Here is a 72,089-nt window from a genome sequence, read left to right as displayed (position 1 = left end):
TCGTTGATACCTTTTGGCCATGCTTTTGGCTATCATAACAATCTACAAGATATTGGAAATATGGAAATAGGCAGACAAATTTACTTCATTAAAACCTCTTCAATAAAATACGCACCAAATGCAGAGCACACACAACTAGAATATAAACAGAAATATTTATGTGTAAATGTGGTGGCCAGTATGTGTAATGTGTAGTTATGCCATTGAAATTTCCAATTGTTGTCGAATAACTGTTAAATTTAAAAAAATGAAAACTTACAAATTGATTCCAAAATTACGTAATTTTGTTTGTGTTCAACCATACAGTCACGCCAAACAGCAGTAAAAAAATTGCAAAATCCACTGTAAAAATACCATCAATTACAACTCCACTTGCTGGAACATCCAGAATATAAAGTAAAAAAACTGGTTTTATAACTATTGAGTCGTGTCCACACTCTGTTTATAATTGGTGTCCAGTAACATGAGTACCACATTTTATTTTCATTAGATAAAAAAAAAGATGTAATGCTGTCAACAATGTTAGAAGCCGTTCAACCCAAGCGATGTCTCTCCAGAAAAGTAATTCGATCCAAGAACAGATGAATGATGATGATAATTACTCTGACAAAATTGAAGAAGGTGGGATTGACCAACAAGAACAGGCCAGTTTAACTCAAACCAAAAAGTCAACGCTAAAGAAGAAAAGTACATGTGTTAAAAGAAAATCTTCATCTAAAGCTACAAAGCTTCCTGTGCAACCTCCTACGCGACGAAGCAAAAGTAAGAATGGTAAGATTGATAGCGTGGATGAATAAAATGTATTCATTAAGTAATTATGTATTTGTTCAACCATACAGTCAAACCAAACAGCAGTGAAGAGATAGAACAATTCACTGTAAAAATACCATCAGTTAAAACTGCACTTGCTGGATCATCCGGACTATCAGGTAAAAAGACTGGTTTCACAATTATTAAGTCATTTCCAAACTCTGGTTATAATTTTTTTTTTCGGTAACATGAGTACCCCTTTTATTGTAATTATAAAAGAAAAAGACAGATGTAATGCATTTAACAATGTTGGGAGCTGTTCAACCTAAGCGATGCCTTTTTCAAAAAAGTAATGCGATCCAAGAAAAGCAGTATGATGATATACACAGTGACAGTGACAGTAGCGAAGAAGGTAGGATTGACGAACTCTATTTCCCTATTGAACATAATTATTATTTTATTGCTTACAACTTCTATTACGTAAGATTTTCCAGGGAACACTCATGGCGATACAAACGATATGCAAAGTATCCCACCTTACTGGAATGATTTGCAGATGATGACCACTCTTTTCACTCCCCAGCCAACGCCATCACCAAGTCTTTGTGAGCCGCCGTTTAACAGTCAACATTGTCATATTCGGGTAATCTGCATGAATCACCGCATGAATCGGAAAAAATCAAAAAGCATTCATGCAGATTAGCCCCCCCCCAACCCCCATTTAGACACATAAATTTTAGACAGTACGCAGGATCTTGTGTCAAATTGTATTGTATCCATTTTAGAAAATTAAAACAAAATTACATAAGTATAAACTTGAAATCAATAAAAGAACGGGAAAACTGAATTGACATTTTTGTTGGAGTTTGACAGTTGGTTGATTGACAGTTGGTTGGAACCAGAAACAGCTAGAACCCAATGGATTTTCCCAGTAAGAATTATTTGCATCCACAATTTTTCTGTTGGCGCAGGGTATGTCCCCGTAGATGTTGCGTGATGAACGTTGAATAAACCGCCAATTTGTGGATATTTCTTACGTATCAGTGCCAACAGAGAGTTGTAAGTTTTGTAGAGCGCTTTATTTCATTAATTTCATCCGCCGTCAACTGCCAAGTCTGCCGGTAATCTCGCTCTGATGAAATGGCCGGAGTGGCGTCCAAAAACTGGATTTTTTGATTAATATTCTATAATATAAACAATATAAACAATATAACAAGAACAATATAACACAATATAATAGTCAATCGATATAGTCAATTATAGTCTAAATACCGGAATAGATGAAAGCGAAGCAGCGATGCTACTTTCTTCTTCCAAATTATCCTCCCTATGTACAATTGCAACCGTTGTACCAGTACTCAATTCCGGAAACGATTCAGCGACGTAAATTTTATTTGAGGGGCATTTTATCAACGGTTAAAGTCACTGTGTCTTCTATGCTTAAAATCTCCTCGAGCATTGAATTTGTTACCACCTGCGCGCCAATAATTTTTTTTGGGCAATTCAGTAGATATGAGACTCATGTTATCATTTGTATCATGATGCTGATCAAATGGAGGCGAAGAATTTTGAAGATCGTGAAGATCGTCATCGGAATCTGACGGCAAAGATAAATCAGATAAATAAGATGAATCTGATTCTGATGAATGAGACTGGTGCGCACCGTTGCGCGAGATATTGCGAGATATCTAGATTATAAAAAAAATTATTAACCTTAATATTAAATTACAACTTGTCATTATTAAACCTTTCTTTTTTAGACGACTTGCCAATGTCACGGATTGGAGATTTTACCAGCTTCTTTCTCTTTGAAGAGACCGGCGAATTTGGTGTTTTTGCGTATTTGGTGTCATGCGGAAGTAGCCATGCAGTTTATCTTGCACTTAGGCGCGCATGACAGCCCTGTTCATGCAGTGAATTCATGCAGTGAATTCATGCAGATTTCCAACACCCTTATTCGATGCAATCTTAGAATTGACCTGTGCCCGTAAGAAACTAAATTTAGTTTGTAATTTTAAGTAATCTCGTGTATTTAAGCTCGCCACAATTGCCTGGTTTTCAAGTAAATTTCTCTGCTCAACTGATGTGAACCATTTTTTTCAACTGCTTCACTTGTTCTATTCCTTTCTTTACCACTCCAATCGTAGCTCCCACCCGTGGAATTTTTATCTGGATCTTGATAAAAAGAAGTTCGACCCCGGCAAAAAGTTATTGTGAAGAGTAAATCTCATAATATCATAATCTTCATAATAAAAAATCATGTTATTTAAAACCAAATTTAAAAGTTTTACATTTCGCTTGCAGTTACACTGACTAACGATGACTGTAGAAGCTTACGTGACTTGTACCACTTAATCGGTAGGAAATTCCAGTGTTGAACAATTTGGAGGAATAAATGAACCTAATCCATGGCGTCATATAATTTAATATAGTCGAATTGCGCACCAGCATCTACTGACGCACTAGTTTTCTCATGCCTGCATGTAGAACAGATAAAGTTAACTCTCTTGTCTTCCTTCATTATAGGTCAATTGCGATATTCCTGAAAAAAAATCATAACATACATGAAGAAAATTCCAAAAATGTAAATAACTTTTTAAGCCAAGACCAGCACAAAGAAAAAAAAAATTTAAAATTTAAACATTCAAGACACAATGTAGAAAAAAATGAAATACGAAAAAATTTTTACCAGAACCACATTGTCGATGACGCCACACACAACAAAAATACACTTGACATTTTCCTTCTGACCAAAGATTCCTTTCCAAACCAAACATAAATCAAAGTTTGGGGGTCGCTACATTTTAAACCAGTGTTCTGATGCAAGTCTGAAAAGACACTGATGAGAAATGTGCGCACTATTACGTATTTATAGATCTAAATATTCCAAACGAACGAATAACCTTGAAAAAATTGTGCCGCTTACAAACGTTACAATTCGTTACAAAATTTTACTAAACGCGTTTGTCAACAGATTTCAAACGCAATTCTCACCCAAAAGATTCATTGGAATGGGAAGAAAATGCATTCGTGAACTGAAAAATTTATTAAGTGCAATAGCAATGTGTACTCCAGATGCGGGAAAATAGATAATTTTGAGTTTAGTCAACATACTTGGCTTCAAATTTTCTGTAAAAACATTTTTTTTCAAGAATACATCCATCTCGGTTTCTTCTCACACTGTTCGGAGGCAACCCATCACTGAATCTACGAGTCCAATTAAAAGAACAAGATTAGATAAAAATTGTGAAACAACCGAAACACCACTTAGGAAGTGTACCAGTGCAATTAATGAAGATCATGAATTCGATTAAGCTGTGGACGTTGCGAGTTTCATCAACTCAACAGAAAAAGCTTCACTACATAACAAAGATGACTTTTCGTAGAACAGAAATAGCTGTATTGACGACATCAACAGACTTACAGAAAATCGTTTAAGGCAGAAATACGAAGAACACATAGACAGTCTAAAGAGAGAAATTCGTGAACTAGATGTGAAGTAGCCTACAATTGTGAAATAGACTACCTCAAGCAAGTGAACGTTCTTGGTTTAGTTGCGTTGCGAAAACTAGTTTGACTTTTTTTACCCTTGAAAATTATTTGTTCCTCTAGTTTGTCGGAAGTGAGACCACAAAGGAGTATTGCCGTAAGTTCAACAAGTTATTCGACATGCTGAACTCGTTAAATCCGAAACAAACGAACGATAAAGCTCCACTGACAATTTCAAACCTACCAGAAAAAGAATTATTATGATTCCAAAGATTTCTTACGTCATTGAAACTCACTATGGGTACACTTTTAGTGCTAGTAGGAGAAAAGCATTTGCAGTTGGCTTTACAGCCACAATCACATCTACTATAGCACTTGCATGGTAAGTGTTAACCTTATCCAACTCCTTAGATTGTCTATGCACAAGACTATTTCAAAAAGATCCACTCGAGCATTTATTTAGTATTATTCGATTGATGGGTGGGTTAAAAAATAATCCCACTGCAATCCAAGTGAAGTATATTATGAGAAAGCTTCTCGTCATAAAAAGTGGAGGGTAGTGACAACTTCTTTATCATCCAACTGTTCACTTGTTCCTTCAACCACATTGGAGAACCAAAATTGTCAAATGGAGCAAAATCCTATTGAGGAAGAGATTGAGATTGAAATGGAGATGTTCTGTAACGAGAAAGAGTTCAATGCTTCAAATATTGATAATGCGTTTTCAAACCAAAGTCTTGCATACATTGCTAAGTATTGTGTTGTGAAAATGGAATGTCACTTTGACTGCAACATGTGCAGAAAAGCATTATATGACTCCACTGAATACTCTTTAGATAAAGATGCAGCAAATATTTAAAAAATAATATAGAACAGATTGATGTGTATTCCTTCGAAGTCTGTGTACAAAATTGTACTTGCATGTGAGTCTGTCTTCTAAATGATGTTGTCACAAGGATTAAAATCTTCTCCATGTGAGGTAATTACCATGTCAACCCAGAAAGTACTAACAACTATTATTTAATGTTATTACCATTTTTCCTAGTCTTCATTTGCCAGCACATTCAGAAAAATGTCAATTCAATAACCTGGTCAAATCTGTCGCTTTGAGGTTTCTTAAAGTAAGATGTTTATCGTATATCAAAGTATTCAACCAAAAGGTATCGCAAGAAACTAAGCTGATATTATACAACAACCTGTAAACCAAAGTGTGTTAAAAACTCTTATTTCAATATCGAACTTACACCGTGTTTACATTCTAGTTTTAAGTTGGGGAAACGAGATGACAGAAATTTGTCTGCTAATGATGAAGGGAGGGCATTGGCTTCTAGATACCCATGTACCTTACAACACATACAAGTTTTATGTGAAATAAAAATAAACTTTTTGTAACGTTAGCTCTAATTAAGTATGAAAATACCAGTTTGACTGAAAATCCACCAGTCAGAACAGTGATCCCATCGTTTTATAATAAGAGCCCCTTTCATATATGAAGGCGCCGGTAGACTTTGCGCTCAAAGGCTATTCTCTAAAGTCTAGCTGGTAGACTGTTAATCAATTCCTAAACGTAAAATGAGAATTTTGTGTGGCTTCTTGGGTGCTTTCTGACCGAGAAGCCAGAATAGGATGACAAAGAAGCCACCACTCATGATTACACTAGTCAAGAAGCCAGTGCCAGGAAGCCAGTGGCTACTTGGATGTCTAACAGTGGCTTCTTCGTACTGGCTTCTTGGGAAAGTGTTTTTTTTTACCATCTACCCATGTGATTGCACTTGACATTTCAAAGCTTTTGAGTGCCAATGAAATTACGTCACGTGCTAGAGAAACAATAGATACGAATGAAATTACGTCAGTTAAAAAAAAACATTATCTAGTACTAGCCCGATTTCTGACTCGATCAATATCACACTATCATCATCACAAAATTTGATTAACACAATTGTAAAAGAAAGTTTTATCATACCACTAATCAGAAACACCATTTGTCACTACTAATATTTATTTCTTAACATATTCAAAAATACAAAATATTTTCTCTTTGTAAAGGCAGAAACGAAACACATTGGAGTCGAAAAAGCAGACGTCATGGAACGTGTACACGGTAAACTAACAGAAAGGGATGTTGAGTAAGTATAGTCAAATTAAAAATGAATTGCAAGATAAAAATATATCCATTTTTATCCACAGAAGTATTTTGGAATTCTTGTGTACTGAATTAATTGATTTTCATGACAGTGGATGTGGACCGTTTCAAAGTCACCAATCCTAGGTGGCTAAATATTTCCAAGATTAGAAAATTTAATTTAATTTATTTGAAACACTTTGTTTAATACAACAGACATTACAACAACTGATTGAATAAATATTTTTTTTATTTGATCCAATGTCAACTAAAAAACTTGAATACAGAAAGAAAAGCTACTGTATGTTATCTTTGACTTGTTGGCGAGCTTCAACAACATTTTTGTTTGTAAAGGTCTTCCATGCACCGCCACGTGTGCGTCCGGGAAATAGTCCACCAACGAAAACTCTTGAGAAACAATTGAAATAAAGATCTCTCAACCATTTTGCTTTGAAATTTCCAACATCTCCAACATGAATACATTTCAGCTCTTTCATGTCTGTCAATATCTCGGTTACTGATTTACAAATGGGAGAAACTGTTACGGACTTCTGGGCAGTTTTGGTCTCATACATGACGAAAAAAATGTCTTTCTGTGGTATTCCAAACTGGCTTTCATAAAAAAGAGAATGTTCCTAGGGAAGAATCAATCAAATTATCTTTATCTATCTCTTAATTATCTTCTAATTTCTTTTTAACGTACGCAATTGTTTTAGAATTACCAAATTGCTGGTCTAAACAGTGAAGGTTGCCATGGTAGGTCCAGCAATCGTTACACAGTCAAAGTTTATCCTCACTGTTGCACGTATTTGAGGACGCAAATGGCTAATGGGTTCAAAATATTTCTTTATTAGATTTGCTGGTAAATTTTGAAAAACTACAATCCATATCTGAACTTCGACGCCAACCCACTAGCGTGTGACGCAAAAATGTCAACTATCCACTGCACATGTGTAGAACGATTTGTAATACCACTAGTTTGAAATTGAAGATGAAGCGTTATCAACCATAAGTTTGTTTAATTATTAAAATTTTATGATCACCACCAATTTCTAACGAAAGAGTACTGAACGCAAAGATTATATATATCAATTTTTCCACCACCTGACTTTTAGGCATCAACAGGAAAATCAAATTGACGGGCAAAGAGGTTAGTGGTGGTAAAATAAACTTCATCGCGAATGCATCACCATTACCTAAACTCAATGTGTTAACTTTGCAGGGATTACATTTTTTTCCCGTTTACAAAACCCTCAAATAGTCTACCTATATGTTAAAGAGTTCAATCTACCATGCATTCAAATCATTTACCTTCTCCTTCGTGACATGTTTGAAAACACTGGCCCACTGGTAAGTTTTGCATCGGAGTTTGTAGAAATAAGGATTTCGTATTTTTAGTAGCAGCACCAGAATTCATAGCGCCTGGCAATTCTTTTAGACGTGTCAATTTCAAATAAACCTCAGTTACAAAAAAACAACATTAATACATGAATTCAACATTAACCTTTTTGACATACCGTATGCAGCCGACATCAATTTATGTTTGAAGTTGGGAGAATTAAACATTCCTGCGTAAATTTTCTGCGTTCATTTGCATTGTTTTATCAAACTTTGCCATTGTGGAACGAAAACTGTTAAGGAGGAGCAATATGGAGATTGTAAAAGTGACCAAACTGTTGCTATGAGAGAAACACAAATGAAATACGATATCTAATCAACAAAATGAATTGCTGCCGTGAGAGCAGTTTAGTTTAGTAGAAGAACTTCTACAATGCGAGCAATTTAAAATGGCAGAATTTAATAGGAAAATGATAATTAACGGATTTTGGCAGCAAGTGTAGAGAGGTGTTAGACTCGGGTCGAACGAATGGAAAGAAAAAAAGATGGTATGACGGGAAAAGGAAAATTAGTGTAAAACATATTGACATGTTGTTATTTCGAAAAGATTAGAAATTTGAATTTACTAATTTTGACTGTAATTCTTAAATGTAAAAATGCAAGAAGTTTGGCTATCATTAGATACCAGGTTTGTAATGAAAAACAAAAACAATTTTGCCAAACTTTCCTTTAATTATTTATTATTCGTTTAGATTGTTATCTGAAACCCACGATAAATTTGGAGTAGCTCACGGCTATGCAACAATTTCAAAGATGCGATTCGTAGCTTTGAGGCTGCAGGAACTGTTGTGCAACTGAGAATCTCAAATCTCAAGTGAGTTTTTTAAATTTTATTTTATCTTGGAAATGCGTAATTATAATTTGTTTTGACTTCTCAGGAATCCTGAAACTTCGATGGAGACGAGGCCTGAGAATAGGCAAATGTTCTACACGGTTGAATGTGAAGTTGAGGAGATGGAAACACTCCTACAAATTTATCGTAACAAAATCGTCGAAACCGTTGAACTTGAAAACGACGTATTGAACAACGGGCGCATGAATCACGTGAAAGCGCCAAAATAAGCTGGATGTCCCTGGTCCGTGAAGATAGACCATTCACGTAGCTCTAGACGGAGCTGTTGATATGGAAATGAAAATATCGATTCTCTACTTCATCTGAAAGCGTTTCGCCATTTTGGCAAAATTCCCTTTTCCCATGCAACCCCGCGCTTTTCCAAGGCAGCACTTTGTACTTTTCAGTTGGTACAACAAGGACGTAATTTCATTTTCAAATGTCTCATTTGCATACATGTAAATCAGTCGGAAAGCTAGAAAAGTAAATAAATGTGTGTATACCTTTTTTTTCTTTTTTTAAAGGGAGATTCATGAAATAATGCCAAGCGGATGTAGCTGCCACCTATCAGTCGTTCGGTACACCTCATCAAAGAAATTTGGGGCTCAAATTCAAAATCCAATCTTGACTCGATGCAATTACTTCTGTTTACAACACTGTGGGAAAAAATTAGACCAATTAATAAACCATATACAAATGTCTGTCAATTAAAATGTGTTATAGACAAACGAACAGAATATATTCTACATTTCTGCTATAAGTTTGAGAAAGTTGTGTTACGAAGAATAATATCTCAACCATTGCAGTTGTAGAAACACACTGCCAAACTCCTAGCAATCCAAAGTATCATTTTCCACTATCAGTTGTCTTAACAAGAAATTGGTAATTAGTCGACAAAGTTCAGCTGTTCCTACTCTTGGCCCTAGGCAAATTGTGTGTAAAACATGATTTGAAAACATACTCAAGAGTCTGAAAGGTTTACAACCAAGTTTACAACACAATGTTCACATTCTCTTATAAATTACCTCCTTTGGATCAGCAGGAGTTTCTCCAATGTTCTAGCATTCACCATGCTGGCAGCAAGTTATTCCCAGACCTGGCCTCTGGCCATGTGCTTGACACACGTAAAACCGTTTTGAGAAGACACTGATACTAAAAATTAAAGAAATACGAAAGTTTCAGTTATAAAAAAAACGTGGACCAATTCACATTAGAGTTCAGAGAGAAGGCAGTAGTAAAGAGAAAGCATTTTAGAATAAAAAATGAATTGGATAAATTTCACACACAAGTTCAACTTTAGTTCAACACTTCAACGGTAGTGTCTATTGCACCGACAGACTTTCGTTGCTCGAATGGTATATCAGCTATTGCACCGACAGTCTATCGTTGCTCTAAAGCTGTTATTGTTATTGTACTGACAGATCCTAATAGCGCGGTGCCCAATGTATTCCTGTGTGAAATAAATAATAACGAATGAATAGTTTGGAATAGATTACACTTTACACACACTGAATAAACTGAAATCAATTGATAAAACCGAATTTACTTTTTAAAATTTACTTTTTAAAATAAGCTTCTACTTCTATAAAAATTCTAGTTCTGGAATCACTCACCGCCGTGGAAGCGGCGGTTTGTTTGAAACTGATTATAGATGACACATGACGGTATATAACAAATGACGATATAAAGTACATTAATTAAGCGGTTCCCTGGGGTTATTCGTGGTCGGATTGGGTTATTTCACGTCTGTCAGCCGACAGTTTTATATTACCGTTCTTACTAGTTGACATTTTTGACCTCTTCGTTTTTAACATTTTTACGCCATTTTGACAATGGCTTTACAAGAAAGCCTTAAAAAAGGAAAAGAGTTTTGAAGTTTTGAAGAAATGGAGTTATTTTTTGAAAGGTTGTGTGATGATAACTTCTTCCCTTTGAAAGTGAAAGATTCCAAAACTATTCTAAGTTACAACAAGACACTCAAGGAGCCCTTGGACTTAAAATGGAGGTACAAACATGTTGACATCACTTGCTCTCACTTCGGTGAACACAAGTCCCGTTCGGAGGGACATCGTCCTAATCAAAAGGTGTACGCGAACGAATGCCCCTTCCGAGTTCGTGTCGTTTTTAAACCAGCAGCCGAAAAGTTTATAGTTATGAAATGTGAAACACGACATGGCCCCCTTCCACCCAAAGTGCCACATCCGATTTCGGCAGAAATTATTATTATTCTATATTAATATTCACTATCGCCGCAATGCGTATGTTATGGTTAATTATATTATCAATCGAATTAATCGGTTAACTATATGTATGTCTAACAGTAAGCTGAAAGGTGCAGCCAGGCTTTTTTTCCTTATCTACCCTTTCTGTAGGTGCAAACCCAACCGCCGTACACATGGATCTGCAAACGAACTACGGGATTGTCATGAAAGCGAAGGATCTGCAAAATATAAAACAATCTATGACAGGTAGAAAAAATTTCTGGGTTCGAACTAGGGGGCTACTCTCTATGAGTCGGGCGTCTTAGCTAGTTGGCTACCAGAGTACACTAGCGGGTTTCTCGACTATATTTACATACATTTATGTCTCTATTTAGGCCTAGCCGCCAACGATTGGGCAGCTACGTGTGACGTTGAGTGAATTTGTTAGTGAATTTGACCAACAATCCCGAAAATCTGGTCAACGTAATCTTCGATGAACAAGGCGACGTCACATGCATCTTCGTGCAGTTAGCTGCGCAAAGAATATTGTATCAACAATATGGCGAATCTGTTCAAATTGACGCCACTCACGGTGCTACTGACGTCCCGATGCCCTTGTATACTCTGATCGTGACAAACAATTTCATTGTTGGTCAACCAGTAGCTTTCTTTTTCGTTAGAGAAGAAACTACCGAAAACATCTCTATCGGCCTAAAGCAGTTTGCCGAAGTATGCGCGTTATCTTTTAATTTTTAACTTCTCATTAACTTATTATTTAATCTAATATATGAACTTTGTTGTTTAGAACAATGACGTTTCGGTAACACATGTTGTTTTGACGGACAAAGACTGCGGAGAAATTGCTTCCATCAAAGAAGCTTTTCCGAACGCAACCCATCTACTTTGTCACTGTCGGTGCAATAGCTGAAATACCATTCGAGCACCGACAGTCTGTCGGTGCAATAGATTTTTCGCACTTCAACACAAGTACACAACTGGACTGTAACAAGCAGACGATTAGAAAAATTGAGGCTGTACATTGCGCGGTTAAATCACCTGCAGCATTGTCAACTATAAATTAATAATCGATGGCGAAAAACCGTAAAATTGTCAAAACAACATAACAACTTTAAATATTAAATTAGCCCTTAAATCACACATTACGAAAATCAAATGTAATTGACGTTGTGTGTTTCGTAACGATGCACAGTGGGGGGATTTTAATGTAGTAGGTCAGTTATCACTCCTAGCGCTTTCCCATTTATTCGAAAATCGAACTTTTTACAGCTTCACCACCGTATTTACGCGTAAATAAGCATTTTCCAGCCAAAATTCAAAATTTCACATTAATGAGCATTATTACTAATCATATTTAGGACATTGTCTCCTATTTTTAAGAATCTAATTACTGCACGTTAGCGCCTAAGATGCGGCAAATTTAAACGAAGCACTGCTATAAACGGACTAGTGATAAGTAGTATCATTGTATTCCGTTTGTTTCTTCTTATCAATCGCATCAGTATTGGTCAGTTCATGACCCGAACAACTTGTAGAGGAATTATGTACAAGGTAATTCTGCATTCTAGTTGGGAAAGAAATATTTCCTAACGAATGATGATGTTCGGATCACGATTTCATAACTATCTGAAATGATGCCAGAATCTTAACAAGTGTTTTCAATGAAAAATTAACGTAGTATTATGAATCGACATTCAGACAACATTAGCAGCAAGAAAGGCTAGAAGATAAATACGACATGATTTCACATTGCGCAAAAGATTCTTATTAACAAAGTTCATTCAACGAAATTCGATTTGTTTTGATTACTTTCACTGTAAAAGGATAAATGCGCCGGCAATAAGAATGTGATCAATATTCCGAAATATTTTAGGTTAGTAATATTCTGAAATATTTTAGGTGTAATACAGCTCGATTAATCGATTAATGTTCGGTGGCAACCAATAACAATTAACGCTTAGGCCTACAACCTAAATTATTTTAATAATATTCAAATTGTTTCAACATTTGTTTCCGCTGTCACGGATATAACCTGAATCAATCCACCGGCGAAACCAGTGAATTTTAAATTATACGACAGACAGTATGTAAATTACTCTACACAAGATTGCAAGTTTACAAGGGCTCGTATTTTGATAATGAACATTACCGTTCAAGTTATTTATTGTCATTTCCAAAATATTTAATTAACGAATTACATAGAGGCAACACTAGAATATCGTTGGTTAGCCATAGGAATTTTTTCATCGTGCAGTGCAGATGAGACAATAATAAGTTGCTGTTTAGAAAGGATATCAATAACTCGTCATACGTTTAAGACATCAATTGCAGGACAAAATGTTTAAATCTGCTCTTGAATGAAAAATCCAGGTGTCTGTGGATACCAGACCTTAAGATTTAATCATCGCAAGAATCAACTAATTGATTGATGCTCTTGAAAACGAGACAAGACAATTATTTAAACTGGTTCAGTTGACCAGAACATCAATATAATCTCTTTTAAACTACGACTGATGAATATACAATAAATTGTCGGATGTTGACTCAAAAGTTTCCAAAGTGTTCGTAAACATCAATTGATGGGAGAATTCTCTGGATATCATTGAGCTGATATACGTGATTCATGCGCGCAAGTCTAGTTCCCGCAAATATCAGCCAGTAAAACAACCATTAAAACACGAGCCAAACAGATTCTCGATGGCAAACGAGAATGAGGCAAGCGACTTCTGACAAGAGAGGGTGAGAGAGCAAAAACCTGCGACCTACTCTCGACGGAGCCAAGGGAAATTTTTTCGCACAACGCCATCTAGCGGTCAAATATAGAACAACATTCAAAAATTATCTTTTCTTGCTCCAAAACGCGGAAATTTTCTTCGCTAATTCGTCGGTAGGTGGTTTAATCGTAATTTTTAAACCCTGGTAGCACACTGACATCCATCGTCTATCACATAGATGTCTTAATGTCTAAATCAAATCTGATCTACCTACAACCTAAATTGGATATCACATAGATACTCAATTTTCTACGGCCTTATGCTATCTTCGTATAGATGTCCTATAGATCTACGTTTCTCATACGATCACGGACATCCATTTGTGTCTAGAAATTAGACGTTCAGCAGACAGACGTAACATGACGTCTGTGAGATGTCCAAATTATCTGTCCACAGGATAGATGAGGAAGACAAGGACTTTAAATTTTCATCATTTTAACTGCTAAGATTAATTTAGAGCCGTTGAACCAAAATAGGTGAAAGTAATAGAAAGTGGTGTAGTGGGTAGAGCACTGGAGTACCACTCCAAAGAACGTGGTTTCGCGCCCACCGAGGAACGTTTCTTTTTTATCTTTTTGCTTAAATTTAAGTCTTTTGAAGACGGCTGTAAGCCGTACCCATTTGGATGTCTTACAGCGCGACATTAGTATAGACATAGGCAATCCTATGGACGTCGGGTTAAGATATCTCACTCGCCTGAAAAGATGGGCGACGTACATCCTATAGATAGAGGCGTGCTACCAGGGAAGGAGATGAAATTGGAAATAAATAGAAATAAATATCGAATGATAAGCTATAGAATTTGGTTTGTCAAAGCAGGGAAAAGAACACTATGGCGCGCCGAAAGTGCCACAAAAAACAAATTTTAAAAAACGCCACCGCCATCTAGCGGTCAAATTAGGAAACTACCCCTAAATTTTTTTTTTCCTCACAAGAACACTACTCACAATTCACTCTGCTGGTTATTTCACATTTCCTTGACGTTTCTCGTACAAAATCCTTATATAAATGAAGTGAAATGGTTAAGCAGATTATCCGGGCTGAGTTACAACATCTTGTAGGTTGGTAAATAATGTTGCAAAATCTTTTCATTACGAAAAAGAATCCATAGGGGAGAACGGGGTCATCTTGGACAAAATTTTTATTTTTCAATTATTTCTTTTTGTATTTACTTTTTATGAAATATTTTTATATGCATTGTAAAGTATCCTCTTGTCTACCTACCCTATTTTTTATTGTTTTTTCCGTTTGAAAATAAAGGAGTTGTAACGGTTTTTACAAAGTCAAATTTTGTACCTTCGCGAAAAAACGTGGGGTCAAACTGGACAGGCTATGTATGGGATTGGACAGTGCTAGTTAAAGGTACAATATTCAATGACAAAAATTTAAAAAAAATATTTTCGAATTTTCCGTCCATTCTTTAGTCATCCACGCTAAAATGGATAAAGTCGTGTAAAAAACTTAAAAGTTATGAGTGTTTCTGTAAAGAGGGGGATAGATTGGACATTTTACGGAAATTTGGGCACTAAGGCTACTAAACTCCTCCCACTGCTATAGTTAGCATTGTCCAAATACACCCCTAAAACTGCTGTCCAATCTGACCCAACCCTACACTTTTTTGTATTTTGCTTATATTTTTAATTTACTTCACATTAAAATGTAATTTTTACGGTAAACATAAAAGAATGAATGCCATGGTATTATCTATAATTTGTTTATTAAGGTATCACGTTTTTATGTTATTTTTTTGCTATTGAAATGGAAAACAATTACATCAAACGCCCCTATTATATCTAATTTGGGATAACATCCAAAATAATCACGCGATCTCAATAAAAAGTTTATCCGTGATGTAAAACACTAAATTCTACATAAAAAATTAAAAAATTAAATTTTATCTTCTGAACTGAGGGAATAATTACATTTGTCCAATATGACCCGTGTCCATCATGACCCCGTTCTCCCCTATATTTGATGTTTTTTAAATGTCAGAAATAGGATATGGCAATGCACAAACTTGTATAATTTGATATCACACTACATACTTTATTCTTTGTTTATTCTTTGTAAAAATTATCGGTCGTCAGGTTGCACCAGATAACGAGCAGTAAAAAACATTATCCATTGTTTTGATAGACTTAATCCGAGCAGTAAAGAGAAATTATTCATCGGTTTTATCCGCTAAAAGATCTTCAAAATCTTTTCCTCCATCAGGATCTTTAATTCCTTCCAATTGCGAATCTTTTTCTTTTTCACCTCTAATCCTAGTGTAATTTTTCTTAGCACCTTCTGGGTGAAAAGCATCGTCTTCCCTACTTAACACTTCGTTAACATGTAATTTTTACGATTTTATTTTGAATATATTATACCTTAGATGAGAGGCCGCATGCTCTCTGTCACACGCAAGAATGGTTTCTCCGCAATCGTAGCATTTCACTGTTTTAATTTCTATGGGCTCCACCGGAAGAAGTAGATCGTGATGGGGTATAATAAAAATGTCTCCCGTAGCTACGATGGCGCTCTTTAAATTAAATTTGGAATCAATGACACGTAAAGAAATGTGGCTTAATTGTAAAACGGAAAGGTAAGATATAGAAGAAGTAGATTTCCCCCCCCCCCTCCTCCTTCTTTTCGACTACCCTGCTCCTTTCGGCGAGCTCCGGAAGCGTTTCCCAGTAGTTCTCCCTCTTCAGGACCGCCCCTACCGCCAAGTAAGGTAAAGCTTCCGGAGCTCGCCGAAAGGAGCAGGACAGTCGAAAATGAGGGGGGAAAAAGTCGACTGCTGGACTTTACACAGAGTGGCCCATCTCCTTATCTGTGAATTTACGGAAATAGTTGATTATTCAAATTTTCTTTGTAGAGGGATGGAACTAATCGTCGATGGTGTTCTATAACTTAAAAGTGCATATTGAAGTTGTTCCTCATCTTCAGTTGCAAATTTCGTCAAATCTCTAGAGGTGACGAATGATTGCACTGAGCTTGGAGTCAAAAAAATTAATGTCATGATTTCAAAGATGTAACTGAAGCATTGCTTTACTTGGCGGTATTGGCAGTATGGTTCAAAACGTGAATGGGGGAAAACTACTGGGAAATGCTTCCGGAGCTCGCCGAAAGGTGCAGCGCAGTCGAATTCGTCTTCTAGGGAGGGGGAGGGGAAAAAATATCGACTGCTTGACTTAACAAAGGGTAAGCCATCTCCTTATCTCTCCCATACTTAATTTTATTCTAATACAGTAAATATTAATTTATTTGTTACATAAATTTATTTCGTTTTTAGATTTGAAATCAAGTTTATCCTCAGAAAAGTATATTTTAATGATCATCAGTCATTAGACAGATTTTCTTGTTCTTCACTAGAAGAATATAAAGTTCAGTGGTAGGATTTTCAGTTTCTTCCTCAGAAGTTTCAAATTCCAATTCTGTGTCATAGTTTGAATCAATAACACGTGTGAAATTAGAAAAATCGTCGTTACAATTAAAATTAAATATTTCGAGACACAGTTGAATTTGTGAATTAATCCGTTCAATTTCTGAATGTGCCATGGCTTTTTTTCCTTTTCTAAATGCTTTTTCCTCTTCTTTGGAATGTGCTGGTTGTTTCAATGATAAACGTTTCTCAGTTAGAAATCGAACGTAGTTGATCATTTCGTTCTTGGTCAGTATAACTTCCTCGTTCGCTCTTTGCAAGAGCATCCAACAATCAACAACGTGATATTTATCGGCATAGGAAACTGTAAAAATAATTAATTTAATTATTGTACGAATAAATTATGCTTATGATACGTTTACGTGTTGGAAACTGAGTATCGTTTTCATTTATAGCTGCTTCCAAAGGAAAAACCCCTTTATTGAAATTCTTGTAATAGATTTCCAGGTCTTCATTCTTTGAATTTAGAAGTTCTATCGTTTCTAGAGCTTTTTTCTTAGTTTCAGTTAAAATCCGCCTCATCTTAGTCCGAGTCTTCGAGTTTTCTGAATATGTAAAAGTTTTGTTTAAAGACAAGAAATTCCGGCATACTTGAGAATAAATTACCTGCTTCTTTAGGTATTTTTATGGCAACTGTTTTCAGTTGAACATAATAACCTTCCAGCATCTTAATTTGTCAACAGGAGTATTCCTAGTTCTTCGTTGGTTAATAGTTTCTTTAGCTTTTCTCTCACGCTCATTATAAATCAATGGGAGATAAGAATATTTTATGTTTTTTGATTGCAACAGTTCATCAAGTTTTACATTGCTTTCTCTTATTTCCTTTCTAGCCTATATACATAAATGTATCTGTAAATATTGATAATTACATTAAATACATTAATTACATTAAATATTTACTCACCCTCTCCAATTTTTTGCGTAAGAGGAATGGCATTGTCTGAATTTTATTCCAGTTCCAATAGAGAATGGCTAATGTTAGGAAATCGGATCTGTCTAAATACTGTACAGTTACACAAATAAGAAGTATCATTATATAATTTCGTTTAAGCTATCTTACTAATTTTTGACAGAAGCTTGAGAACATAGGCATAACGATACAACTTTGAGAATTTTTGTTCATGCTCCTCTCCCCCAGTTAATCCAAGTCCTTTTGTCCATCGGGGATTCCAAAGAACCTGTTATAATGTAAACTTCAGACAAAGTTCGTCACATATATATAAAAAAAATAGTACCTGGCAAGGTAATTGGTGTGCCATTTGATCGGTAAAATTCCCTTCATTTCATGTGTTAGCATCATATATTCTGGGAATTGTGGACCAACTTTTTGAATCATCCATTGTGATTATATTGAATTGTGATTTTCCAGTTGTCAACATTGTTATTATCAACTTAACAAATTAAAACTCTTTGCTTCCTTCAACACAGCTCTGTACATGTCTTTTTAAAGAATTGCAATTTTTAGTTCTAGCTACAGAATATCTCTTAGTGTTGCCGGGGACATATTCATGCAATGCTCTTTTCATAATTTGTTAACTGGGAATTCGTATAATTAATCGAGTGAAAAACCACAGGACATTTATAGTAGTCCTAGTATTATATTTTTTTGCTTTACGTGGGTTTATTTCCTAAACTAATGTTATCTTTTATGCAGGAGGGACAAGGCTGGTTTACATTTCACATTTCTCACGACAGCAAATATAGTGATCAAGCACGTCTCCGTTCTACAATAAATATTCATATTACATCATTTTCTATATTGTTATATAGATATTTCCATAGATTAGATTCCTCTGCGTCAACCAAAGAATTTTGAAAATATGTAGCCTACATCTAAATGTACACTCGAGTGATTTGATAATTCCTGTCCTTTTTCGTTACACACCACATCGTTCATCTTTTGATTGCTCCAAGAGTTTTAATAGCTTTGGCCAATTCGCTTTTAATATTCATATTCGAGCGGTAATCAAGTTCATTATGAATAAATTTGAAACATTAATTCACTTCACTACCAGTGAAAACACCTTACACTAAGGAGTAATCCCTACAGTAAATTAACATGTATTGCTTTCAGAAAACAAAGGGAACGAAGGGACGGAACGAAATGAATTAACCAAAAAATACCACTAGAATGAGCTTCCTAACATGAAAACACAAGCAGCACGAGCATCCGCTAACGTGGTTGCAAGTGTGTTTTTCGTCTTCAGTTTCGCGTTTCGTACTTTTGTTCACTATGGCGGCCTCTTTGAGGGCCCCTGAGCCGTTTTTGTTCTCTTCGGCTAATCTTGCCGTCGAGTGGAAGTTGCGGAGACGCCAGTTTGAGTATTATATTCTGGTCACTCGCAAGGATGAGAAGGACGAGGAAATTCTGGTGGGTGTTTTAATAACGCTTCTTGGGGCTGAGGCCCTGAAAATTTTTGACACGTTTGTGTTTGCCACGGCAGGCGATGACAAGAAGATAAAGCCAGTGCTGGACAACTTTGGTGACCATTTCGAGCCCCCTTAAAAGCGAGGTCTTCGAGAGATTCAAGTTCTTACGTCGTCATCAGCTGCCAGGCGAATCGTTTGACTCCTGGATAGTGTGCCTAAGAGGCATGGCAAAAGGCTGTAACTATGGCACATCAGTTGAGTCAGTGCTACGTGATCAAGTGGTGTTGGGAGTAGCAGACTCGCAAATTGCGGGAAAAGCTTCTCTTTGAAAAAACGCTAGACCTTGCCAAAGCGTATGGTATCGTCTGGTCAGGTGAAGCTTTACCTGCCCAGCTCACACAGATGAATTCTGATCTTACGGTTTTCTGACAGGAGGATTCGATAAATCGGCTATTCGACAAGCATGACCGAAAAAGGGGTGGTGGAGCTCCGCAGGGGGTCGGCAGTAGTGGTGCGGCCAGCAGATGATTGATTGTTCGGGGTGTGGCCGCCGTCACGCTAAAGGCCGGTGTTTAGCCAATCACATCACTTGTTTTTCGTGTGTAGTAACTGGTCACTATTCTCGGCGCTTCCCCAATACTCAGCCGGGTCGGCAGCAGAATTTTCCTCGAGGGTCAACAACGTCGGAGTCATCTCGTGTTGGTCTGAGGCCTGCTCAAAAAGGTACAAAAATGCAGCTTCATTCGGCGGAAGGGGAGTCGGGCGGTGAAGGAGGAGAGCGGTCAGTCGAAGAATATGTTTTTCACGAGCTCCGACATGAAAAACAGTCGTCGTTAGAGAAGAATGAGTGGAGTGAGACATTGAAGGTGGACGACGTCAGCGTCAAGTTTAAGCTGGGCTCGGTGGCTTCTCGCAACGTTCTGCCCAGCGAAGTGTTTCATCAGTTGCCAACACGGCGACAACGTTTCCGTCCTGGACCACGTATGCACCGGCATTGGGCAAAACATGGATATTTAACAGTTCTCGGCCTCCACACAGCGAAAGTGGTGATTCGTGGTGTGGTGCACTGGATTTTTTGCGGTGGTTGATTAGCCAGGTCAGTCTTCCATCCTGGGACTTCCGTCTTGCCAGAGACTCAACCTGATCCATGGAAGTTGATCCGCTTCCGTCGATGCCAGCCGTTGTTACGGAGTTTTTGGACGTGTTGACGGGACTGGGTTAACTGCCGGTTGAACATCACATACGGTTGGCCACGGGTGATAATGCTGTGGATCCCGTAGATTCGGCAGCTGGAAGACTTCCATTCAGCCTTAAGGAGCTAGTGTACACCAAACTGGTTCAAATGGTGACTGACGGTATTATTGTTCCAGTCACAGAGCCTACGGGCTGGGTGAGCCTTATGTTGGTGGTGAGCAAGCCGGATGGTGACGTCAGACTCGTTCTATATCCTGCCAATCTCAATAAAGCAATCCTCCGAAAACATTTTGTGGTCCCAACGGTCGAACAACTGTTTGCTAAAATTGGCAAGGAGAAGTTCTTTGGTTATCTTGACGCGGCGTCGGGATTTTATCAAATTCCGCTTTCAGAGGAGTCTTCATACTTGTGCACTATGGCGACGCTCAAGGATGCTTTCGTTTTATTCGGATGCCATTTGGGATAAAGTCGGCACCGGAAGTGTATCTACAAACTATTGCGGAGTTGTTTGGTGACCTTTCAGGTGTTGTGATTTACTTTGACGACTTTTTGGTCCCAGGCGAAACCATGAAAGAACTTCATTTCAATTTACGTCAAGTGCTTGTTTGTTATCGCCAACACAACCACAAGCTCAAGCTCAAAAAGTGTAAATTTTTCTTAAAGGAGGTGCTGTGGCTTGGCCACATCATCGGCGAGGGCCTGGTTAAAGTTGATCCAAGGTGGAGGCAATCGTCAATATGACGGAGCCTAGTGGCAAAGCTGACTTGGCCCGTCTTCTGGGAATGGCCACGTATTTGGACAAATTTTGCAACAACCTGGCCGGCGTTACTCGTACCCTGCGAGATTTACTGAAAGAGTCGTCTGCATGGGTCTGGGAGGAGCCGCAAAGGGCTGCGTTGGCTAAATTGAAAGAAATTTTGTCTTCGTTTCCCACCCTGCGCAGGTTTGACTTTGAAGTTCCAGTGGTGTTGTCGGTGGACGCTTTACCAACATGAATTGGTGCGGCCCTCCTTCAAGACGGCCAGCCGGTGGCTTATTCGTCAACGTCGCTTACCCCGACTCAACAACGCTACTGCTAAATCGAGAAGGAGCTATTGGCAGTAAAGTTCGGTCTGCTACGGTTCCGGCAATATGTGTATGGTCGGCAGGCGATGGTGGAGTCTGATCACAAGCCGTTGGTGGGGCTTTTGGATAAGCCAGTGGCTGATTGTTCTCCTCGGATCCAACGTATGCGACTCCAGCTCCAACGTTTTGATTTCAGGTTGGTCTACAAACCTGGGAAGGAGCTATTTATTGCAGATACTCTGAGTAGAGCTCATCTGCCAGCCCTGTTTGCTGATAACGTCACGGAGGGATGCCAGGAGCAAGTACATACAGTCCTGGATCACATTATTCCTCTGCGTGATACTCGGTCCCGCTATGCTAAGGCCACTGCGGATGATCCGTCACTGCAGTTGGTGAAAGAGTTGCTCCTGTCTGGCTGGCCCGAGAAAAAGAGTCATTGTCCCATCCCTGCTCGTCCGTTCTGGAATGTAAAACTTTTAGTGGTTCCAGTGTCCTTGCGAAGGGAAGCAATGGAAGGCATTCAATTCGGCCATTTTGGTAAAGTGAAGAGTGTGAGACGGGCCAAATCGTCTGTTTTCTGGCCTGGCTGTGATGACCACATCCGCAACATGGTGGCCAGTTGTGCTACCTGCCAGAAAAACCGCCACAAAAATCCGGCCTTGCCCTTATTTCCAGTTCGTCTTCCAATTTCATCCGTTTCAGATGGTCTCCGCGGATATCTTCCAGTTTGCTGGGCATAATTATTTGCTTCCAGTCGACGAATACAGCAAGTGGCCATGTGTGGAAAAAATGAAGTACCTCACGGCGGCTTCTAAACACAAAACCAAAAACGAGAGAATTACAACCATGAGAGCAGAGAAAAATCCTGATTTAACTTGATCAGGGGGAAAATACTCATACCCAAAATATCTAGTGGTCACATCCAACAGAATAAAGGAAAGAGAATAAAAAAACAAGCGAATAGAAAAATTGACAGCGGTTACCCGTTGCCGTGTTCTTTCTTAAAGTGACGCTGCCCGTGTGTGGCAAAGTTTAAGTACCTCACGGCGGCTTCTATCATTGAGGCCCTCGATGGTTTTTCCCCGACTTTGGGACCCCGGAAGTGCTTCTCTCCGATAATGGAAGACAGTTTGATTGTGTCGAGCTGAATCGTTTTTGTGACAACCGCCAGGTTCAACATGTGACGTCTAGTCCGGAGTTTCCACAGTCAAATGGTCTCGCAGAAAAACACATCACAACTGTGAAAATGACGACGTTGAAAATGTTGTAGGACGGAAAAACGCTGTGGGAGGTGTTGGACACGATTCGGTCCACTCCAGTGTCGGATCAGTTGCCGTCTCCATCCATGCTTTTGCAGGGCCGTCATCTTCGGGGCTCGTTGCCGTTCTTGCCGGCGGCTCTCACTCCGAGGCTGGTCCCGTCGACGTTTGTCCAGCAGCAGTTACAGCGTCGGCAGGCTGAAGCCCCTTCTCAACAAACGCGCAGAGTTGATGTGCACTCTTCGGCTTTGGTGGTCAGGGCTCGTATTGGTTCCAGGTGGTTGCCCGATGTAGTAGAAGCTGTTTGTGTGGAACCTCACTCTGTCGTCGTCGCTGTCAGCACCAAGTCCAGGTCTGCAATTTCCCTTTTTGTCGGTGGGTGTTCTTCCAAATCGGAACGATTTTCCTGTTGGTCCGACTCATTCCGGGACGGTCCAGCTTCTTCCAGCACCACCGCTCGCTACTCCGGTTCCTCCTTTGTCAGACGTTGCAGCCCCTTCGCAAGTCACGGCTGATTCACTGATTCGGCTGGCTACTCCGGTTTGTCCCTCTTCCCGTCGTGACCCGGTGTGCTTGGTGCCTTACTGGCAAGCAGCGTCCAGCCGGCTCCCTTGTTTACTTGTTCTGGCAGTATTCGCGTCCAGTAGTTCCGTAGTGTTTTATTTTGGTTGCCTGTGTCGTATTTCGTCTTGTTCTGTGGTTCATGTCGATGTGGCGTGAGTCTCCTTGAAGTTACCTCTTGGCCCCGCCCCTAAAGGGATACAAGTGAGGGAGGATGGCCAATACAAGCAGTCTAGACTAGACACTTAAGACTACAACAAAAGAGATAAACATAATCCAACCAATAATAAAGAGAATTATTGAGATATGGAACTCGAGAAAGCAAAATGAAAAGCTGAATTTGTGTTTGTTTTGATTTGGCAATTGGAAACTTCAAATAAATTCAAATGAATTTTTCGAACCATCACTAAAAATTTCTAATATTAATAAGGATTTGCAAAACATTTTAATCTATCTTTGAAAAAAGTAGTTCTACCTTAAGCGAAATTGTTTAGCGGCTCCAACCTGAGAGTGAGACGACCGGACTCGGATTGTTTTTGTATTTATAACGAGCTACACTGGTTCAGTAAGAACTGTTTCAGGAATTTCCGGTATCACATTGTTGTTTTCAACAGGATCAGACTGAACAACACTTCTATTTCCATCACTAACGTAAGAGTTGGTTTTATCAGTACCACCGTCACTTTCACTATCGGATTCTAGAAGTGATGCACTGGGGACAAATACGCCACATTCTTCTTCAAATGTTTCATGAAATGCAGATCTAACACTATTAGCTTCTGTCCGTGGTTTTTATGATGACTCAGTTGAAGATGAAATGTCATCAAGCTCTTGATACTGTCTCTTGCGGGCGATTGGCTTTTTATAAGGCTGAACAATTCGCCCAGGACCAGTGGGATATGTTAGCGTGAATTGCTTTGCCACTTATCGATGCCATTCAACTCTCTGTGAATCAACAGTTTTTGCAGCTTCGCTGATTCCGTGAAATTAAGACTCGGATGAACCCTTGGAAACTGAAGTATGGGGTTGATCTTGATGGGCGAAGATCTTGTCATTTTGGTAAGAAAATTAAAGTATAAAGTATAGTTAGTATGAAAAGTAAACTTTTTTGAATAGCCAATAGCTAGTTATATACCATAGCATGTGCACTATATTTATCTATCAAATGTTGTTGGTCGTTATTCGATGGGTGTTGGTAATCTGCATGACGGTAATATGCATGAATCGCCGCATGAATCGGAAAAAATCGAAAAGCATTCATGCAGATTATCCCCCCCCCAAACCCCATTTAGACACATAAATTTTAGACAGTACGCAGGGTGTTGTGTCAAATTGTATTGTATCCATTTAAGAAAATTAAAACAAAATTACATAAGTATGAACTTGAAATCAATAAAAGAACGGGAAAACTGAATTGACATTTGTGTTGGAGTTTGACAGTTGGTTGATTGACAGTTGGTTGGAACCAGAAACAGCTAGAACCCAATGGCATTTCCCAGTGTAAATTATTTGCATCCACAATTTTCTGTTGTCACAGGGTATGTCCCCGTAGATGTTGCGTGATGAACGTTGAATAGACCGCCAATTTGTGGATATTTCTTACGTATCAGTGCCAACAGAGAGTTTATGTGGCGAGTTGTAAGTTTTTTAGAGCGCTTTATTTCATTAATTTCATCCGCCGTCAACTGACAAGTCTGCCGGTAATCTCTCTCTGATGAAATGACCGGAGTGGCGTCCAAAAACTAGATTTCTGGATTAATATTCTATAATATGATTAATGAGTTTCCTTTTTAAATTTATCGTTCAATTATAGTCGATCGATATAGTCAATTATAGTCTAAATACCGGAATAGATGAAAGCGAAGCAACGATGCTACTTTCTTCTTCCAAATTATCCTCCCTATGTACAGTATCTTTCAAAAAAATCTGAAAACGATTTTTTTTCAAATAGCTTAATTTAATGTTAATTATTTTTTTTAACTTCCAGAATTTTACATAATGTGTAGAATTGATTACTTGACAAAGTTCATGATTTCAAATTAAGCATAAAATGCCAAAATATTTTTAAAAAATAAAAAAAAGTAACGGAAGCATTCGGATTTTTATGAAAGATACACAATTGCAACCGTTGTACCAGTACTCAATTCCGGAAACGATTCAGCGACGTAAATTTTATTTGAGGGGCAGTTTATCAACGGTTAAAGTCACTGTGTCTTCTATGCTTAAAATCTCCTCGAGCATTGAATTTGTTACCACCTGCGCCCAATAATTTTTTTTTGTGATTCAGTAGATATGAGACTCATGTTATCATTTGTATCATGATTCTGATCCAATGGAGGCGAAGAATTTTGAAGATCGTGAAGATCGTCATCGGAATCCGACGGCAAAGATAAATAAGATAAATCAGATGAATCTGATTCTGATGAATGAGACTGGTGCGCACCGTTGCGCGAGATATTGCGAGATATCTAGAATTAGAAAATATTTTACTAACCTTAATATTAAATTACAACTTGTCATTATTAAACCTTTCTTGTTTTGGACGACTTGCCAATGTCACGGCTTTGAGATTTTACTAGCTTCTTTCTCTTGGAGGAGACCGGTGAATTTGGTGTTTTTGCGTATTTGGTGTCATGCGGAAGTAGTCATGCAGTTTATCTTGCCCTTAGGCGCGCATGACAGCCCTGTTCATGCAGTGAATTCATGCAGATTACCAACATCCTTATTCGATGCAATCTTAGAATTGACCTGTGCCCGTAAGAAACTAAAATTTAGTTTGTAATTTTAAGTAATCTCGTGTATTTAAGCTCGCCGCAATTGCCTGGTTTTCAATTAAATTTCTCTGCTCAACTGATGTGAACCATATTTTTTAACTGCTTCACTTGTTCTATTCCTTTCTTTATCACTCCAATCGTAGCTCCCACCCGTGGAATTTTTATCTGGATCTTGATAAAAAGAAGTTCGACCCCAGCAAAAAGTTATTGTGAAGAGTAAAACATCTTCATCATAAAAAATCATGTTATTTAAGACCAAATTTAAAAGTTTTACATTTCGCTTGCAGTTACACTGACTAACGATGACAGTAGAAGCTTACGTGACTTGTACCACTTCATCGGTAGGAATTTTCAGTGTTGAACAATTTGGAGGAATAAATTAACCTAATCCATGGCGTCATCTAATTTAATAGAGTCGAATTGCGTACCAGCATCTACTGACACACTAGTTTTCTCATGTCTGCATGTAGAACAGATAAAGTTAACTCTCTTGTCTTCCTTCATTTAGAATCTATAGGTCAATTGCGATATTCCTGAAAAAAAAATCATAACATACATGAAGAAAATTCCAAAAATGTAAATAACTTTTTAAGCCAAGACCAGCACAAAGAAAAAAATATTTTAAAATTTAAACATTCAAGACACAATGAAAAAAAATGAAATACGAAAATTGTTTTACCAGAACCGCATTTTCGATGACGCCATACACCACAAAAATACACTTGACTTTTCCTTCTAACCAAAGATTCCTTTGCAAACAAAACACAAATCAAAGTTTGGGGGTTGCTACATTTTAAACCAGTATTCTGATGCAAGTCTGAAAAGACACTGATGAGAAATGTGCGCACCATTTCGTATTTATAGATCTAAACATTCCAAACGAACGAATAACCTTGAAAAAATTGTGCCGATTACAAACGTTACAATTCGTTACAAAATTTTACTAAACGCGTTTGTCAACAGATTTCAAACGCAATTCCCACCCAAAAAACTCATTGGAATGGGAAGAAAATGCATTCGTGAACTGAACAATTCATTACGTGCAATAGCAATGTGTACTCCAGATCTACGGGTTTCTTAATGCGGTTAAATAGATAATCCTGAATTTAGTCAACATACTTGGCTTCAAATTTTCTGTAAAAACAATTTTTTTAAAGAATACATCCCTCTCGGTTTCTTCTCACAATGTTCGGAGGCAACCCATCACTGAATCTACGAGTCCAATTAAAAGAACAAGATTAGATAAAAATTGTGAAACAACCGAAACACCTCTTAGGAAGTGTACCAGTCCAATTGACGAAGATAATGAATTCCATGAAGCTGTGGACGTTGCGAGTTTCATTAACTCAACAGAAAAAGCTTCACTACATAACAAAGATGACTTTTCGTGGAACAGAAATAGTTGTATTGACGACATCAGCAGACTTACAGAAGAAAACAATCGTTTAAGGCAGAAATACGAAGAACACATAGACAGTCAAAAGAGAGAAATTCTTGAACTAGATGTGAAGTAGCCTACAATTGTGAAATAGGCTACCTCAAGCAAGTGAACGTTGTTGATTTAGTTGCGTTGCGAAAACTAGTTTGACTTATTTTACCCTTAAAATTTATTTTTTCCTCTAGTTTGTCAGAAGTGAGACCACAGAGGAGTACTGCCGTAAGTTCAACAAGTTATTCGACATGCTGAACTCGTGAAATCCGAAACAAATGAACGATAAAGCTCCACTGACAATTTCTAACCTACCAGAAAAAGAATTATTAGGATTCCAAAGATTTCTTACGTCATTGAAAGTCACTACGGGTACACTTTTTAGTGCTAGTAGGCGAAAGGCAGTTGCAGTTGGCTTTATAGCCACAATCACATCTACTAAAGCACTTGCATGGTACGTGTTAACTTAATCCAACTCCTTAGATTGTCTATGCACAAGACTTACTCAGCAAGATCCAAGCGAGCATTTATTTAGTATTATTCGATTGATGGGTGGGTTAAATAATAATCCCACTACAATCCAAGTGAAGTATATTATGAGAAAGCTTCTCTTCATAAAAAGTGGTGGGTAGTGACAACTTCTTTATCATCCAACTGTTCACTTGTTCCTTCAACTACATTGGAGAACTAAAATTGTCAAATGGAGCAGAATCCTATTGAGAAAGAGATTGAGATTGAAATGGAGATGTTCTGTAACGAGGAAGAGTTCAATGCTTCAAATATTGATAATGCGTTTTTAAACCAAAGTCTTGCAGTACATTGCTGGGTATTGTGTTGTGAAAATGGAATGTCACTTTGACTGCAACATGTGCAGAAAAGCATTATATGACTCCACTGAATACTCTTTAGATAAAGATGCAGCAAATATTTAAAAAATAATATGGAACAGATTGATGTGTATACCTTCGAAGTCTGTGTAAAAATTGTACTTGCATGTGATTCTGTCTTCCAAATGATGTTGTCACAAGGATTAAAATCTTTTCCATGTGAGGTAATTGCCATGTCAACCCAGAAAGTACTAACAACTATTATTTAATGTTATTACCATTTTTCCAAGTCTTCATTTGCCAGCACATTCAGAAAAATGTCAATTCAATAACCTGGTCAAATCTGTCGCTTTGAGGTTTCTTAAAATAAGATGTTTATCCTATATAAAAGTATTCAACCAAAAGGTATCGCAAGAAACTAAGCTGATATTATACAACAACCTGTAAACCAAAGTGTGTTAAAAACTCTTATTTCAATATCGAACTTACACCGTGTTTACATTCTAGTTTTAAAATGGGGAAACTAGATGACAGAAATTTTTCTGCTTATGATGAAGGGAGGGCATTGGCTTCTATATACCCATGTACCTTACAACACATACAAGTTTTATGTGAAATAGAAATAAACTTTTTGTAACGTTAGCTCTAATTAAGTATGAAAATACCAGTTTGACTGAAAATCCACCAGTCAGAAAAGTGATCCCATCGTTTTATTAAAATAACCCCTTTCATATATGAAGGCGCCGGTAGACTTTGCGCTCAAAGGCTATTCTCTAAAGTCTAGCTGGTAGACTGTTAATCAATTCCTAAACGTAAAATGAGAATTTTGTGTGGCTTCCTGGGTGCTTTCTGACCGAGAAGCCAGAATAGGATGACAAAGAAGCCACCACTCATGATTACACTAGTCAAGAAGCCAGTGCCAGGAAGCCAGTGGCTATTAGGATGTCTAACAGTGGCTTCTTGGTACTGGCTTCTTGGGAAAGTGTTTTTTTTTTTACCATCTACCCATTTGATTGCACTTGACATTTCAAAGCTTTTGAGTGCCAATGAAATTACGACACGTGCTAGAGAAACAATAGATACGAATGAAATTACGTCAGTTAAAAAAAAACATTATCGAGTACTAGCCCGATTTCTGACTCGATTAATATCACACTATCACCATCACAAAATTTGATTTACACAATTGTAAAAGTAAGTTTTAGCATACCACAAATCAGAAACACCATTTGTCACTACTAATATTTATTTCTTAACATATTCAAAAATACAAAATATTTTCTCTTAATGTAAAGGCAGAAACGAAACACATTGGTGTCGAAAAAGCAGTCGTCATGGAACGTGTACACGGTAAACTAACAGAAAGGGATGTTGAGTAAGTATAGTCAAATTAAAAATGAATTGCAAGATAAAACTATATCTATTTTTATCCACAGAAGTATTTTGGAATTCTTGTGTACTGAATTAATTGATTTTCATGACAGTGGATGTGGACCGTTTCAAAGTCACCAATCCTAGGTGGCTAAATATTTCCAAGATTAGAAAATTTAATTTAATTTATTTGAAACACTTTGTTTAATACAACAGACATTACAACAACTGATTGAATAAATATTTTTTTATTTGATCCAACGTCAACTAAAAAACTTGAATACAGAAAGAAAAGCTACTGTATGTTACCTTTGACTTGTTGGCGAGCTTCAACAACATTTCTGTTTGTAAACGTCTCCCATGCACCGCCACGTGTGCGTCCGGGATATAGTCCACCAACGAAAACTCTTGAGAAACAATTTAAATATAGATCTCCCAACCATTTTGCTTTGAAATTTCCAACATCTCTAACATGAATACATTTCAGCTCTTTAATGTCTGTCAATATCGCGGTTACTGATTTACAAATGGGAGAAACTGTTACGGACTTCTGGGCAGTTTTGGTCTCATACATGACAAAAAAAATGTCTTTCTGTGGTATTCCAAACTGTCTTTCATTAAAAAAAAATGTTCCTAGGGAAGAATCAACCAAATAAATTTCTTTTTAACGTACGCAATTGTTTTTTACCAAATTGCTGGTCTAAACAGTGAAGGTTGCCATGGTAGGTCCAGCAATCGTTACACAGTCAAAGTTTATCCTCATTGTGGCACGTATTTGAGGACGCAAATGGCTAATGGGTTCAAAACATTTCTTTATTAGATTTGCTGTCGGTAAATTTTGAAAAACTCCAATCCATATCTGAACTACGACGCCAACCCACTAGCGTGTGACGCAAAAATGTCAACTATCCACTGCACATGTGTAGAACGATTTGTAATACCACTAGTTTTAAATTGAAGATGAAGCGTTATCAACCATAAGTTTGTTTAATTATTAAAATTTTATGATCACCACCAATTTCTAACGAAAGAGTACTGAATGCAAAGATTATATAAATCAATTTTTTCACCACTTGACTTTTAGGCATCAACAGAAAAATCAAAAGACGGGCAAAGAGGTTAGTGGTGGTAAAATAAATGCATCACCATCACCTAAACTCAATGTGTTAACTTTGCAGGAATTACATTGCTTTCCCGTTTACAAAACCCTCAATAGTCTACCTATAATTCAATAACTGTTAAAGAGTTCAATCAACCATGCATTCAAATCATTTACCTTCTCCTTCGTGGCATGTTTGAAAACACTGGCCCACTGGTAAGTTTTGCATTGGAGTTTTTAGAAATAAGGATTTCGTATTTTTAGTAGCAGCACCAGAATTCATAGCGCCTGGCAATTCTTTTAGACGTGTCAATTTCAAATAAGCCTCAGTTACACAAAAAAAATTAATACATGAATTCAACATTAACCTATTTGACATACCGTATGCAGCCGACATCAATTTTTGTTTGAAGTTGGGAGAATGTAACATTCCTTTTAATTTTTCTGCGTTCATTTGCATTGTTTTATCAGCCTTTGCCATTGTGGAACGAAAACTGTTAAGGAGGAGCAATATGAAGATTGTAAAAGTGACCAAACTGTTGCTATGAGAGCAACACAAATGAAATACGATATCTAATCATCAAAACGAATTACTGCCGTGAGAGCAGTTTAGTTTAGTAGAAGAACTTCTACAATGCGAGCAATTTAAAATGGCAGAATTTAATAGGAAAATGATAATTAACGGATTGTGGCAGCAAGTGTAGAGAAGTGTTAGACTCGGGTCGAACGAATGGAAAGAAAAAAAGTTTGTATGACGGGAAAAGGAAAATTAGTGTGAAACATATCCACATGTTGTTATTTCGAAAAGATTAGAAATTTGAATTTACTAATTTTGTCTGTAATTCTTAAATGTAACAATGCAAGAAGCTTGGCTACCATTAGATAGCAGGTTTATAATGAAAAACAAAAACAATTTTGCCAAACTTTCCTTTAATTATTTATTATTCGTTTAGGTTGTTATCTGAAACCCACGATAAATTTAGAGTAGCTCACGGCTATGCAACAATTTCAAAGATGCGATTCGTAGCTTTGAGGCTGTAGGAACTGTTGTGCAACTGAGAATCTCAAATCTCAAGTGAGTTTTTTAAATTTTATTTTATCTTGGAAATGCGTAATTATAATTTGTTTTGACTTCCCAGGAATCCTGAAACTTCGATGGAGACGAGGCCTGAGAATAGGCAAATGTTCTACACGGTTGAAGGTGAAGTTGAGGAGCTGGAAACACTCCTACAAATTTATCGTAACAAAATCGTCGAAACCATTGAACTTGAAAACGACTTATTGAACAACGGGCGCATGAATCACGTATCCAGCAAGTCTAGACAGAACAACACTTTGGAAAATACGTCCATCGAACAGAACACCACTTTGGAATTTTTTTTGACTCCGCTTGGAGCTGTCGATGGAGGCCTACTACTAGGTACCCCCCCCCCCCAAACGTGGCTCGGACACCGTCGCTCTTTTTTTTCCCCCGACAACGATGATACCTTATGAGAGCCCAAAACCGCCACTTTATCAATATACATTTTTTTCCAAAATATCAATATATAAAACAGAAAAGAATAAAAAAACTGGTAAAAAGTATTATATAAAAACCACAAAGAGTATAAGATAAAAAACATAAAGTTAATATAGAAAGAAAAAAAAAGTCAATATAAAACCCCCAGAAAATATAAAGACCCAGTTCAACATATAATCCCAAAAAAGTTCAATATAAAAACGGCAGCCACAGTCAAAATAATTAATTCATGCCACATTTCCACCCCCCTTTATAGCCAGTTTGAATCCAGTAGTACAGACGGGGATTCTTCCACGATAAGCGCATATCGTAATTTACCTTTTCTCCACTATACTGCTTTAGATTGTCTAAAAATCTGCACGTGTTGACTAACCAAACAACAACAACCAAACAACAAGTGTCCAGATCCTCATGGCGTTTCTTAATGAGTCGATAAATAGCGTTAATAATCAGAGTTAAGAAATCTCGGATTTTCTCGTCGCTGTTGATGTAATCTGCGTGTGGGACACACATAAAAATGATGTATGCCGGAAGACCGGGTAACAGAGTTGACGCAACGCTTGGTTTGAGTTCTAGAAATTCACACCAAAGAAATTGTTATGAAGTTACTTTGTTCGTCACAACACCATAAGAACTCACCATAGACGAGATTCCTGGCGATCTGCTCTTCGTCGTCCATGTTAAAATCAAACATCCCAAGGTAATCGTTTCCTTTTTACGAACAACCGGCAGTGGTGATTCGCTTCTTTCGTTCCTACGACTCGAATGAACTGTTTCATGCACTTCAGGGCTGGCTTCCAGATTTTCGGCAAGTACACCCTCCTGCTTCACCTTTTTCGCCAATTTCATCTGCGATCTGTACTTTTTGAGTTGTTCGGATAGCAAATCATTATTTTCCTGGAGATCCAAATTGTCAGCCGTGAGTCGAGAAATTTCATGCTGTCGGTAATCTTGCATCGGTAAGTGCAGACGGTGCAGACGACGTAGATCTGGTTCAGCAAACAGCATAGTCAAGTCTACAGGTTGCATGACCGTAATTGTTTTTCGTAAATCCAAGTTCCAATTTTCTTGTCGATTGTTGTGTCCGTTTGGCGTTTCCCCTCTCTCGGCTCTATCATTGCACCTTTCTTCTGTTGATTACCATCCATTAAAAATCGTTAAAAATGGAAGAAAAAAAACTAGAAGACGAGTTACACAGACTAACGGACGAATATCATGAGTTGATCAGACTTGATGGGGCAACACAAAAAAAATTGGAACGACGAAGACAGGAGTAAGTAAAGCTTTTTAATATAATTCTAAAGAAGAATTTTGGTAAAAGTAGAACTTTTATCAATGTAGAACTTGTATTGAAGTAGAACTTTTATCGAAGTAGAACTTTGGTAAAAGTAGAACTTTGGTAAAAGTAGAACTTTTGTCAATGTAGAACTTTTATCGAAGTAGAACTTTGGTAAAAGTAGAACTTTTTTCAATGTAGAACTTTTGTCGAAGTAATATAATTTTTATTATTCTATTGTTTACAGCCTCGAAAGTACAGATGAATCTCGTGTTCTGGGGAATGATCCAAGGATTGCTGCCCTGTTTGAAGAACGAAGACAACAACCATTTCCAACAGAGCTGGAGCCCTTGGCCAAAAAGGCCAAAATTGACGGATCAGAGGAGTCCAGTGCTAAAGAGCCAGCGCCAGTAAGTCTATTGTTGTCTGTTTAAATAATTTTTTGTTGTATTAAAATTAACAACTTCTCGTTTTCCAGGATGGCGTGGATTTACCACCGGTAATCTCCGACATTGGAGCAGACGCATCCTATTTAATCACATAATTAAAAAAGAGTAAGGGCTTAAATGACGCTACTTAATGCGCGTCGCATTAAATTATTATTTTTTTAAATTTAATGCGTAGGAAAATGACTGTGGCTGACTGCGGCCACAGATCCTGTGTTCCTCCAAAAATTGGGCATACTTCCGTTGTCCTACAGAGAACTCTTTTCAAAATGAAAAATGTGTTGAAAGCAGCATAATCAATGAAACATCAATCCCCCCTTCGAAAAACCTACGGGAACCTCAAATCTCATCTAGTGAAACTAAATCTGTTTGTTTGAAACCCGACAACAAATTTTAAGAGAATGAAGGGCCACTATGTAGCAAAATGCGGAAGACAACAGAGAACGTTAATGGAAAATTTGTGTTTTTGAAGGGCTTTGATGAAAAAGTGACCGTTTACTACATGCTGAAACTTGCCTCTAAATATGGACGCATATTTGTTAACCAAAATGTCGAGAAATAACGACTCTGTTTCTATCTTGTATTGAAGAGAGAATACAGTTTGAATAAGGAGTAACATGAGTAAATAATTAAGAGGGAGAGAGAAACTGAGAGAGAGAACAATGCAACCTGCCGTGATGCGGGCAAGCGACTTCTGACAAGAGAGGGCGAGAGCCGAGAGAGCGAAAACCTGCGACCTACTCTCGGTGGAGCCAAGGGAAAAAAAATTCGCCACAACGCCATCTAGCGGTCAAATATAGAACTACATGCAAACATTCCCTTTTCTTGCCCCAAAACACTGAAATTTTCTTCGCTTATTCGTCGGTAGGTGGTTTAATCGTAATTTTTAAGGAGATGAAATTGGAAGGATAGAAATAAATATCGTATGATTAGCTATATAATTTTGGTTGTCAAAGCAGGGAAAAGAACACTGCCAAATATATTTGACCGACTATATTTGACCGCTAGATGGCGTTGCGGCGAAACTTTTTTTTTACATTTTTTTTTTACCCTTTTGGCGTGCCATGGCGACGCCAGGCGTTAGTTATAATCAAATGTATACCTTATTCAATTTATGCCAATTCATTTGCATGGACGCTCAGGTGAAAATATGCGTGTAAGTGACGTAGGTGACCGCCACAGTATTCGAATGGAGCTTTTACTTAAGTAATAATTAATAATGTATAATGCATCTTCCATCTAACTTCTAATTTTAAAAGTAGGGTCTATACCCTAAGTCTATACTGTCATTCCCGAAAGGGCCACCATTTATGGTAATGTCTGTTAATGCAATTTACGTATACAAATACGTCTCAAATATTAATCGAAAAACACACACACCAAAGACCAAATATTGGATTCATGAAAAATATAACGAACTACATACTCCCTCCGGCCTCGTAAAAAGAAAAACACGACAGCCTTTTTCTCTTTCGTTTCCACGTCACCTTCTTCATTCTCTTTTGATGAATGTCTTTGTAACGTTCTCCCGTTGCACAACAACAACAACAACGAATGACCGGGAGCGCTGTTCAGCTCTCGTACGAATTAACCCTTTTACATAAATACTAACTCACAGCACAGCTTCTCCATCGAGTGTGAATAAGTCGCTCTTTGTTCTGGGATGTTTGGATAATCTTGTATTTTTTTCGAGCGGCGGCATACAACCGCATACAACACCGATGGTTACAGCAGAACAAACGCAACCAGAAGCACGAAAAAAATAAAATAAAGAATTGAGCCCATCAGAAAAAAAAAAGAGAAAAATAAAAAAATCGTGGCAATTTGACTACTCACGAACGGCCCTCTTGAACGATGTCTGGATTTTGTGTTGAAAGATGTTCCTGTGATTCGTCGTGTTCGGTTGGCTTTGGGGAATGTGGGAAGGAAGGAGAAGAAGAAGCTGTTGGGAAACGAGCACCGGAAAAATTCCACACCGTTTTGCATCATTTGCCCGCGCCGAAGGTGTATAAGTATTGATGGCCTAACCGTGAACGAGCCTTTCCGCGCAGAGCTCAATAGAGAAAAGAAAAAAGCCTCCAGCCGTGGCTGCGCTGAGATTAGTCCATAAAAGGATGGCCGTGTGTATTTTCCCACGCGTTTAGCGCTCCGACCGCGTGAGTCTCTCGCCAAAAAAAAAAAGAAAAAGAGAAAAAAAGAGAAAAAAGGTGCACAGCAAAGAAATAAACGAGCCGCCGCATATTAGTCTGACTCTCAAAATATGCGTTCGTTTATAAGCGTGACAGTTTGCGGGCGGGCGGCCATCGTCCGAGCGCGATCTTTCTATTTCAGGACAATTTTTCCTCATCAGTTTCGAATCATTTTTTCTCGCCCGCTGATATGATGTCCCTAAAATGCAGTCGACTCGAAAATCTTCCAAGAGGAAACCCACAATTTTCAAAATCCACAAACAAGCGCCAAAATGTAACACACGGGCAAGTGGTATACTATATATATAGAGTAATATCCAGAAGTCGTTTCTGGAAATTTGAACGCTGGCCGAGCATGAAATCGAGAAAAACAAGCGGAATGTGACGTGGGGAAATGACACAAAAAAAGGAGTAGTAGGACGGGTGTTTTGACGATAGATCATTCCACTCGTCACATGACATCATCGGTTGCGGTACAGAGTCTGCCGTCTGTCGACGCGTACATGTATGAGAGAGCACAGGGCAATCAAGTCATCGCTTAATTGTTCCGCTTGACGAGCTCGACATCAGCAGCAGCAGCAGCAGCTCGAAATGCTCTTGCGTATTATGAAGATATCGAAATGATAGCCCGCCACCATACGTCCGGATGATTCATCACGGGGCGGTGAGTTTCGTGACGTTTTCCAGACCGAGATAAAAATTCCTTTTTAAAATAAATGAAAAGAAAAAAAAGAAAAAGGAAACTGAAACATTTTTTTTTTCTGATAGACCTTCCAAAATTGTGTAACAAATTTCTTTTTTGTTTTCTGTTTTATCTCAATTTACTATTCACATAACATTCGAATGCTTTTCTGGATGGCATCATTAAAAGGTCGGTGTCGAGCGAAGATAAATGGAACCTTTGGACATCTTTCCTTTATCTAAGAAATTCTATTTGGAAAAAAATTCAACAAATTTCCCAATTTTTTAAAGAAAGTAAAAAGGTAAAAAGGCCGTGAGGGAAAAAGAGATAGGGCGATATAGTTCCGGGACGTGGCGTTATGGGCAGCACGCGACGGCAGTGTGCTGCTGCGTTGTGTGTCGGCCGTTTCGTGCGGTGATGGACGGGAGTGTGACACGTTCACCACCTGGGCACGATTTCACGACCTCGGCCGCGTGCCGCCGCCATTACACACACACACACACAGACACATTCACTATTACACACAGCTGTATATCGTAGATATCATCCCCGGCTGTTGTGTATGTGTCAGGAGGTTATAAGGACACGTTTCGTATCTTCAAAATTGGATTCCCGCCCACCTTCTTCTTTTTTATTTTATTTTTTGGATTATTTCATTTCCCTAAAGTCATCGTAGAAAATGGCGATTTCTCGGTAGACACTGCAACAACTGGTGGAAGTTGTTCACATTTTGAAGGCGCGAGATTTAAATATTGCTGAAGGAAAGAGTACGTGGAAATGATTTATCTTTGTCCGTGTTCCGCACACAAGTGAAAGGAGTACGTCTACAAAATGGAACATAAGAGAGACGCGTGTCATTTTTATAAGCGTCGTAAAAAAGAACTTTCGCGTTAGACGCATGACATTTGAATGATGATAGCGCGGGCAACACGGCGGTGTTTATAAGCCCAGCTCTATCCGGAATACGTACACAAGAGGGTCGATTTTTTTTTAATCGAAGAGTGTGTCATTGTGAAGTGAAGGAGCCGAAGTCACAGAAATACAACCAAAATATTTTTCATTTCTTCTTTCTCTTTTTCAGTTTTTCAGTTTTTCTGGTTGTATCATTTTTCGAGATCAGCTGGCAGCTCAAAAGTTTTTTTTTCTTTTTCTATTTCTTGTTATTTTGAGTTCCTCCTTCTACTTCTTCTTCTTCTTCTTCTTGGCCTTTTTCCCCCTCCCCTCCTTATCCCCTCCCTAACTCCCACCCCACCCACCCCCCCCCCCCCACCCCCACACACAGACACGAAATCTCGTCGTAACAAAAAGGACCGAACGCCAGCCGAGACCGCACCAGTCGGTCGGATCACTTCGTAGCCAACGGTTCGATCCCGGACAGAACGAACAAAACATTTTTTTTTCCCGTCAAAAATTTAAACTTTGAATTCGATTCCGTATAGTTGGGAATCTAAATCCGAAAAATAGTAAATCGTCGAGACAAATTTTATTTGCAGAGTTTGAATAAAATTTGTGGTTTTCTACGACCAGGAAAAAAACAACCGAGAAGAAAAGAAAAAACGTTTCTGTGCACATTTTGAAATTTTTTCGACCGAAGTTTATATATTTTTGATTTCCTGTTTCTTTTCTTTTGGCCACCGCTGCCCTCCCTCTAACAACAACAACGAAATATAACCAGCAGGTTCCCATTGGGAAAACATTTCTGAAAGGTATTCATAGCAACGCCGTCGACGACCAGCTCAACCACCTGTAAGTCTCTCTCTCAAATATTTCCATGTTTTTCTTCTCTCTTCTCTCTGTCTCGTTCTTTTCTTTTTTCTTGTTGTTGTTGTTGTTGTTGTACACAGACACACACATCGGTTCTTTTCAGCCTTTTATGGTGTGTGCCCGTGGACGATAATCTCGAAAAATGCGAGGCGAAATGAAATAGAGAACACACACACACACACACACAAACGGCGTGAGTGTATGGAGGGATGCCTATACGTCGTATGGAACACACGACTTTCGGAGCTGGCCGTCTCTTGCTGCCCAGCTTTGTAACATGTAGAGGGGCTCCCCTTTTTTTTTTTTTTTCTTTTTCCCAAGTTTTCCATACGAATGTCTTTTCCATATGGCAAATGAGAGAGAGAGAGAGATCCGGCTCGGCTGTTTTGTAACAACCAAAAACAATTTGAAAATTTGTTGGAGAGAGTGAGAAAGAGAGAGAGAGAACTTTCACCTTTGACCGTCCGTCCTCCTTTTTCAACCGCATAGATCTTTGGAATTTGCTTCAATACGAGTCGACCGTATTTGTCCTGTCGAGAGTATCACGCAGAGCGGAGAACCTGTAAAAAAGGCCCCGTAAAACTTCGGTATAATTGCTTCATTTTCGGCGTGGAAAAGAAGAAGAACTATCTAATTTGGACGACAAATGTCTCTCTCTCTCTCGCCTTATCGACTATTAGCCAATTTCCTTTTTCTTCTTTTTCTTTTCTTTTTGAAACGAGCGCAGTCAACAGAGAAAGCGATAAGTCATCGAGTGCAGTTGATCCAATCCCTCGGCTCGATTTCTTCCGAAAATTTCAAGTGAAATAAGCCGGGCCAGCAATATAATATAATAACGAGAGTCCGTGGAAGAGAGAAAAATCTAAAGAGGCGGGCAGGGCTAGCTCTGAGCAGACGCGCGTGACTTTGCATCTCTTGTAAATGTAAATATTCCAAAATATTAAACGTTTCCCGGCAGCAGCAGCAGTTGCCTTTTTCTCGCTCCCCCATTTCATTTCGTGATATAATATAGAAGTTATAGATATACTGTAATATTCCCACTTTTTTTTTTAATCAGATACAAGTTCAGTGATTCGATCGTAACCCGTTTCAGGGTCCGTTCGTAAATCAAACGGATACGTAATAAATGGCCGGCGTAGAAAAAAATAAAAGAAATAAAATTCGACCATAATCCACGGCGCCGGATATATTTAGATCGCCATTGATGCGAATTATCAACGACATAAAAAAAATTCGGCCCCTTTTTTCCTTTATTATTTGTTTCCCCTTAAGAAAAAAAAAAGAAAATGTATGGAAATCTTTTCCTCTCCTCTTCGGTTTCGTTTCGGTCATTCGAAAAAAAAGGGCGGGCGTAAATTTATGACACGAGACCTGTCAGTTTTACGCAACAACAACAACAGCCCCGTGTGTGTGTGTGTGGAACGAACGAGAAACCACAAGCCATCAGCTGAGCAGAGAGAAAAAGATTTTCTCGTCCAATTTCGGAGTTTGGCTGCTCTTTTCTCCATCTCAATAGAGACCAGCAGTTTAATTGCCATTTTTTCTTCTTCTATTCTTCTTCTCTCCTCTCCTCCTCAGATATGTATATAAATCTATATAAAAACAGGCGTCTGCTTTGCCTTTTCCAACGTATTATCAGATAGATGTTCGTCGATGCTGAGTGGTTTCTATTTTTCCCTTTTTATCCCGTCGAAATCTCTAGAGCGGTCGACGCCCATCCCAAAGAGTTGTTGTTTTTCTCTCTTCTCCACTCTTCTTCCATTGTTGATCCACATTTTTTCTTTTTCTTCTTTTTCCCTTTTGGAATATCTGAATTTCTTTTTTTGGCATTTGTGTAACAATCCCCTTTTGAGCGCCATATTTATAATATTGTCACGGGTAAGGAGGTTAACACGTTCGGTTGGAAAGAGCGACCAGAAGCTGTTTGATAAACGTGAAACAAACAGACTGGAGGTCGCGACTCCACCACCGACACACACACCAACACAGTAAAAGAGTCCAATCAACACAGACAAGAACAGTGAACAACTACTAACTAGAGAAAAGTCTAAGAGAAGTCCAACACCGAGAGACATGCTAACCCTTTTTGTATCCTCAGTCAACGTCGTTTCGTCCCCAAGAACTATTAATGTCAGGCGTCGGAGAATCGTCAACTTCCCAGGATCAGAATCGAATGGGAAACGTCGATTCTGGGAACTAATCGGTCGAAACGTGACAATATTCAAATCTTATTATATCTTGCATAATATGTTAGAACTGCGCTCACACATGCACCGGACATATTTGCGTGCGGTTTTTTTTTTTCAAATAATATCAACGACCCCCCAGACAAAAAAAAATGTTTGAGACTAGAAAGATGACCGTGTACGCCGTGTGTGTGCTATTGTCGGTGCTGTTGCATCATCGTGAGAGTGAGACGGCGAAGCGGATTCGCTCATTAATATGGTATGGGTCAGAGAGTTTGAGCTTTTTGCGCATAGTCCCGAATTATAATCGTGTGGGTATACATACACACACACACACACACAGCACATCCGCCTACTTTTTATTCATGGCCGAAAAAAGTTCGACTCCGATAATTTTTTGTTTTTTTGTTTTTTGGGATGCGACCTTTGGGAGAAAAAAGCGACGAGTTAATTGTGTGTGTGCACAAATAGGGGAAATAGAGAGAGAGAGAGAGAAGGAAAGAAGAAAAAAAAACTAGTTAGCACAGCGTTACAAAATTCGGGAGGGTTGAAGCAGGATTTCACGCACCTGTTGGTTCGTTCGTTCTCTATACTTGGGAATAACTTAAAGGTAACCCGTTAACGTATGCGTCATTTCTTCTATCGAGTTTTTCTTTTCTTCTTCTTTTTTTTTCACCAATCGGCGTACGTGTTGTCAACAACGCCCAAGTGCAAAAAAACAGAAAGAAATTTCCACACATAGTCGGTGAGAAACAAAAAAAAAAAAATTTCTTAAATTAATTTTCAACGTGTGTCGAAAGGTGCTGCTGGAGCCACTCGACTGGATATATTTGCGAACAAACAAAAAGAGCTGGGGAATTTATTTTTATTTTTTTTTCAGCTGCGTCATCCGTTGATCAAATATAAAAATAAAGAAACGAATCAATAAAAAAAAAGTTGATAAATCAGCCAAAAATCTCTTTGGATTTAAAACCGACAGCTCGGAGAATGCAAAATAACCGTTTTGAGGTTAAAGAAAAGAATAGTGTACACATGAATTATTCAAATGGACAACAACAAAAAATTGGGATGTATAAGGAAATCGTACAGGCATGTGAATGCCACTTGGCCATCACACATTGAGATTTCTAAAGTGGTTTTTTTCTCTCTCTTTCTCTCGTCTCTTTCGAGTGGCCGGGAGAGAAGGTGAGACGGAATAAGTAAAAAACTTGACTGGCAAGTTGAGAATTATCAATTGACAGGTGACTATATTGCTTCTTCTTCCAGCAGCAGGTCCCTCGCATACATTTAAACTGGTAGATGTCAAGTATGTGTTAGGAATAAGATGGCGAACTCATTTCGATCGACCAATGCCATTGCAGCAGCAGCAGACAAGCTAGCTTCTCCTTTTTTTATGATAACGAATTTTTATTGCAGATTGTTCTGTTTGTTGGTTGTGTCGGGGTTCTTCGTCTCTCCGTCGGGCGTGTTATTCTATATCCAGCGGTTGCTGTTGTTGTTGTTGTTATTGTTGCTCTTCGACGGACGAGGTACGTGGAAGAGCATCTCCAAATAATAATAAAGGAGGTCTTGGCCTTATAGAGAGAAAATAGAAGAAGAAGAAGAAGATAGAAAAAGAAGTCAGACGGCCAGTAGAAAAAGGAGATTTTGACGACCGTGTCACGCCCAGCTCGTCGTCAAAAACGTTGTACGTGTATAGACACAACCAGTCAGACTCTCTCGCCATGTTTTGACTCTCTGAGAGATGATGGCGATCGAGTTGGCTGCTGGCAGCAGCCGAACCAAAACAGCTGCGCTGCTCCTCAACTGTAATAACTATAACAATCTCGAACGGAGAAAAAAGTTGTCTCGACCGTTTGATATGCCACAAAAAGAATCGAAAAAGATTCCGGAGCTTATTCGATGGCTCGTCTTGTGGTCGATTTCCATCGGATAACATCGAAAAAAATAACAACTATAGAATACAACTTTCTTCTTCTTCTTCTAGTCTAGATGATATTATATTCCTCCGGGTCTTTTTTAAAGAGAGAGAGAGAGAGAGAAGCACGGCTAATCTCTTTTCGAATTCATTTGCAGACACACTCTATTATTATATTACCTGCTGGCTCTGTCTGCTGTGGTGTTTCTTCTTTCCTTAACGTGGCGTAAAAAGGTCCATTTACAAGTGAAAAGATAAAAAAAAATAAACCGGGCGCGACAGACAAGCGATAACAAACCAAGAAAACCAAAAAATCTGGAAGGAGAAAAAAGAAAGAAAATGCCGTCATCACGATCGGATAGAAATGTCGGGATACCATTCAATCGGCGGGAATTACAAAAAAAAAGAATTTTCCACCAACAAATTTTATTTTGAAGGGAAGAAAGAAATAAGGGCAGGGCAGCAGTACTAAATGTTTGAAGTATATATAGAGACCACAAAGAGTCTAACCTGCTGCTAGGAATTAAAGAAGAAAGAAAATACTATATAGAATTATAGATATATATAAAGGTAGAGCTTTTTATATCTGTGAATATAAAAACAAAATTTCTTTTTTTTTTTCTTTTTGCCTTTTGGTCGATTCATTTATTAAAGGGAGAGAGAGGTCCCCAGCGCCTTATATGGCCACGCAGTGTGTGTGTGCATGTCTAACTGTTAGGTGTAGAAAATGGTGCTGTGCAGCCAGAGAGCGCGACTCTCGTCTTCTAAACTAAAGATACTCTTGTTTGCTGCAGCTCGAGAAAGTACCTCAGGGGCTGCTCTGGCTGTGCTTCTTATATTTTCATATATATTTTCTGCCAAAAAAAATAACACACAACTCGAAAAGAAGAAGAAGAAAAAAAAATGTGTATTCACGTCTCTAGTTTATTTCACTACTTAAGACTCGGGTTCATTAGATAAAATATGGGCTCAGAACTCGCCACCCGAGGGCTAATATGCGCACTATATTTATATTATATATTTTGGTGCATGGCAGTTTCTACAGTATACATATGCACGCAGCTAGCAAACACACATATTGGGCGGTGCTGCGTTACAGAAGCCTTGAGAAGTCACCCGGACGAAAAAGGGAAAAAGACGCAATAAATCAGCAGATTTAAAAAAAATAAGAAATAACGCAATCACGCAACTTGATTTCTTTTTTGCGCCCATGAATATTATACACTATATATAGAGTGACGTGTACTAACGTGTCCTGAAAGCCTACATACATGTGTTCCCCTATGTATTGTATGAAATAATAAATGACGTCACCTTTGATTTGAATCAACAGGATCAGAAAAGAAAAAGACAATTTTCTAAAAAAAAATCGCCATCATGGACTCGAGGAAGAAGATGAGCTTCTCTTCGTGCAGCGTCGAGTTCATTTACATGGTGGCCTCGCCGCCGTGTCGGGCCGTTTGGATGTGCATCAAAGAGCTCGGCATCGACGTCGACATGCGCCACATCGACATGTACAAGAAAGCCGAACACACTCAGCCGTGGTTCGTCAAAGTGAGTGCCCGCAACCAATTTCGCCCAGCCATCTATTTTCCCCCCTTTGATTAGATTATTGGCCGCCCGCTACCTATTGCGGTTTGAGACCATTTCGCTCGGGGAACCCAGATCTACGGAATCACCAGCGCAAGTTCTTGCAAGCCATCCATTCAATGCAAAACGCTAAAATGAAGCATCGTAACTTGATGGACGACCTTCAAGTCCGCAACAACCCATATAACAATATGGACGACCAGGTATAACCTCAAATTAAATTTTAGTAAAGTTTAATTAAAACTTGGAAGCAAAAACTTGATCACAGAATGCCGCCAATAAAATCACTTCTGAAATGAATACACACCAAAATGTTTTGGAGGAACGACTGAGCTCACTGGAAAATAAGTTGGTAGTTCTCCAGGAAACTCTAGCAGCTCTGCCGGAAGAAATTTCGCGTCACTTGACTATGACCCAACTCAATAATTCATCTCGCAACCTTGGACCCTATTTTCATAACAACCAAAACCGTGGTGATTTATTCTGATTTATTTATGCTCTTCACTCGAGGAAACATATGAACTTTATATGCTTTATATATGCTGTATCAGTTAAAAAGGTTCTATTGCATGAAATAACTTACATTAAATCGAGCATTAAATCGTCGGAAGAGTGAGTCGTTTCATCTGAATTCTCAACGCGAGTGTCAGACCCTGTCTGACCCTGTCAATATAGCATCCGTAGCCTACTAGCTAGCGTAACCATACATGTTTAAAATCACGTTGTTAACAAAAGGTTGTACGAGTTTCAGTAACTGTACAATATTATCCTACCTAAAGGGGAATATTTTGGCTAAAACATTTTTCGAAGTGAAAGTAGGCCTACTAAAATTAAACTTTTACGGATAAAAAAACATGCATCTGCCCAGATTTGGGCCGTAACCCAATCTTCTCCGCCGTTAAGCGGTAGTGACGACTCAGAGAGCCATAGCTCATGTTATACTGAGTCGCAGGGAATTGTTAGGAAGACAAGACATCAAAGGGTGCTGGGCACTCCTGGACGAATTATTTCCGAGAAACTTCTTCCAGGATCGAACTGAGGACCTATTGCGTGTGAGGCAATCGTGATTATCACTACACTACAGATGCGATAAAAATTGATGGCACCGTATGGGATGTATGCTACGAGATAGATGCTATAGCCATATCTATAGCCAAGTTCTGACCAGAGAAACCAGGGAATCACAGCGGGAACATTTCATGACTATTACTTTCAATAATGCTAAGAACAATTCCTTCGGAATGAATACATTAAAAAGTTGTTTGGTGACTTCCGACGAAAGTCGGAATTTCTTTATTCTAAATGTAGTGAAAGTCTAGAAAATGTAATGTTTGCACAAAAAAGGAAGCCTTGATCTCGATTTGTTTTCTCAATCAAAAAGGAATCCTAGCGAACATCTCCAGTATTTGTCGAGTGATTGTTTCAACAACTTCTTTTGCCGGACCAGTGTGTTTTTTTTAGCAACAGCAATCACAGATTTGTCGAAAATATCTTCCAGTTAACATCAAGGATAATGGCGAAGGGGAGTCTACAATAATGATGTTAAATTAATAACATGCAGTGCGAGTTTTCTATGGCTGCCATTGAGGATGAGGACAGTGAAAGTGAAGAAAATGTAAGACCAAGTGCTGGAAGATGCAATGGAGGAAACCCTAATGCTCTTAGAGAAATCACAATCAGCGCTACTGCCTCAACTGCAAAAGTGAAAAGTGATTTAGCCAGCGGAGCTGAAATCAAGTCCATTACGTCATATTCTGGTAGTAGAACAGCTGTTAGGCCGCTTACAGCAATGGGCAAGAATAGATCAAATGCCGGCTACCAAATCGGTCGACGGAAGAAGCTCTTCGAGAAACGGAAGCTGATCAGCGATTTCGCCCTCGTTTTCGGCATATTCGGTATCATCGTCATGGTTATAGAGAGTGAACTGGCAAGCTACGGTTTCTACACCAAAGTATTTTTTATACAAATTAAGCTGTTTTGAGTTATGGCAATTGACTGTCCAATTTTGAACGATGGCAATTGACTGCTTCATTAAATGTGTTTCCATTTGTTTTTTTTTTTCTATAGTCATCGTTATATTCTTCCACCTTGAAAACGCTGATATCAGTCTCAACCGTGGTGCTTTTGGGTTTGATAGTGACTTACCATGTCTTTGCAGTCCAGGGATATGTAGCTACGTATTATCCTATATCCATTACTTTATTATTTTTTTTTATGATTCAAAATTTTTGGGTGACTTCCGGCTAACGATAAATATTATATTATTCCCTCGGATATTTCTCATACAAAATTGCGTGGATGATTGGCGGATCGCCATGACGTGGAAACGAATAATTATTCAAATAACTTTGGAATTGCTCGTCTGCGCCGTCCATCCAATTCCTGGCGAACTAAATTTTTTTTGGACGAGTCAGGACATCATCGGCTTGGGTGCAGCAAAGAAAATGACCCGGCTGAAGATTGTCGCAGTTGTTTATAAGTCCGTTGTGGTAAAAAAGCGTTTGCAGGGAGATGCCACATTTTTGGGCAGTAGACCAACAAGTATCACCACTGTTCACCCGATAGCCACGAGTGCAGTCTTTTGAATAAGCAAAATCTGCTCATTCCGAGAGAAATATAAGAAAAAAATCAATGTTAATTACAAATTATCTTTGATGAACATGCAATCGTCTCTTTTAAAAATCTCTTCTTTATTTTTATTTTAGATTTATAATCTTAATTTACCAGTGAAGTTTATAAGAACGAAGAGCGAAATGACCAGAAAAAGGAAAACGGGAGACATTCTTGTGGCCATTGCTGCTATATACAATCAGAAAAAGAATTTAAAATTTAATAAAATGCATTTTTTTATTTAATCATTTTTAGCTTAATGCGAAATTTAAAAAAATTCTAAATTCACGTCACACGTCACACAACACGTCGTTTTTTTTAAATTTTACCTATTATTGGTTTGGCTGCTGCTGCCCTCGAAGACAAATAGTGGTGTGTTCGAATTGCTAAAGAACTTGTGATTATTTCAAACGAACTAGTCGACCTTTTTATACTCGCATCCGCGAAAGTGCTGCTCCGGGAACCTAAACCTTTCGTTCTATATTTCAATCAAGTTTTTGCGCTCCTATTCACACTCTGCGAATAGGAGGAGCGGATGTATAGATAAGCAAAATAGCCACTTGTTTCGTTTTTTCTTTCAGAAAGACCAAAGTTAATATACAAAAATCATCCACACACACAAGTTAGAGCACAAGGGAACAACAAACGCTGAATTCAAATAAAAATAAGATTGAAAATAAATTGTTTGTACGAGGAAACGAGATACAGCAATCTCCTAACACACCCAAATACGGATTATAGCAGCGGTATAGAGTACCTATTTATACCATTTTCAGTGCTTTCAGAGTACTTCTTACGCTTAACACGAAAAGCATGAATGTAATTATTTTAAACACTGAAAAGGAAATAATCATGCCCATATATAAAGTGGAACTTAAACCACATATATGATAATACATATCGTGTCGTCAGTGAGTCTAAAGTGAGTAAGTACGGCAGAAAACGATCATGGGTTTTCCCCGGTCTTCCTTGGAAATGGGACAAACAATTTCTTTTCAAAAGCGAAGAAAACCCAGGAAACAGGTTTTTGTGGATGTGCACGTTGATCAGTAGTTCCGTCGTTTTAGGAGTTTTGACTTTTTCTTTGAAAATAGGACGATTTTCTAAATGCTTGGGTACTTGCCTACTTGGGGCACGCGAAAAACACGATAAAAACCCGGAAGCGCTTATTGCCTTATTCAGAGCAAAAATTTAGTTGAGAGGTGTAGAGACCAACAATATGATTCGATTGGAGAAATGAAGATCATATTTATTAATTTACGTTGAATAAAACATTTGTATTTTTTTTTAATTAAATCTTATTGATAATAATATAGCCTACCAAATTGGAAAAGTAACATTTTTGGGCTGGGCAGCAGTTGTAAGTAGGTTCACCTATATAATGGTCCGTACGCCGGCAACCTTCCGAAAGCTCAAATGCACATAGGGCGTTTTAATAAAGGTCTCCTTTGTAAAAAGGAAAAATGTCCGAAAGTCTTTTTGTAAGGTATTTAAAAAGAAATCCTGATATGTAAGCGCGGACTTTGAACTAAATAGGTTTTGTAACTTATGTTGTACGGGTTAGAAGTACACGCAGGGTACGTTGTATTAGGCGATAAATTTATAAATTGATATATCGCCAATGCATCTTATAAATCGATTTCTTATTCAGATGTAAATAAAAGTGAACCTTGAATTAAAAAATCTGATTAGCCCAAAAATGTTTTATTTTTATTTTTAAATATGGGTGGAAAAGGAAAAGAAAAACAAAAGAACACCATTCCGTTATTTTCGGTTATTTTACAATTATTTTTCCAAGAATATTGCAACTTTACAATTTATTTCATAACAAATCTCAAATTGGCATAGATAGCCATTCCCGGGAAGTAATGAGATGCCCAATAGCGTGGCCATAATCAAAATAAATGTCAATCATTATGTGCATACAGGCCTAATAATCAAACACAATCAGTTTGCGTATCGTAAACGCCATCTCATGGGCGCACGCGCGCTAGTATAATTTTTTAGCTTCTACGGCCGTTTAGTGTATCTTTAAGTCCCTATCGTGTAAAAGATCGATTTTTTTATAATCAACCTGTTACAGGTGTGTTAAGTCTGCGTTAGGCACTGTATTCTAAGTCCACAAGGCGTATGAAATACACAAGACGGGAACGGTAAGACCTTCCTCCACTCTACTCTCGACTCGAATGCCGTTCACTCCGTGGCCCTCTGGCGTAAGCCTTTCGTGCGCCATCTGTGATCGCATTCAATACATCACAACTCCTCCCGAGCCCTCGCTCGGTACAAACAAACGGAACAAACAAATAGAATGATGATTCCATGAATACATCCAATGGGAAGCGAATGTCGGCGACACTTTGGGGTGGATAGGGGACACTTGCATATTAAACGAGCACAAATGATCAAACGGGGATGGTTGTACGACATGGAATAAATTACACAGATGTGATGACCCTCTGCTTCCGGACGCGAGTTCCACGGCGTGGGCCGTCCGGCGCCGGAACGATGGGAGGCTGTTGGGTTGATGCGGGGGGAACGATGACATCCGCTACCGTGGGCGCGCTGCCGTCTGCCGATGGGTTGATTCGGACGATCGTCGCCGTCGTCTCTTCTTCCGCCGGGACCAAGGGGCGGAGGAACCGCCGATTGCGCCACAGGACGCTGCCACTAGCAAATTTGATTCGGTAGGATCGGTAGCGGCCGACCGCCACAATGACGCCCACATGAGTCCAAAGCTTGGAATCCGGGTCTTGGATCCGTACCGGCGTGCCGATCCGAAGTGGTGACAATGGGCGGGTATGAGCGTCGTACCGAAGTTTAGTTTCAGCAGCCGCCGCCGCCTGTCGCTCCCGTGCTATCATGGCGTCCTTCCATTTGGGAGCGTAGGATGATCGATGCGCCGGGACGATGGAGCGGAGTTGGTGGCCGAATAAAATTTGTGCCGGTGATGCACCGCTCTCGTGGGGGGTGTTCCGAAACTCAAGGAGCCCCGCTAGAAATTCTTCCGATGATAAATCTCCGGTCTTCGCCACTAATTCTTTTATCGCCTTCACTGCTGCCTCCGCATGGCCGTTGCTCTGGGGGTAATGAGGGGAAGAGTTACCCCATGCCACGCCCCAACGTTTCAGTGTCTCTTGGAAAACTCCGGCATCGAATTGAGGTCCATTATCCGAGCGGAATCGCATGGGCACGCCCAGCTCGACGAAATTGTGCACGACTGCCTGGACTACTTCTCGCGCGGTGGGATCGCGTCGCCACTGGTGGACTACCGGCCAACCCGATAATCTGTCCGCGTATACCAGCACATGGAGGTTTCCGTGCTGGAATAAGTCGGCCGACACGTCTTCAAATACGAATGTCGGTAGCGGGTCTGACATCAGTGGCTCCTGGCACTGGCTCGGTCGCCTCTCCTGGCACTTGGAGCAGCGTTCGACGAGCATCGTGACGTCGTTCGATATTCCCGGCCAATATACCGTCTGCTGGGCCCGTCGTTTTGTCCGGACGATGCCCTGGTGGGCGGCGTGAAGTTTTTGGAGAATGTTACGGCGAGATGAGAACGGCACCACGATGCGGGATCCAAAGAGGACAAGGCCGTCTTCCGTAGACAGTTGGTGACGAATGGACCAAAACTGACGTATGTAGTTCGTCACGCGGGCACGGTCCGTGCCGAAACCTGATTCGACTGCCGCCACTAGGGCCGTGTAGTCCGCGTCTGCCAAGGCGGTGGATCGCAGATCGGCCAGCAAAGCGTCCGGCAAATGATCCGACGGGGCCGATTCGTCTTCAGAGTTGCATACAGCCGCGATCGACTGAATCACCACATTCCGAACGGAAAAATCAAGGTCTGCACCCACACGTTCATCTTCCGGCGCTGGGTCGTTGACTGGGGCCCGTGATAAGGCGTCTGGAATGGCGTGCTCCTTCCCCTTTCTCCAAACGGTTGTGAAAGAATAGGGCGACAGTCGCTCTTTCAGACGCTGTATTTTAGGGTTGTCTATAGCATCCAGGGTATGCTTGTCTAAGATTGCTACGAGGGCCTGATGATCCACCATCAGGGTGAAATTTGGAAGACCAGATAGGTATAAGCGGCACTTTCGGATCGCCCACTCGACTGCAGCCAGCTCCAGCTCCACGATGGCGTATCGTGATTCGACATCGGAGCACCAACGGGAATTGGCATCCACTAGACGCCAGCCTCCGTCGTGTCGCTGCATTAGCGCATACCCCATTCCGTTCTTGCGCGAGGCGTCGACTTGGATGACTGTTTCACGGTCTGGTTCGAAATGGACCACCACGGGCGGGGAGATTAAAGCCAACTTAACGGCGGCGAATGCTCGGTCATGGTCCGGCGTCCACACGTATGGGTTGCGTGTGCTGAGAAGAGGTCGGAGGGGTTCCTTGGCCGCTGCCACCTCCGTCGAAAATCCGGCGAGTTGCTCCACCAAGCCCATGAATGACCGTAATTCTGAAATATTAGTCGGCCGGGGAAATTGAGACAGGGCCTTTAATTTGGCCTCCTCGATGGTGACTCCGCCGTGCTTGATCTCGTATCCAACCCACGACACACGATGTTGGGCGAAACGAAACTTTTCTTTGCTGAAGGTGATCCCGGCGTCGCGTGCCGCTTGAAGAACTTCACACACTCCCCTCACGTGCTCGGGGAAGGTACGATCGAAGCGAAGCAGATCGTCGACCACACGCACCGTATTTGACACTGCGGCGAACGCAACATCCGCCCTCCTGTTGTATTCGTCACCCGAGCAACTGAGGCCCATGGACGCGCGGAGGAACTTAAAACGGCCCCCACGGCGTCATAAAGGTGGTTAAATGTTGACAGGAGGGATGGAGGGGAATTTGATAGTACCCGTTGGCGGCGTCGAAACTGGTGTAGAATCGGCACTCGCTGTCTATTTCGGCGACCGCATCACGTGGAGTACGCGTAGGGTGAGTTGGCCGCAGGACGAACTTATTTAATCGGGTATGGTCGACACAGATGCGGATCTTGCCGGTCTTGGCATTCCTAATCACCACCAGGGGGGCGGCCCATTCCGTCGCTTCGGTCACTGGCACGATCACTCCCTGCGACACCAATTGGTCCAGCTTGGCCTTCACTTCCGGACGATCACTAAATGGGATTGGTCGGGCGCCGTTCACATAATATGGCACTGCATCGTCCCGCAATTGAATCATCATATCTGGCCCCGCCATTGTCCGTAAACCATCTTCCTGGTCAAACACAGAATCGAATTCTGCTGCGATAGCCGCCTCGATTTCTGCGATCTGTTCCACTGATGGGTCCAGGGGTAAGTGAATGCCCCGTAGAAATTCCCACTCTGATGGTTGAGACGGCTGATCTGCATCCTCTGTCGGCGAAATCTGCACGGACTGAATTGGTGTCAGTGGCTGTGGGTAATCCGCATGGATGATTGCAAGATTCACGCAATCCAAACGGCAGATGAGCATTCCGCGTATTTCCGGGCAAAACACCACCGTCATACGGGTACACCGACCGCCATAACGAACGGAAATTTCGTGCTGCCCGATGGATAGGAGTGGAGTGGACCGGTCAGCCATGACCAGTTCGAAAGGGGAATGCAATAGGTCCGCTTCGGTCATACCTAAAGCCGCCATGACATCGCGCCCGGCCACGCTCACCTCTGCTCCAGGGTCGGGGATTGCGTCATCAATTGTCGCGACCGACGAGCCGCTCTCGTCCAACAAAACCTCCAATGTGATGGTGGGGGATCTGCGTTGCCGATGGTTGGCTTGCACGTTGCCAATAGTAATGTGACCGACTTTTGATTTCGATCCGCCGCTGCCGCCACCGCCGCCGCTGCCGCCACTGCTGCCACCGCTGCTGCCACCGCTGCTGCCTTTGCCGCCACCCCCGCCGCTCTTTCCTCTGTCGCGATTGGGGCACTTTGGGGCAAAATGGTCCGGTTGACCGCATGAATGGCACGTGCGTCCTATGGCCGGGCACGTAATCCCAGTGGAGTGCGCTGCGTGACCGCATGATTTGCATTCGTTTGCATATGGGCGCTCCGTGCGATTGCGTTTGTTCTGGATCAATGATATGCCGGAATGGCCACTTAAAGAACGTTCATTGGCCCGTGCGGATTCTTCACTCCTGCAGATGTTGACTGTCGATTGCAGGGCGGGAAATGGGCTCATTGCCAGCAGCTTTTTCTTGGTTTCAGCATCTCTCGTGCCGGCAATGATGCGCGTGACTAGACGGGTGTCGAAACAGGTTGCACATAAATCTGCCGCTTCAGCTAAGCTGCGGAGTGCGATATAAAAATCGTCGAACGTTTCCGATGGACCTTGTCGCCGTTCTTCAAAGGCGACTCTGTCGAGGGCGATGTTACGTTTCGCGCGGACGTAATCGGCGATGCGATCCAGTACCAAATCCGGAGTGGTGATCGTGGTGGGCAGTATACCCAGCGCCACCTCGACAATTTGTTGCATGGCTGGGTCCAGGGCCATACGGAAAGCCGCCATCTGCTCCGACCCAGGATATGTTGCCAGCTGGCTTAGTTCGGCGAAGTCGTTCCAACGGTTCCTCCAGGACCGCAGGAGGGGAATGGTGACATCGCCGTGGAGTTTTTCCACGCTAGAGGTGTCCAGCCGCCGTCGTTGAGGCGTTGCCGGAGTAACAAGACCGCCGGCGCCGCCGCCAGCGCCACCGCCACCGCCACCACCAGCGCCACCGCCACCGCCGCCACCAGCGCCACCGCCACCGCCGCCACCAGCGCCACCGCCACCACCAGCGCCTCCACCGGCCGCCGTGATCAATGTTTGCAGTTGACCAGAAATGGCCAGTAATTGAGCCTCCAGGGTGTCGATCCGGTTTCCGGCCGCCGCCGCCGCCGCTAACGCATCCGCCGCCGTTGGTGCCGCCGGTGGTGTTGCCATTGCGTGTGTGGCTCGCAGACGAGCACGGGTGGTGATGGGTGAAGTAGCGATATGTTGCTTCCTTTTGGACATAAACGGAGCGCGAGTAGAATCACAGCCGCTCACTGGCCACTATGTTCAGCGATGCTGTGTTACGCAGAATATACGATGCAGGGATGGTACAAAAGGCACAGCGACGATTTTGCACCGTGTGTTGCGCCACCTGTTGGTCAAAAGCGAACTTCGTGGGAATACGGAACAAGCAGGCACAAATAAGGCACTAATAACACTCGTCGCACAGAAAAAGAAAAAGTCGGGTTGAGAAATTAACTCAGCGAGAAAAGTAGTTGGGGCCTGATATGCCGTGACTCTGATCTGCCGACATAAACGAGGGGCTGCAAAAACCAAGATGGCGGCGCCCATAAGCCGCGTGCGTTGGTCGGGTTCGCACCACAAAAAAAAATGTCGATAAATCGAGAAAATTCAAAGCAATCTGAAATGCCGCACAACTAACAGTACGGGGACCGGCACATGAGTGACGCCTCCGACAGAGTGGCCTCCTGCACTATCAGGAGTGGGGATTCGATCGTCAAGGCAAGATGGCGGCGTACATGGGCCGCATGGACGAAAGTCGAACACTGAGGGCGAGGAACACAGGGAAACGCAGGGTTCACTAGAGTCACGAAAAAAGTACACCACTGTGTTTAGCAATCGTAGGTGCGTGAGACCAACTGCGCCATGTTAAGTCTGCGTTAGGCACTGTATTCTAAGTCCACAAGGCGTATGAAATACACAAGACGGGAACGGTAAGACCTTCCTCCACTCTACTCTCGACTCGAATGCCGTTCACTCCGTGGCCCTCTGGCGTAAGCCTTTCGTGCGCCATCTGTGATCGCATTCAATACATCACAAGGTGAACCTTCGTTCAAAAAGTGATTTACAACTGTTGTTTACATATTCATCTTGAGTATTTTATAAATTTGATTTTATATGCGCGTTGTACTACCAACTTATCGGACGAATGCCCATGTTACAAATTTCACTGTTACAGGTGACTCAATTAATAAAAACACTTTTTACAATATTCTTCTTTTTTCCATATTATTACGCCTGAACCTACTTACAACTGCGGCCCAGCCACATTTTTGTTCGAAGCTCAAACTGGGTAGATATAATTTAAAGTTTTTTAAAGTTTTACTTAGCTTTATTTTGTGTTATAGCCTACGCCGGATACGGACATGCAAATCATATTTGGCGTTTTAAGGACAAAAATCAGACAGCTTTTGTTTAACAGCGATATATCTTCATAGCGCATTAGATATGTACAAAACAACGGTATTAAAATAACGGGGTAATACGAATTATCATCAGTTGGATAAAACTGCGCAACTTTTTGCTGGGAACTTTAAAGTAGAAATATTTTTGAAACTATTATGAACTATTAGAAATCTATAAAAGTTGTCGTTCTTGTTTCAGTTGCGATTTTTTAGCGGTGCTGAAAACAAGAAGAAGAAAAACAAGAAGAAGAAAAACAAGAAAGGCGTGTTCTCCAATGGGGAAATCCACACTTTCACGGAGGAATATTTTAAACTCGAGCTACTATTATGGACTAACAGGAATCTATAACTGCTGTCGTTCTTGTTTCTGTTGTGATTCTTTTTGGGGGCACTGAAACAAAAAGAGCCAGCGATCGATGTTCTCCACTGGAGAAATCTCTTCAAATCTACTGGGTTTTCCACATTTACTTTTCGGGGGTTTTCGAGTCGTTTTCATTTCCCGTAATTCATCAACGCAATTTAGTCGTCATCAAACAATTTCTAAAATTAAATAATTTAAATAAATAAATAACATGATAACGCAAAAATCCAAATAAATGTTAGAGTGCTGTATCAGAGGTGCAACCATGGTGCAGCTGCCGCAAGCCTGGCTTCATCAAATAAAAATAAGAAAAGTGGCAGAGAGAAAAATAAAGCGGAACACGAGGGGAAATATATGTAGCTATCAATATACCTAAACAAATAACCTGAAATAACCGTAAAAATTTATGATTTACTGAAAATTCTGTTCTGGTATGGCTGTAAGTCTGTAACTATAATTTTGAAGCAAATAAAGAGGATGACAATTTTTTCCTTATTAGCGGCGCCCTTTGTCGCGTTGGTTATGCTAAACAGCCACTAGTCGTGCTCGTAATATCAACTTTCAAGGTATGGTTATATGCATGAGGTTAAATTTGCGTGCGTATGGTTCAAGACATGGTTCATCTTTCATTTGCTCATCATGCTTCATTCGCTACTCTTATACCTTTTGTTTAGTAGAATACTTAAAAATATTTATAGAGATAGAGATGTGTAATGTAGGCCTATTAAGATATTTTTCAGTTAACTTGTGCTTACACAAAACCAAGATCTTTTCGGATTTTTTTTAGTCTACAATTCTGCATAGGCTACTGAATTCATTGCTTCTTTGAAAAAGTGTAAATATGTTTTTAACAACCCCTTATTTTGTTTTCCTCTGTTTTTATTATTTTCTTTTGGTTTTCCTCTATTGATGTATAAGTAACTGAATATATAAGTGACATGATTTCATTTATAGGTATGCAGTGAAGAATAGGAAATGCTGTACTACACATGCCCAAGCAAATGGATGGATACCTTATAGAACATGCAATCATATTTTTACTTTCTCGACAGCGCCCATTTTACTGTGATCTTTAAGTTTCTCCATTGTGAGCTACCCATTCCTGTTTCAACATTGAACTGCAGAAGTCTAGCTGTAGGCTATCCCATCTGAAGGACCCACTGAATGGCAATTTCTAAATATTCGTGTTTATAGTGTTTGTTTGCTCTGAAAGAGAGGCACCCACATCTTTTTAGATTACATTATTGGTGGTTTATCTTTGTCTTAGTCTAACTTATCTAATAATGTAGTCTTCTTCTATCTTTGTCCTAGGCACCGCGGGCAACGATGGCGGTAAAGGATCGCTGATTTCTACCAGATCCCTTGCTGCACTGACGTCACGCAATTGGGAGATGCGGATAAATGAGAACCACTCCCGTCTTTGGGTTTCAAGGTAGGTGTTCCAAGTTTATTCTTTTTTTTACGATAACAAGATTAAATGAACGTTGTCACTCCATTTTTTAAACAAATGGAATTTTTAAAAATTGGAATCCACTAAGAAAGAAAACTGTAATCCACCAACTTTGACCACTTTTTGTCCTCACATCTAACTCGTCGGTTATAATTTAAAATCTGAACCCGACTCTATTATTCAATCGATTCTTACGTGAATCCAAAAAATTTCCAAAATAGCTCTCGGCGGAAAAATGACAGTAGCTAATGCTTACTTTTGATTAAACTTACAAAAGCACGTGTACATAAGTAGATATTATTGTATATCAGACTGATATTATATAATAATTTCGACTTCTCAAGAATGTAAGAAAATGTTGTGAAGAAGATATATAAAGACAGCATTACCGGGGAAATTTTGTCAATACCCTATTATATCGCCCGTCCCTTGCTATATCTATTGAGAGAAAGTTTATTGATCTAAACTACGTTTTGTATGGGATAAGCGACATAATCTGTTTTAATAATTCAGTGATTCACAATCAACAGGCAAGATACGGCAAACCCTTTTGTGACTAATTACATAATTACGAAAACCATTATTTCGATTATAATGCAATTCTACTGTTGTGGTAGACAGATAACGCAAACAGGCTCATTTCCATGGTTACATCAGCCGGTATAATAACAAACACCTTCAAATGCAACCATCAACAGATAAATAGAATTGTCAACCTTCAGTCCCGGTCTTCTGAATTCCGTAGCAAAACCGTTTCTGATCATGTCTGTGTTCGAACAATTACATCCATTTGTTAGCCTATTTCAAGCCTGCGGCATGATTCCTTATACAATAGAAAGGAATTTGGCAACCCAAAAATTTGCAAAATTCACTTTCTCTTTTAAGCATCGCACCACTTGGTGGTTCGTCTTGATTTCAATTTCGCAGGTCCTATGTATTGTGGCAATGGGTTGCTCTTCCAATAATGTGGGAGAGAGTTTATCAACAGATAAAACAATGCCAGTTACGGTTCTCATACTTTTTTTTGTAACACACATGTCTCGTATTGCTGAGCTTTTATTATCTCGCTGTATCGTGTTGCGATTCCGTCGACTGCGGAATGCGGTAGAAGCTGTGCAAGAAGTCGAGAGCCTTTTTGGAGAAAAATATCTTGCACAGCACAACAGGAACTCTATTACGGCACGATTTATTATCGGATTTATTCTAGTCAATATACCGGTGAGTTGTTTTTGTCAGATTTAAAAAGGCATTTTTGGGGAATTGTAATTCATGACATGCGTGACTTAAACATTCCTATTTTTATTATAGGCTATAGGTATGTTGTTTGTGTCGATCTCTGCACTTGAGTCGCTCTCCTCATTAGCAAATTCAAACATTTTGTTAATAACGAGCATGATGTTTATGCTCACGCTAATCTATATTATGATAGATTGCACATTCTTTTTATCATATTTATGCTTTTACATAATCGCCCATTACATACAACTCTTAGTCATCCACTCTGACATGACTGAGGATAATGAACTGCAAATGAATAATAAAAGGTAAAATATAATTATTCAATGACTTTTTTCTCAATAAATTATTCATCCATTTGATGTGGCAAAAAATTCAACGTGACCTGTGTGTAGGGACGGAAACATGAAAGCATTGAGACGAAGTGCCAAGATATTTGACAGCCTCTGTCGAGCTTCGTCAGAAATCAACGACATTTTCTCCGCTCCAGTTTTATTTCTATTGACAACGAAATTCATATCCGTTGTCACCCATGCTTTTATCTACATTTACAGTTTTATTCATGAAAATGCCGTCTTAGAGAGTGGCAATGTTGCGTTCCCTTTGGTTTTCATCACGGACTGGTCCCGAATATTAGTCATTCTCGCCTCCGCCGACCTGCCCGTTAATCAGGTCTCTTGTCTTTTCAAATTTTCCCTAGTCTATATTATTATTGTTATTCATATAATCGGAAATTTTGTATTTTCTGAAAATGCTCTAATAGATCTATCAATCTGTTTCCGCTTTTAGGTTCGACTCCTTCGCGAGAGAATGTCCGCTGTAATGTCACGTTCACGATTCTCTCAAAAATTGACTGATAATGTTGAGGTCTGTTTCGCATAACTAACGTTATGTGAACAGGATAGTTATAAACTAACCTAATCGGTTAATTCTTATATAGGCGATGACATTATTGCTTCAAATTGATGAAGACCGTGTTCGTTTGACGGCAGCTGGACTGTTTAAGGTTGGGATGCATCTGATTCCAGCTGTAAGTAATATTTTCAAAATTCCGTTTCATCTGGTTGCGCGCGCTGTTCATTTGGATAAGTCTCTGTCTGTTTCCACTGTACTAAATAAAAACTGGTATTCTAGTTAACAGGCGCTGTGGTGACATATATGGTCATCCTGCTTCAAAATTAGTTACATGATCAGTAAATCATCATTCATCACGTTTTACGGAAAAATGAACCAGACTTAATTCAGACGTCTAAGTTTTAAAAACCTTATGATAAAAATATCATTTATAGCGGCATATAAAAAGCAAGCTTGCGGCTCCCCTCGTACCCTCTGATTCACCCCATTTATTTGTTTTCGTCTTAGTATTTAGTTTTTTTTTTGTTTTTGAATTTTTGAAAATGTTTTCCAGGTTGATGTGTTTATTTAGTCACAAAATCGATTTTTTTGGCGTCCGATGACGACTAACTATTGGTGATGAATTAAGGGAAACGCAGATATACAACAAGAAGAAAACCCCCGAGCCATAATTTGTGTGGAAAACCTATCAGTGGATTTTCCCCAGTGGAGAACATCGTTGGCTCTTCTTGTTTCGGTGCCCCAAAAAAGAATTGCAACAAAAACAAGAAAGACATCAATTGTAGATTGCTGTTAGTCCATTATAGTTTAAGATATTCCTCCGTGAAATTTCTAGGTTGCGTATACCAACTGATGATATCTGTAAATCCCGTTACGTTTGAATATGTTGCGCTGATTAATTTTACTAGATGTCCCTTCCCACCCATAACAAAATTAACACACACAAACAGTACACCATCGTCTAGTGCATTTAATAGAATCTTCTTCTTATTTACATATGAGAAAGTTTTGAAATGTTTTGTTATAAGTCTTGGTACACACTGCTGTGGGCCAGGTTTTCTCACGTTCTTTGCGTCCCCCCCCAACCATTTAGAAAATCGCCCCATCTTCTAAGAAACAGGTTAAAACTCCTACCAGCTCCTACCGTAGTTAGGTGGGGTAAACGACCGAACCTTAGATTGATTAAAGTGCACATCCCCCAAAACCTGTTTTTTTGGGGGTTTTTTCAATTAAAAAAAAAGCATTGTTTGTCCTGATTGATTTCCTGTAAGAGCTCCCATGACCCCGTGACGAGTTCTCGCAGCTTTTAGGGCGGGACACCGAATTTCGCAAAAGTTTGACAGTGTATAAAAGGATTGTTCCCTCGAAATCAAAAGACAGTCACTAGCTTCTTCTAGTCACAGCTAGAAGTTGAAATTGATACACACAAGACAGCCTCTCATCAGAGCTTTTCAGGTACGTACTCCACATTTTTATGTATGCAGAGTAAAAACCAAGACAAAAAAAGCAGTAATTTTCATTAAAGACATAATTATATAATTTTCTTATTTGATTACAGGAGAACGATGATTTCAAAAATTCTCGTATGCATTCTGGTTCCTTTCGTTGTGCTGTCGATAATTGTTCCGGATCCCGCACTACCCCAATAGCTAGCAGAGGCTTCATTTCCCCCCCCCCCTCATCACGCAAGATGCGGGATCGGAGGCGAGGGAAGAAAGTCGAAATGGCGACAAAAGAATTCCCGGCTTTTTAGTGTCCTTTGAGTATTCCTGCCTAATGTACAGTCGCTATCGTTCTCGTCTTAGTGTCTGTCTTGATTGTCCGTCTTTCGTCAACGTGCAAATCGTCTTCATTTTCTATGTGCCGTTGAAGTGAATGTCTCTAACTTAAAGGTAACATTTAAATACAGTCCGGAAAGCTTAGGCCTAAATTTTCAGTTTAATTCGCATACGTAACATATGGTGCATCGACCGGGAAGTCATGAATCCCGTCGAGTTGATCTGAATATCAGGGCCCAGTAACAATCGTATCTGACTGTATCGTCCACATCGTTCATGCCACACTACGAACAATTAGTGCCGGCATCGTTTTCTCGTGAACTGAATCCAGTCAAGTGTTTAAATTAAGTCGAAACTTAATCGGTCGTTTATTCCGTCTCCATGTGCTCGACTTTATGTACCTGTGAGTAATAGACGCCCTAAGCACCTGATTGTCGTAAAAAACTATTCATGCTCGTTCGTTCAATTACTGTGCCATTTAAACGAGTGTAAGTAGCGTGTCCCGTTCAATCGTGTCAAATAACGTGTGACAACTAAAACGAAAGTCCCGCGTGGCAGCTAACGTTTCTTAAATAATTTGTGCAAATTTGTGCGAGTTACGTCCGTGAGTGGACCATCGTTACCCCAAAATGGCCACAGCATTTCCCCTCGAAAAGATTGAGGAAGAGCTCGAAGAGGACGAACCAGAAGAGTGGCAGACGACAGCAGATCCAGCCGTCATCTGGCATCGTCGTATCACCGCGAAATCGGCCCACACGAAGTCACTCAACAAGGCGCTCCTCGGCATCCGAGCCGGGGAAGACGTGGAAAAGGTTAAATTGCTCCTAGCCATAATGGTACGTGAATACGAAGCTCTCAAGGAAATTCACGTACGCTATATCGAACTAGCAAAGCTCAACCAAGAAGACGGAGATAAAGAATACAAATGGGCGAACGAGGTCACCGAAAAGCAGAGAAAGGCTCTCGAAGATGTTCAGAAATACCTTAATCTGCATCTGCCCAAGCCCGAAGGCTCCGTCCGTAGCAGCGCCTCAAGCAGATCGTCAACACGTGAAAAACTCCAGGAAGCAGAGCGACTGCAGAAAGAGACCGAGCTGAAAATTCAACAACAGAGAGCGGAAGCCACGGAACGAGCCGCAGAGGAGGAACGTATGCAGCAGCTCGAAACCGCCAGAAAGGCGGAAGAAATCCGTATCGAAGCAGCCCGCAAGGATCGTCAACTGCAGATGGAGCTGGAAAAGCAACGCCTTTCTAGCGACTTATTGCGTCAACAGCTGGCCGACGAAAACGCCGTAGACGGTGACGAAATGGGCAAGACCGCAGATCAAGGAGCGTTCAGCATTTGGGACGATTTTCCTCCCGCCCCACAAATTCCTGGCGGGCCGGCACCGACCAGCAAGTCGCTGTCCGGCAAAAACGGGCCGGCTTGGCCTCAGCAGAGGTCCAGCACGCCACTCCCACCGCTCAATGTGAACACGCCACCTTTTGTGCCAAATACGTCTTGTAGTCAAGCTCAAAGGAAACAAGATGGTTTCGGTGCAGCAGTCCCGCAAACCTTCCCGTCGACGTTGCCACAAATTCCAACTAGTGGCCAAACATTCCAGCAGCAGTCGTCTTCGTTCCAGCAGCAGCCATCTTCGTTTCAGCAGCAGTCGTCTTCGTTCCAGCAGCAGCCGTTCCAGCAGAAGTCATCTTCGTTTCAGCAGCAGCCGTTCCAGCAGCAGTCGTTCCAGCAGAAGTCATCTTCGTTTCAGCAGCAGTCGTCTTCGTTCCAGCAGCAGCCGTTCCAGCAGAAGTCATCTTCGTTTCAGCAGCAGCCGTTCCAGCAGCAGTCGTTCCAGCAGAAGTCATCTTCGTTTCAGCAGCAGCCGTTCCAGCAACAGTCATCTTCGTTCCAGCAGCAGCCGTTCCAGCAGCAGCCGTCCCAGCAGCAGCCATCTTCTTTCCAGCAGCAGCCATTCACGTCCCAGCCGAATGTCGCGCCTCAACCGGCCGTGTATATCCCAGACGCGTGGATCTTCACCGTCGATCGACACGACTCGCCGCCGACATCTCGTCCGTTATCTAGACCACCGAAAGCTGAGCCGCCGAAATTTGATGGAAATCCGAGGAACTGGCCGATGTTTATTCAGTCGTTCAAGGTACAAATCCATGACACCTGCTTCAGCGACGCAGAGCGCCAACACCACCTCCGCACGAGCCTGACTACCGAGATCCAGAATAATCTCGGTGAAGCACTGCTCAATCCCGGGCTCTACCCATTTGCTCTGACGGAGCTGCATCGAAAGTTCGGAAATCCGAGAATCGTTTCGACCGCCTGCTCCTCCGCGCTCTTAAAACTTCCCTCCTTCAAAGACAGTGATTACGAGTCCCTAAAATCGTTCTCGTCGACGCTTCACTCAGTTGTAGCAACCTTGCAGTTAGGTGGCTACGGACTCGAACTTCACAGCAGCACCACTCTGGCCCAAGTAGTCGGAAAACTCCCGCCGATTCTACGCAGCAAGTGGGCCGAAGTGAGCTACCGAATTCAAGGTCGTCTGCCGACGATACTCGACCTGGATGGCTGGCTCGATGACGTCGCGATGGCGGAATATTTCGTCCGTGTTGGCGCCAACCCCGCCGCCCAGTTTCCAGCCAGCAATCACCCAAAACCGAACAACGACAAGCAGAGAAAGCCGATCGCAACGCCAATGGTATTTTCCACCACGGTAAAGATAGCGTCATGCCCGCATTGTGCTGGCGCTCATCGACTTCATCTCTGCGACAAATTCAAAGCCTTAAATGCAAATAAACGAATAGAAGTGGTAAAAGAAAAAAGATGTTGCTACCGCTGTCTAGACGACCGGCATCTTAGTTCCGAGTGTTCAAAGGAAAGTGAGTGCGGAATTGAAGAATGCAAGCGTCTTCATCACCCTCTCCTCCATGGCGCCCCGAGGATGTACCCGAAGACGCCGCGACCAAGCACGACGCCATCTCTCTCATCAACAAATCCATTTAACGGCTCCGTATCCTTCAGCTACGAAGACGAAACAACCTTGCTACCCATCGTTCAATTGCGTGTTGAAGCAAACGGCCGGTCTTGGATCGGATATGGATTGCTGGATCCCGGAAGTCAAGTCTCCATGATCACGAACGCGCTGGCAGACGAGCTGGGATTGAAAGGCGAGAAAATAGCGACGAGAATCGGAACGTACCACGGCCGCGACCCACTTGCAAACGCGGCAAAGGTGTCATTCAAAATCTCGTCCATCGACAAAGCCAGCTCATTCGAAATCCCAACCTGCTACTCCGTGCCTGTGTTAAAAATCAGAAACGAAGTCGTCGATCCTAAAAAATTGGTGAAAGACTGGCCGCATTTATCTGGATTAAAGGCCCCGCCCCAAATGCCAGTCGACGTTAATGTGTTGATTGGATCGTGTGATATGGCGCCGCAAGAAGTTCTTGAAATCAAAAAGGATCCGCTGAACGAGCGAGCCCCGCGCGGTCTACGTACAGCATTCGGTTGGTGCATTGCCGGCCCGATTTCATCCGTCGCCAACGCACAACTGAAGTGCAACTCTCTTTCATTGACTCCGCCAGCAGACGAAGATCTTGCCAACGTAATCAACCGCTTTTTACTCCTCGAGACCTACGAAGCAAAAGCAGATGTGAAGGCGCCAGTTGGCAAAGAAGAGTTGCGAGCCATCAAGATACTGAAGGAGACGACCAGATTCCTGGGCGACCGGTATGAATCGGGACTTCTCTGGAAAAATGAAGACCCGAATCTCCCCGACAACAGTGAGTCCATCTTGGCCCGTTTCTTCAAGCTGGAGCGACGACTCATCCTAGACGAGAATTTGGGAAAGCGATATTCGGCCGCAATCAACGAGTACATCAGCCTCGGCCACGCAAGAAAACTTTCAGCAGAAGAGGCGAAGATACGACCAGCTGGTCGTACTTGGTTCATCCCCCACCACCCGGTGATAAATCCGAAAAAACCGGAAAAGTGCCGCCCAGTTTTTGATGCATCCGTGTTCTACAAAGGAGCATCGCTGAATTCTGTGTTGCTGAAAGGCCCGGATTTGCTGACCAATTTGATTGGTGTATTGCTCCGTTTTCGACAACATCTGGTGGCGCTGAGCGCCGATATCGTCAAAATGTTTCACCAGGTAAAGGTCCGACCACAAGACGGGCCGGCCCTTCGTTTTTATTACCGTAATCCAGGTGCGCAAGAGCCCCCCTCCGTGTATCAAATGGACGTCCAACCATTTGGAGCGATTTGTTCACCAACAATCTGCGCCCATGTCCTTCGCCAAGCTGCTGAAGACGGTGGAGATGACGGGCCCGAAGTTACAAAACAAATCGTCGACCATTTCTACGTGGACAACTGGTTGACATCATTCCCGACCGCTGATGAAGCGTTGCAGTATGCAAAAAAGGTGACCAGCGTGCTGCGGAGAGGTGGATTCGAGCTCGCTCAATGGGGATCTTCAAGCTCGACAGTTTTAATGTCGCTTCCGGGCCAGCCCGTGTCATCCATCGACTTGGCTCTACAAGGTTTGCCAGTCGAACGTACTCTTGGTTTATCGCTGGATTACGGCAGCGACTCATTTGTGATCAGTGCTTGCATCAAAGCAGTGCAGTATGCAGAAAGTCCGTCAGCTGGGACGAGCCATTGGATCCAACAACGATGGAAGAATGGAGAAAGTGGGCTACTTCTCTTTCAGATCTGAATCCACTTTTTATTCCACGCTGCTTCAACCCGGAGTCGGTGCAATCAAGAGGAGTTGGACTCCATGTATTTGCGGATGCTTCCGAGTCTGCGTTTGGAGCCATCGCATATCTCCGCTTCGATCATCCGGAAGGAATAAAGATGGCCTTCATCATGGCGAAAACAAGAGTGGCGCCGGTCAAATACGTCTCGATTCCGCGTCTCGAATTATGCGCCGCCCTTCTAGCCGCCCGTCTCGCAGCATCCATCAAGGTCGAAATCCGCCAAAAAATTGACCAAATAACCTTCTGGTCGGACTCGACCACTGTCCTAAGATGGATTAATTCCTCCCACTACCGTTTTCATATTTATGTTGGAAACAGAATCGGAGAGATCCTGGAACTCTCCGACGCTCATCAATGGCGCTACGTCCCTACCGCCCAAAATCCAGCCGACGATGTCAGCCGTGGTATCGCAGCCGCTGAATTTTCGACCAATCATCGATTCTACAAAGGACCGTCCTTCCTCTATAATCCACCCGAGAGCTGGCCGTCCTTCCCGGATTTGAAAAATGGAATCAACTAAGCGGATGATCCTGAAATCCGCTGTACGAGATGGGTCGGCGCAACGCTCCGAGTACACGATGCCATCGACGATCTGACCATCAACACGTCTCGTTATCCGTTCCTGATTGGCGTCGTCGGATTCGTCAAGCGATTTGTCAGCAACGCCCGAAAGGACAAATCTCACCGCAATTTCGACAAATTATCAGAGACGGAGATTGTCCTTGCCGAATCTGAATTATTCCGGCGCGCTCAACTTTCTGCCTTCCCCGACGACTTCGAAAATTTAAAGGACGGAAAAGGATTGGAGGCGAGTTCCAGCCTCATCACTTTATGGCCCTTCATCGACCAGATTGGAGTTCTACGCGTAGGTGGTAGGATAGAAAATGCGCCAGTGCCGCCCGAAACCCGCCACCCAATTATTCTTCCGGCCCGCGCCAGAGTAACGGAGCTACTGATCTACAGTCAACATCTCGAGCTCGTCCACTCTACCCCGGAGAGAACATTCCATGAAGTTCGCAAACTTTACTGGATCCAAGGTGGAAGAAAAACGGTGAGAAGAATTCTCAATAAGTGCTTCAAATGCAAGCGACTCAACGCCAAAGCCTTGTGCCCGATGATGTCTGCTCTTCCCGGTTACCGCCTGAAGCCTTTCTACCCGGCCTTCACACACACCGGAGTGGATTTTTTCGGCCCGTTCAACGTCATCATTTTTCGCCGCAAGGTGAAACGCTGGGCCCGTTTGTTCACGTGCATGTCTTCCAGGGCCGTACATTTGGAAATGGCTTACGCGCTCGACACCTCATCATTCATCAACTGCATCAGCCGCTTCGAAGACCGACGCACGACCCCCACGCATTACCACAGTGATAACGGCACCAACTTTGTCGGAGCCGTTCGTGAGTTTTCGGAGTGTCTCCAGCGGATGGATCAGCTAGCTGTACTCGACGGAGTGAAAAGAAGAAACGTGACCTGGAGCTTCAACCCCCCCACAGCGCCACACTTCGGTGGAGCCTGGGAACGGCTCGTCCAGTCGTCAAAACGCGCTCTTCAATTCATCTTAAACGAGCAAACGCTGACGGACGACATTCTTTCAACTGCGCTCGTCCAAGTGGAAAAGCTCCTGAACGGCCGTCCTCTCACTTATGTGAGCGTCAATCCGGCAGATCCCGAACAAATCACGCCGAATCATCTTCTTCTCGGCCATGAAAACCCCTACATTCCATTCGACCTTTTCGACGCCAGCGATATGACGACCAAACGCAAATATCGTACCGCCCAGTACCTCACCGATTGTTTTTGGAGACGCTGGATGAGGGAATATTTGCCCGGCCTTGCTGAACGAAAAAAGTGGCTGTACGGTCAAAAAAACCTCAACATCGGCGATATCGTTATCGTCATTGAGCCCGACACACCCCGTGGGAAATGGCCAATCGCTCGAGTCGTCGAGGTCTTCACCGGTCCAGACGGAGTCGTCAGATCTGCAATCGTCCGCCTCCGGTCGTCCACCAACACCACCGAACTACACCGTCTAGCTGTGAAGCTCTGCCTGCTGGAGTCGTGGGATGCGGAGGATGCGTCCGCTTTCGAACGCAGGGCCGGCGATGTTCCGGATCCCGCACTACCCCAATAGCTAGCAGAGGCTTCATTTCCCCCCCTCATCACGCAAGATGCGGGATCGGAGGCGAGGGAAGAAAGTCGAAATGGCGACAAAAGAATTCCCGGCTTTTTAGTGTCCTTTGAGTATTCCTGCCTAATGTACAGTCGCTATCGTTCTCGTCTTAGTGTCTGTCTTGATTGTCCGTCTTTCGTCAACGTGCAAATCGTCTTCATTTTCTATGTGCCGTTGAAGTGAATGTCTCTAACTTAAAGGTAACATTTAAATACAGTCCGGAAAGCTTAGGCCTAAATTTTCAGTTTAATTCGCATACGTAACAATAATGTTTGATCCAGCGGACGCACAGGCGTGGAACGACGGTGACGGTATGTACATTTTAAACCCGATTTAAAACCATTTTGAATATCTCTGGTTACAAAGTGTTACAACAATAAATATAATAAAATCACAAATTTTTTTAGGAAATGGAAATTCTGGCAATCGTAATGTCAAAGGCACTTTTTGGGCGGAGCAATCTGATGCTGGCGGATGTGAAATGCCGCAAGCTGATTACGCGGTAACCGACGCGATAGCTCTTGGACAATCGCAAGCACTCGGAAACCTCAAGTGGCGTCAAGGATTGTGCAGTCAATTCTTGCGGATCGACTGCGGAAACGGACCGATTGATGCCGTTGTGGCCAGCACTTGCAACCTGAACAGCGATTCCTGCGGGGTGGACATGATCGGCAAGACCTGGCGACGAGCCACTTCGAACCAGTCGCCCGGTATCGTCGATTGCAGTGTTTCGTTGACCAACCGAAACCCTTTAAATGGAAATGATGCCATCTGCTACTACCGCCCCAATTCCGAAACTACTAATAATTACTTCGTAATCCTTGGAGTCGTTAACACCGGAGGTAGGATCAGTTCGTCAGCTGTTGCGGCTGGAGTGACAGGCCACCGGAATAACGACGGTTGGTTCGAATGTAACGGATCTGGAAACCCCCTATTTCAGAGCAATACCGAAGTTGTATTTCGTTATGAAGATGGATCGTCTTCTTCATTCCGGATCGGCAACTGTCAAAATGGAGGACAAGTACAGATATTCCGATAAACGAATCCGGTGCGAGCTAATAACGATAATTTATCTTAACTTTATCCTCGGTTTTAGTATAAACATTTCCCTCACTGGATGTTTCCCTTAGCCTAGTTATTGTTACCCTCACTTATTCAAATCACACTAGCAGGCTATACAAATCCGATTCCTTACTAAGTGCACAAATTTCTCTATAAGCCTGCTTAAATGTCATCTCAGCAAAAAGGTTCTAAATACACAATTGGACGAGAATCAACTGTGAGTTGTCGATATTTTACTTGCTGATAGGTGTTCCTTCATCTTCATCATGTACCTAATATAGGTGCTCTCGAATTAGTCAAGGAAGAGTGAGTGAAGTGAACGATTGAATTGGTTGGATCATGGCTGCCTGATGAAGTTTACGGAAGTTTATTACAAAAACTGTTTTATTGTTTTCTACAAAACGACAAATGACCCGTTTTCTTGTACAGCGCAATGACATTTATTTTATTTTTCAATTCGTTTCAACCCATGATTCAATCCTTTCAGACAGCTAGCTACTCTGAGATCAAATATCTAGCTAATGCAAAAATGTGTTGTAATGGATAAAAAACTCAATCGCGTAATCCGAATTTCTCTTTTTTACACCCATTTTCTTTTTCTTTTGCTTCCATTCATAACAGCGAAAAGAGCAATCCGGGATAGTTCCGTCTAAAACATTTTCATCGCCAGGTGGCTTGCTTTGTTTCTTTGGTCTGCTCTGTCTATATGGAAATCCGTTTTTACTATGGTCATAGCTAACTATTTATGTTAATTGTTTACTTGTAAAGAGTGGCACACATATGCCGGCCTGACAGGTTTGATTATTGGTATATGGATTTATCTTTGTCTTCGTCTATTAGTAAGTTACAATTAAAGGCGAAATCTTGTCCCTACCCTTCATCCGTCTTTTGCTACATCCATTGAGCACAAGATTGAGCGAAAGTTTACTTTGATCAGACTTTGAATTACCATAAGACATCACGAGTAAGGTTATGCCAGTTCAGTTCCACTGTTTGCTTTTAAAAACATTTAGTACAATTAGGCTACTAAATGTCGCATGCAAAGCTGATGTAGCCTTTTTACCGGTGATTGATCTAAACTACAACTGTAACATGAGATATGCGTCACAATGTTGTGTGAACATTTCTACTACCCTGTAATGCGTTTTAATAATTCAGTTGTCATCCATAGACAACAGGCAAGATACGACAAGTTATTACCCTTTTGTGACTAATTACTACATTATTGCGAAAACCATCATATTGTAAGGATTGGCTGTCAGCGTTCTAGTTATCGGCAAAATAGTTCATTCCCCTCGTTTGTTTATTGCTCTCTCGCTGACCTCGATAGAAGTCATTCCCCCCTTCTTTTTTATGACCCACGCTAACCTTGACTTTACTGTCAATGACCGCGTTTGACCCTGTTTTTACTTGTATAAAACCCCACCCAACGCAGTTCTTCTTCAGTCAATGCTAGACTGTTCAGTCGGTCTAGTGTTGGCTCACTCTTTCTAGAGCTCAGTCCTTCTGGCCCACCCGTCGCAGGATGTCACATTCTGTCGGGTTATTGTTTCTTCTTTTTCCATTGTAGTTATGTTTTTGTATTTGCCCGCCTCATGCTAGAGAAGTCTCGCACTTCGCATGTAGGACCGTAAAGCCATGTATGTTCTACAATAAATTCTTTACCCTGTCTATCACCGTGTTTGAGTGAGTGACTTTTCAGTTCTCACAATATATTATAGTGCATTTATGTTGTGGTAGACAGATAATTCAAACAGGCTCATTTCCATGGTTACATCAGCCCATAATAATAGATACCTTCAAATGCAGAAGCATATAAAAAGAATTGTCGTTAGAACTTATTCTATGCATCAGTCCCGGTCGTATATAATTCCGTAGCAAAACAGTTTCTGAACATGTCTGTGTTCGAACCATTACACCCTTTGTTAGCCTGTTTCAAGCCTGTGGCATAATTCCTTATACAATAGAACAAGATTTGGCAACCCAAAAATTTTCCAAATTCACTTTCTCTTTTAAACATCGCACCATTTGGTGGTTCGTCTTGATTTCAATTTTTCAGATCGTAAGTGTTGTAACAATGGCATTCTTTTCCAATGATGTGGGAGAGAGTTTATCAACTGACAAAGTATGATGCCAGTTACTGTCCTTATACTTTTTTCTGTAACACAAATGTCTCGCTTTGCTGAGATTTTATTATCTCGCTGTTTAGGGAGAACGGGGCAATTAATGTAGTGGGTAACTTGGCACCCAGCGTTTTTCGTCCTCTTGCGACCGATGGATTGCATTTTTAAAATTACCAGTTATAGGTTTTAATAATGCGCATCTTAAAAAAAAATTACGGAAATAGTCCATGTAGTATGGAAACAACAACTAAAAAAAAATTTTGGCCCTTAAATCGTGTCGTCCATTTCGTTTTCTTTTTTCTTTTGTGGACTTCCCTAGTTAACTTAAAACTTTTATAAAATAAGTTTCTGAAAGGAAATTCTTTCCTCTTTCAGAAACCAATTTTTATTTATTTTTATTAACAAAATTATTGCTTGAAAACGCAATAATAACAAAGAAACCTTTTCTCGGGGCAACTTGTGTTGCTGGGTTAGAGATGGGAGGGAATATTTTTCGGAAAATTTAGTTGATGACGCCATCGCCAGGTGTTCTTTTAGCCCGTAAGAATAACATGGGCCATCCTACCCCGCGTACATGAGCATGTTGCCCCCCGAATCGACCCACCCTCCTTCATTTTCAAAGCGCTTTTGGTTTCAACAAAGCAAATTGTCAGAAACTAAAAATACGCTTTTAATAGCTAATATTTTCCTCTTTTTTTTAAGTCTAGCGGGGATAAAAAATATTAAAAAATAAAGAAGTGGGGGCTCAAAAACAAAAAAAGCGACAACTAGTACACGAGTGAACACATCAATCTATCTAAAAGTTATAATTAATGTTATAATTCAATGATAATAATTGATATGACATAAAATTCAATTTATTTATGTGTAGGGACGAAAACTTTAAAACATTGAGACAAAGAGCCAAGATATTTGACAGCCTCTGTCGAGCTTCGTCAGAAATCAATGACATTTTCTCCGCTCCAGTTGTATTTCTATTGACTACGAAATT

The 72,089-nt window shown here is 40.8% G+C and overlaps 3 protein-coding genes and 1 long non-coding RNA gene across 5 annotated transcripts; 2 read left to right on the top strand and 2 right to left on the bottom strand.

Moving 5' to 3' along the window:
- Positions 1-32,392: 32,392 nt before the first annotated feature.
- LOC124190354 lies at positions 32,393-33,940 on the bottom strand. Its single transcript, XM_046582979.1, has 2 exons — positions 33,119-33,940; positions 32,393-33,051 (listed from the first exon to the last, which is right to left on the bottom strand). The coding sequence occupies exons 1-2, from the start codon at positions 33,506-33,508 to the stop codon at positions 32,935-32,937; spliced, it is 507 nt and encodes a 168-aa protein (XP_046438935.1). The 5' UTR covers positions 33,509-33,940; the 3' UTR covers positions 32,393-32,934.
- Positions 33,941-38,396: 4,456 nt separating this feature from the next.
- On the top strand, positions 38,397-47,115 carry LOC124190352 (small conductance calcium-activated potassium channel protein-like). Of its 2 annotated transcripts, none has more exons than XM_046582977.1 (5): positions 38,397-38,818; positions 44,274-44,733; positions 44,799-46,481; positions 46,598-46,692; positions 46,803-47,115. In XM_046582977.1, exons 3-5 carry the CDS (start codon positions 46,086-46,088, stop codon positions 47,113-47,115), a joined length of 804 nt encoding a protein of 267 aa, XP_046438933.1. In that variant the 5' UTR covers positions 38,397-38,818; positions 44,274-44,733; positions 44,799-46,085. The 2 variants fall into 2 exon arrangements, with proteins under 2 accessions (XP_046438933.1, XP_046438934.1); XM_046582978.1 differs by having other exon boundaries at positions 44,799-45,003; positions 46,803-46,931.
- LOC124190353 lies at positions 46,938-47,575 on the bottom strand. Its single transcript, XR_006872944.1, has 3 exons — positions 47,470-47,575; positions 47,255-47,329; positions 46,938-47,126 (listed from the first exon to the last, which is right to left on the bottom strand). It is a non-coding gene; the product is annotated as an uncharacterized LOC124190353 (long non-coding RNA).
- Positions 47,576-60,563: 12,988 nt separating this feature from the next.
- On the top strand, positions 60,564-69,186 carry LOC124190351. The gene is made up of 4 exons (XM_046582976.1): positions 60,564-60,665; positions 60,769-60,826; positions 68,179-68,224; positions 68,321-69,186. Exons 2-4 carry the CDS (start codon positions 60,776-60,778, stop codon positions 68,950-68,952), a joined length of 729 nt encoding a protein of 242 aa, XP_046438932.1. The 5' UTR covers positions 60,564-60,665; positions 60,769-60,775; the 3' UTR covers positions 68,953-69,186.
- The last annotated feature ends 2,903 nt before the right edge of the window (positions 69,187-72,089 follow it).

Source organism: Daphnia pulex, chromosome 3, assembly GCF_021134715.1.
Source record: "Daphnia pulex isolate KAP4 chromosome 3, ASM2113471v1".
NCBI lineage: Eukaryota > Metazoa > Arthropoda > Branchiopoda > Diplostraca > Daphniidae > Daphnia > Daphnia pulex.
Note: the sequence above shows the minus strand (reverse complement) of the source record. Positions and strands in the feature narration are given on the sequence as shown.

Bases quoted from the DNA above. Each gene is read 5' to 3' on its own strand.
- LOC124190354 (XM_046582979.1), bottom strand. From the start codon at position 33,508: ATGCAACCTGTAGACTTGACTATGCTGTTTGCTGAACCAGATCTACGT. The intron at 33,052-33,118 runs GTGAGTTCTTAT...GTGAATTTCTAG, and splicing joins CGCCAGGAATCTCGTCTATG to AACTCAAACCAAGCGTTGCG.
- LOC124190352 (XM_046582977.1), top strand. From the start codon at position 46,086: ATGCAGTGCGAGTTTTCTATGGCTGCCATTGAGGATGAGGACAGTGAA. The intron at 46,482-46,597 runs GTATTTTTTATA...TTTTTTCTATAG, and splicing joins GCTACGGTTTCTACACCAAA to TCATCGTTATATTCTTCCAC. The intron at 46,693-46,802 runs GGGATATGTAGC...ATTATTCCCTCG, and splicing joins TACCATGTCTTTGCAGTCCA to GATATTTCTCATACAAAATT.
- LOC124190351 (XM_046582976.1), top strand. From the start codon at position 60,776: ATGATTTCAAAAATTCTCGTATGCATTCTGGTTCCTTTCGTTGTGCTG. The intron at 60,827-68,178 runs ATAATTGTTCCG...GCATACGTAACA, and splicing joins TTCCTTTCGTTGTGCTGTCG to ATAATGTTTGATCCAGCGGA. The intron at 68,225-68,320 runs GTATGTACATTT...AAATTTTTTTAG, and splicing joins GGCGTGGAACGACGGTGACG to GAAATGGAAATTCTGGCAAT.